A 72,089-nucleotide genomic window follows, 5' to 3' on the forward strand; every position below is an offset into this window, starting at 1 on the left:
CACTGTGGGCATTCTTCTCTGTCAGACGATGAGTCGTTTGCTCTGTTCTATCCTCTTTCTCAGTCTCTCTCCATGCTCCTGTTCTTCCTTATTTCTTTCTCCTTCATCCCTCCCTGAATATCAGTTTTAACCCCAAAAGTAAACTCAAATAAACTCCACCCAAGGAAAAACAAATATAGGCTTTCATTCCAAAAACATTTATGTACTTAATCGTCTGAGTAGTCCCATGAAATGATTGAAGTGTTTCCTTCACTTTAACAATGGTTAGGCCATTCATGTGCTGAAACCACAGCCTATAATGCTGACCAACATGGCGCCATTGCTTCCTTGTCTTGTCTGCTTTCGCCATCTGTGTGTCCCTTATCTTACACATACATTGTAAGAATTTGGGGCAGAGACCGTTTTTCTGTTCTGTGTGTACAGCATCTAGCGCAAGGGTCTCTTGGGCTCCTAGGTGCTATGGTAATACATATAATAATAATTAATTAATTAATTAATTAATGTGCATAAGTGCTTATGGGATCAGGGCCTATGTTTGTTTTATCTAGAGTGAAATTTATCTCTTTTTTGGTAAAAACTGATATTCCGAGTGTTGGTTTTTAGAAATTATAGATGTGGCAAGTCACTTTTGCAATGGGGATTGATTGATTTAGAAATAGAAAAATAAATACCTACGCTAAAACTCTGTGTTACTTGAGCATCCCAAATATCTTTAGAGCTTGAAATATTTAGCTAAGATGAACGGTGACTTTCATTTCCAAGAGTTGGCATCCTTGAAACTTTAAGCTCAGTCTGCTCGTGATTTATGATATGTTTATAGCAGCTATAATCTAGTGTGTACTATGTAAATGGAGCACCATCTTCTTTTCTCTCCTTTTTTTCATTTGCAATATCTTTCCCTGATGCTGGCTGGCTATGTGTGGGTGAAGGATAATTTGACTGCCCTCCAGCACTTCAGTGTCTGGTATTGCACAATCAGGGAATCTGGTGTCACAGTAAGGCAATTCTAATAATACAATCAAAGTTGTGATGTTGTACTGTCCTTTAGACGAAGCAAACTAATGAAATGTATTGACCCCCCTCACGCACTTCTGAAGCAAAATGACTAAGCGGTATTGAAACTACATGAAATACATTGACATTGATTGTGAAGCCTGTGTTCTCAGAGTCACTTTGGTAGCTGATTAAAGTGTCACATTGACAATATGGCCCCTTTTGAACAGGAAATTAATACTAGCCTGGTGGCAAGGAATGTTCTTTCAGACTCTAACTTGCGCTTTCACTAATCCTCCTTAGAAAGTGGAGTGGTGGCCATTCTTGTGTGGTCCGCTGCTTCTGCTGATTACAACAAATATATAGAAATGACAACAACAACAAGACAAAAGCTTTGATGCCATTCTGTCTTTATTCTCATGATTTAATGCACTAAAGTGCATAGTATTTTGAGAGTTTCAATAAAATCAGTGGGGTGTTTTCAATCAGTTAGTGCAAACTTAAAGGCAATAGCTACATTGTCTGGCTATCATCAATTTGAATACATAAGATTCATTGGTTCAGTATTAGAGGTTTCTGTGTAGACAGAAGTCTGTAAATTGAGAGATTTTCAACAGATCGGGACATGCAAACTTTGATGGGGGAGGGGAGAGTGAGAAATATATTTTGTGTTGTTTGTGTAGTGGATTATATTTCTTGTGAACAGAGTAGTAGAATTATTTTCCCAACGGACAGCACCCCTTGTGTCCCAGGCACAGAAAGGAGTTACCATGGCTGGAAGCGCCAGATGCTGAAATAAAGAACCCAGGACCCAACCCATGTGAGGAGCAGGGAGAAGCCACTCCCAATTGGCAAGCACCAGGGAGGACTCTTGAGGCATGCCTTGTGGGAGGAGCTGTCCTGGTAAGATCAAGAGGTTGGGAACTCCCTCTCGGTTGCATCTCTTTTGGAGGCTGTCGCTCCCATTCAGAACATTGCTGTTGCTTTCAGCACCACTCCTGCTGTTGAACTTAGCCTTTGCTTTTGTGATTTCTGCTTCCGGCTGCATTACACAGATGAACAATAAGTTCCATTTCCAGCAGTGGCCAGCCTCCTTTCTTGCCCCTTGCCTGCAGGAATTTCTTTTCTTTGACTGGATATTTTTTAGTCACGCTGTGCTGCAATAATAAGAACAAGAACATGGGTATCCCAGAGTCCAACCTCCCCTCAGTTGTGTGGCTTGGCCTTCTTGAGCTGTTGTTGCTTTGGATGAACTGTTGCTGCTGCTGGCCTTACACCTGGAGTCCTGCTTCTTTAATACTGTTCTCTGCCTTACTACAAAGGGAACAGCAGTGCCTGGGCTCTTGATCTGAGATGATGAATCTGTCTATTATCTTCAACAGCCAAAATCATACCAGGGAGGGGGAAGAAAAAGAAAAGAAACCCTTTGTTTCTTTAGAAAACAAGTCAATTGACATGTTAGGGCACAATTTTCAGCCATTGTCTGTGATATTGTGCCTGCAAAAATGCCTCCATTTTGAGCATACAGATCAGGGACTTGAGTCATGAATAGATGACTTGCACATGTCTGCCTACCTAAGTATTAATATTGGGCCCATCATGTGGTATGCGAGTGCCCATGAGACAGGGGACATTAGTGGGCATGCAGTGGCTTGAGTTGAGTTGAGAAATTGGTCCATAATGAATTATTTTCTGTGAAAAGCTGTAAGAATGTACGTTTGTGTGCCTGATAGATGGATACTCTGGTTAGAGGTGTTCTGACCTAGATTCAAGGGAAGGTCCCTAGGGGTGAGAGCCCAACAAAGCACCAGCACCCTCCCTGTAGTCAGTCTATGCAGCCACAAGAGTGGGTATGTTAGATGGCGACAGGTTGTGGTCAGGGCAGCTAGGGGATACACTGATTAATCACATCTCCTCACAGCCTCTGGCTTTGGGGGTCCACCAGAATCCCAAAAGCAATTTCAAGCTTCTCTATCCCAGCTAGGGATAGAAAACACTGTCTTCTACAGGAGTCCTGACTCCCAGTCATCTGCTCTGAATCTCTAGGACATATGTTTCCTTGTGGTATTCGGAGAGCTGGATGTAAGGGCACCAGTTCTTCTGTTATTTACACCAGTGTAACAAAGCAGAATTCGGTCCATGGACTTGTGGTGTCTCCAGCACCTCTGAACCAGTTATTTGGAAAATGGCTCAGCATTGGATAGAGAGAGTGCCCTGCCTCAGCCCAAATGCTCCTGCCTTGTATTATAGTGGTTGAATGTGTTGGCAAAAAGTGGAGATCTGTGAGCTAGTTCTAGAACTAGCTTACTTCTGTAGGCACAGAGGTCATGTTCTTTATAAAACACATTTGTTGTTTTTGTAATTCATTTGTAATTCACTTAATTTTTTGCTCAATTTCAATACAGGGCAAAAAAGCTCTGAATATGAGAAAAGCTTCTGACATCCCCTAAAACAGTGCTTCTCAAGCTTTTCCAGACTGTGACCCCACTTAGAAATAACAAAAAGGTAGGAGATTGCTCCTCTGTCTACTCCCAGGTTGAGAACCTATGGCCTAACATACAAGCTGCAGTATACTTGGCATTCTTGATTTTTAGACTAAAGGTGGTTGGTTTTAGGATATTAGTATTTTTATTTTGCTTTTATTATATATTCATTATTAATTATTTTGGAGCACCTTAGCCTGGAGAGGCGTGGGGTACTTGATAAATAAAATATGATTTGGAGCTCATTCTAGTGGGACTAGGTCATTTTATTCCCCATTAACCATCCATTACATTGTTTAGTTTACAAACCAAAAACCTGAAATAATTTACTTTACAAACAAGTAAAACCATTTGAGAAGAAGCAGCCATTTGATTTTCTAGCAGTGGTCAGGGACAGACATTATCTGCTATATTCACCATTTTCTGTTTTGTACAAATCCCTGATACTTTCCTTTAGATGTCAGTTGCATGACTCTGTTTTTATGATGGTGAGCACAGAAGGGTAGCAATTTCATCTATGTAATGCTTCACCTTTTGCACTCCGGGAGCTTTCTTGGAGGAGACTATAACATTTTACTGATTGCTCTTGTAAGCAATCCAAAAATCAAGGAATCTTATGTGGTTTTCTTTAATGCAGTCTGGATGATGAATTTACATCTATATCTCAGAAACACTGTCTTCTGCCCTACCTTACTAATGTCAGAAAATTGCCACTATATAATTCATCAAAGTATTTCTATAGACTCTCTCCTTTATTATCTCTTCTCTTGCAAACAGTATAATTTGTCTTCATTCTACATCAGTAAGAGGAACTTTAATCTTTGCTGATGCAGTATAAGGTGCTGTACACATTAAAACATGGCGAAGTAAAGGAAGGAGTGTCTGGGTAAAAGTATATATTGGGATCCATTAATTAGTAAGTGTAAGTGTGGCAACAACATGATGGTTTAAAACAGCTAAATAAAAACAGTAGCAGGTTTGCTTTTAAAAAAGTTACCTATTTTTACAGATTTCAGAAAAAGAACAGGAGGACTTGTGGCACCTTAGAGACTAACCAATTTATTTGAGCATAAGCTTTCGTGAGCTACAGCTCACTTCATCAGATGCATTTTGTTTGCACTGCAACTAAGTTTTAACCAAAATAATATCTTGAATTCTCATTTACACTAAAGATTATACACTGAATTCAAGGTACACTGTTCTAACAATGTAAAGGGGGCTTAAAAGTGGGTGTAGCTGAGAATTAGGCTCAGTATCTTATATTTATATGGTACCTTTCACCTTTATAAATCCTAAAGGGCTGTACAGACTTAACAAACTGATGTGTACTTCAACAAACACTTGAAATGTGCCCACTTCAGGTACGAAACATGGACATTATTTAACAGCGCCCAGGAACGCTACACAAGAGTATGAAGACAGAAAGCGAAGAAGAATACAATACCCAGTTCAAATTCCAAATGAGATTTAGAAAGGCAGAATATAATCACCTGAGTTAGAATTTGTTGATAACACTAGACTTCCTGGGTGAAATCCTGGCCCCACTGACTTCAATGGGGATAGGATTTCAACCAGTGGGGACAGGATTTCAACCAATATCCCTACTCTTATGAAAGCCGTTATGGAAACTTGTAGTCATAAAAGTGCCCAGGGCCTGGGAAATTCTGTTCACTTATATAGAATTGCACCTGTTTTACACCAGTGAAAGGGGAGAGCAGAGTCAGGTGTAGCATCTCCAGTGTCCCCTCTGACCGATATTGGTTCAGTACCAGCTCAGATGGAATACCAGCACCATGGCCTGGCACACAGAGCTGTTATGTGGTGGTTTCCAATGAAAGTAATTTCTCATAAAAGTACCAAGCCTGACAATTCCTATCATACAAGCTCTGACAGGATCAGGACTAGCAAGGTTTTATGACTGTAGGTCATGTTTGAAAATATCAAATGTTCCCATTCAATTACTATAGAACAGACAATGGGGTGGAGACGGCCGTGTTTGCATATCGTTGGGAAGATGAAGCCCAACGTGTGTGTTTGGTGAATGCTGAAAATATTTTATTCCTCCCTGTCTTTTTTTTTTCCTTCCAAAGGTCATATTTCAGAATCACAGGGGGTTGATGCTAATATCATTGGAAATCCTTTGTCTGTTTGATTTCAGTACTGAACTGGGAAGTTTTCACATAGTGATGGGCAAACCTCAAAAGGTACTTATGGTTCAATGTAGAGAAAGACCCCAAATTTTGGATTCCATTTTAAGAGTATCCAAATCTCTAAGGAATTTTATGGCTAGACCCTCAGCCCACTAAATGGTCTTTCCTCATCTCTGGTGGTACACTGGAGACTGAGTGAGCTGTTAAATATCCCACTGGTGTGTGGGAATTTTCAGTTGGCAGAGCTGGCTAGATCCACCACTCTGAACCCCTACGTTATGCCCTGAGTGGGACTGGGTGCAGCAGAAGCAAACTGTGATTACACACGTGCTAATGTAACAGCCCGTAAGCACAAAGAGCCAAAGGATGAAATCTTTTGTCAGGAGGGGCAGGCCACAGAGACCCCACACAATGCTCTGAATCATCTTGCTCCATGACACTGCTGCACTGGGCTGGAAAGAGAGACAGGAAAAAGGATGGTGACTTTGCAGAACAAGTGACCAAGGTCCACTGCAGACAGTGGATCCATTAGTACTCCAGAGCCTTTCAGGAAGGAATCCATGCTCTTAGACCACCTGAGCCACACTGGCGGCTTGAGGTATTGCAGTAAAGGAAGACAAATAAGTCATAAAAAGAAGTTAGTCATCAATATTTTAGACATCTTCCCCATATCCAACAGAAATTTCACGCCTCACCTTCATGGTAGCTGCCAACTCTCTGCCTGTGCACCAGTGCCACTCTGTGAGTGAAAAAGCATTTTCTTTCTTTCCTTCCAAGCTAGATGTAAAATTTTAAAAGGTGATTTACTTGAAAGCTGCTCCATATTTTTTCTCATTTCATGCCCCAGCTTCCTTCTAGCTTGTTGCTGTGATATTTTTTTGAAACTCAAAACACGCGGACTCTTTCAAAAACACCAAGTATTAGAGATAAAACTTCCCTGAGCCTACGGCATAAAATGCAGGGATACATGAAAGTAAAAAAGGATGAGAGCTTTTCAATCAATTTGATGAAAAATTTAAGTTAATTAAAAGAATGCTCAATTTTTCCCTAGAAGGCGACACTGATCTTTATTATTAATGCATACCAGTGTTTCATAACTGTGCATAATAATGGCCTGTAACATCAGGCACAGTTTCCTACACAGCTTAATTTGTTACAAAATCTTTTCTGGCATTCTTCAAGCGTGCCCTTTGCCACTGTATCCCTCATGCTCTTGGGCTAATTCCCAACTCCTAAAGGACATCTTATTTTATGCATGCACCTGAGAATTAATTTACCAGATTGTTTTTTAACATTAAAGCTTTTTATTAAAAAAATAAAATCAAATTATGAATAGACCTTTCATGGCTTTGCTTTCATTTTACTTTTTGGTATTCATATTCCGCTAATGGAAATATCACAGGATCATAGTGTTCTTGGAGGCGAGAGAGATGGTGTAGAGAGAGAAATCACACTCCAGGTGATAGGGCTTTGTTGTATCACTTCTGTGGAGAATTATATGGGTACTTATATGAGACTCTGCATAGCTGAGGGACTTTTCTGTGAACGTGGATGGAGAAAGCACTGAATGCATGAGTTAACACAATGGCCAAAGGTGTCCTCCTCCTATGTGGCTGGTCCAGAGAGGATTAGTGCCTGCTATTGCCCCCAGCTAATAGAATTAATCCTGTAGCTCAAGTGGGAGAGGGTTTATGTTTTGAAGCCGGAGGTCCCACATTCAGTCCTTGCTAACCACTGGGACTTCTAGCTACAAAGTACAGAACTTTACCACTGGGAACGATAGCAGGCACCTACCCCCTGTGGATCAGCCATGGCGGAGAACACAGACCTGCTCAGCTATTTTGTTACTCATTGAATGCTGTCCCTGAACTAGACTGTAGAACCTCCTTCCTATCCTGCCTCAGATCCACTTTTACTGTGCTGCCTAACAGAAATGACCAAGTGATAATGGCTGGTAGGTGGCCAATGGGGACTTGTGAGATCTATTTGATGTATGTGATTATTTCTTTAAAAAAAAAAAAAAAACACCTCTGCATAACTTGTAGCAATCACACACTTAGCTGCTGTGTACTATATATTCCTATTACTGTTCATCTCCTCCTTCCTCCCCATCTCTTCCTCTTTTTTTTGCTCTTAATGCTTCTTGCTTTAAATTTGATTGTAAATTCTTCAAGGCAGGGACTGTCTTTGCCTTACTGTTTGAATAGCTCCGAGCACAATGCGGGCCGTGATAAGATTGGCAGTGACCTTGGGGTTTTTCACCTTCCTCTGCAGCGTGGGATGTGAGTCACTTGCTGGGGTCATCTGGATATACTGTATCTCATTTAATCAGTTCCCTGCCATTGCAGGGGCCTCGGGCAGTGGTGCATCTTGGTTCCTCCTATGCTCTGCTTCTGGCACTTAATAGGTCTCCTGCGGATTGTATAATACTTTTGTCTAATTTCAGACGTTTGGTTTAGTGTGTGGGTGCTGGGTGGTATTGATGGCATGTGATAAACAGGAAGTCAGACTAGTTGATCTGATGGTCCCTTCTGGTCTTCAACTCTATGACCCTATCCATGAGAGAACACTGCTTCCCCCAAATATAAATGATGATAATACGTGGACAGGTTGTATGTATCCTTCATAAGAAATAGGACTTAAAAAATCCAGACTCAAGATCCATAAATCAAAACTAATCCTAAAGCAGCTCTAACAAAGTGTTGATAATCCAGGACCTCACTCATGCTGTCGGCTCCCTGCCCTGTGTTCTTATCTGCAGTTGGTGGTAGCTGGGTCTTCTCAGCTCAGTTACAGAACTCCCTCCTGAAGCAGGTTCACCAGAATTCTTGTAATATTAATACATGCTTTCCTTTTTCTTCTGCCTCTGTTCCCTCTCTATAGTGGGTAGCTGCCCAAGCAGTTCCTGTTTTGTGTGTATATTTAAGTGTACAGTTTTGTCAAACCAACACCTCTCACCCCCATGAAATTCTTCACTTTATTAAAAATGCTGGAATTTACAGAGCCCCATATCATAAGCCCTAAGATATCAGTGCATATTTCTACTGTGTGGTAAGATGGGCTTTTTGAAAATAATGCTACAAAAATTTTCCTTATGATTATCTGGATAAACTTAATATTTTTGTGATTCTACCATGCTCTAAACTCAGCAAGATTTTCTCTTATCCTTTAACTCCCAAGACCCAAAGGGGGCTGGCGGGCAGCAGAAACAGCATGCTTTAGAGTGAGATACAAAGTGAGGGGATACCTTGCAGCATTCACCAATAACCCCTCAAGCCAATTCACTGAGGACTGAGGGCTCGGATGGAAGGCAGATAGCCGTCCCAAGCAGGAAAGATAGTGGCTGTGATTCAGGCTCCTGAGAAAGGAGAAGCACAGAGTAGCAGAGAAAAGACTCGTCGGAGCTTCCAAAGGGACATGAAAGCCTTCTTTGGGGAAAGAAGGCAAGAGAGGTGTGACCGTTCCCAGAGGGAAGCAGGAGTTCTTCAATGTGTGTGAAGAATACACAGGTATTTTATACTGACCGGCAGTGTCACCTGCACAGCTTTATCTGTAAGGAATTCTCAAGGTGACCTTGGGTTATTATTCAACAGAAAATTACAGGAAAGTTATTTGCGTCTTGAGAATTCATATGAGTTCAGTGACAGCACAGTAAATGGGCTTAGTAGAGCGTACAGTGCATGAAGGTATATACGGGGGCTCTCTGTCTGTTGTATCTTGTACAGAAACAAACGTAATGTTGTCGCTTAACTATATATCAGAAGTTTGTATGTGTATAATTTACTTGAGTACAGCTACTTATGGGCATTTGTTTTAAAAATGCAGTTGTCCCCACCAAATTTGGGTCTAGGAGATCACCTGACATTGACAGCTGAAGAAAGAAAGGAACTATGGGAACCCAACCCTTGGAAAAACTAAACTGATCCTTTCTCTCTATCTCCCTCCCCTTGATATTCCCATTTCTACAAACATTTAAACCATAAGAAACACAGAGGACAATAAATAAAGTATTTCCCCCCAAGATAAATGTAAAACAGATGTGACTGTGTTGGATGAGGAAGAAGACAGAAGGAAAGAGACAGTGCAAGTGAAAATAAATTCTAGGTTATGTAACATTTATCAAGTGGATTGAAAAAGCCAAGGTGCAAGTTGAAAGCAAGGTGTAACAGCAAAGAAATGGTGATAAAAAGTTGGCATGAACTCAGTTTTACTGAAAGATTTGCAATCACGATTCCCTCTGCCAGCTTTCTGGTTGTTACTGACTACTCATCAAAATACATGAGGGCTAGAATGACCCCCGCCTTTGTCCCTATATGCTACCCTGGCAGTATATGGGGGCCAGGAAGGAGCCAAACCAGCACAGGGAGGAAGTCCCCCTGAGGCAGAAACTGTGTATAGCCAGTGTACATGGTCCTATGCTGTGAGTCATGCCATGGGAGAGGCTGTGTTAGCTGGAGAGAGAGTGTGTCCAAGAATGGGGAGGGGAAGTGGTCCTACTGCTGAGTACTGTGACAGTTCTGGGCTATTGGCTGCTATCAAAAGGCTGCTCAAGGTTAGTTCTAAAGGTGTTGCACACCTGTTGGGGGCAGCACTGGAAAGATGTTGATCCTACAAGAGATGCTTTGCTAGAAAACAAGAAATAGATGCCTGGTTTTCGTATAGCAAACTATAATGCTAGACTTGAGAACCTGTTTCTTATCTCAAATCAGTAACAACCCACTGCTTTGTAAGAGAGGTGTGTGTGTCTGTGTGTGTGTGTGGTTTTGGCTATTCAATCGTATATACATTGAAGCATTTTCTCTTAAACTATTCCAGTGGAAATGATATTATCATTCAACGTGATAAGTAACAATTGTGTATCCTCGATGAAGGCAACAGTTCTGCCTAATCATGCAAAGCGCAGTGGAGCTGCGATCTGAACTGATTCAATTTATGTAACAAGATTTTGCTGTGTTTGCCTAAATTGGCATAGTTCCTCTCCCAGGACTGAAAAATGACGACAGCTCCAGCATGAAGCTTGTTGTTACAGGAAGTGCAGGGATTAGCACAAGTTTATTGTCAGCCTTCAAGCATGCTTTTAGGTGGTCACCACATCCTGAGACATTGCTGATAGAACTAGATAACATATTTCTGAGTGGCTGCCAAAACATTCAAGCAGACAATATTGAAGACTCTTGTTTTGCGTTTCCTAGCAGTTTACCATTTCCATTCAGAACATGCAGTTATGTTCTGTGAAGAAGCCCACAGTGTAATGAGGGACAGTGAAAAAGATTAGCCAAGGCAGATAGTGTCTTGTAAGGGCTATGTCCCTGTTATCTTTTATACCAATTATACAATGAAATCTTCTAAAGGAAGTCTTTAGCCTTGGCAAGTTAGCAAAGAAAATCTAGCAAGTATTTCTTTTTCATATATGCAATGATATAATAGTAATTTCCCTGGTATAGCAAGAAAAAATTAAGTGGAATTAGCTTCTCAACATGAAACCATTATGGACTGTAATTTATTTTAGAAAGTGGAAAGTGTTAGGAGAGAAAAAATCCTTCTACTCATAATTTGTTATGTTCTGGATCCAGCTAATGACCTTATACATATGGACTTGAGTATACTCAGTGGGTACAATATATCTAAAATGTCACAGAGGATTGAGCCTAATTGATATCATTAGAGCCCTGGTCCTTTTACACTTGGCCTTTGAGATGTTGGTGTTACCAAGAAAGCTGCTTTTGATTTATTTTGCTTTTCTTCTTCATCCTTTTGCGTGCCCACTCTTCCCCCCTCCCACCTCCAATCCCCCTCTCAAGTTCTGCTCAAAGGCCAGACCAGTGGAGGTTAGGAACTCATGATCCAATTCAAGAGCTGGAACAGTACAGCTTGCAAATGCATTTCGAAAGTGGTGACTTCTAACGAGAGGCTCTTGGTATGTTTGAGCAGCCCGTGATTCCTTAAGAAACAAGAACACATTTCATTTTGGTTGACTCTCTCAGACACCATGTTACCCTTTCCTTTAAAACAGGGTCTTCTTACCCCACCTGTAGCAGAAACTTCACCGCTCCCAAATTAATTTATAAAATATTATGTACATTAGGTTCAAACAATACAGCCTGTTCTTTAAAATATCATATTAGTCTTTTGTGAACATCTTAGAATAGGAAGTTTTATAGCAATCAATACTAGACTGACATTTTAAAGTGTGGAATCTTTTTTTTCTTTCCCCCTCCCCTCCCAAGCTAATACAACCCAACAAATATGTTAAATCTGACTGTGGTAAGTCCGCTCATGTGTTTTAAGTTACCTTTAAATTTCTCCATCTGTGTTTTTTTTTTTTAAGAGAGAGAGAGAGCAGCCCTCAGCCAAAGATCAAGAATTCAGGTTGGTGTTGGCAATAACTAAAGCAGGAATGTGGCATCCATATACTACAGATTGGAATGTCTTTTTTTTTTCATTCATTCTTATCAAGTAAATTACATGCAAAACAATTAAGCAGACCCCTCATTTGGAGAAAGTATGACCAAACTACTTCAATATCCCAGTTATTGATTGGGAAACATTTTTTTTTTTACACATACAGGAGAGCATTGTGAAGTAAAATCATCTATTCCTACTCTATCTTCCATGTACACAAATGAAGTCCATGCACCAAAGAGCTCACAGTCTCCAAGAACATGTGTGTATAATATGACAATTCAGCATTGGGGAAAAAAAACAGAGTGGTGTATGGTCTTGTAGCTGGAAAGCTTTGTAGAGCAGATGGGTTTTTGGGTGAGTTTGGGAACAGGGAGTCTCAGGGAAAAATTCTGCTCTCATTGATTCCTGCACAACTCCAATGGATGTTAAGGGCAAAATTGTATTGATTGAATCGTATGTGTCAGTTGCAATTCTAGAAATAGTGACATACTGAATATATAGTGATGTTTGCTGCAAAAAGAATAACTACTAAAATAGGATGCCACTACATGCATCCGACGAAGTGGGTATTCACCCATGAAAGCTTATGCTCCAATACGTCTGTTAGTCTATAAGGTGCCACAGGGCTCTTTGCTACTAAAATAGGAGTTTACTCTATTTTCTCATTCACAGAGCATCCTTGTCTCAAACAAGCACAGGCAAGAGTTGCCATTTCAGCTAGGGGCACGCTTATCTTTTCCCATAATGATCAAATTCAGTTTAGGCTGACACTCAGTTAAAATGCATCATCAGACATTCGTGGAAAGAATGAAGATTTTACCACGTGAATTACATTTTTAAAAAACCACAACCCATACATCACAGTATAACAAAGTAAACTCACCAACTTGGAAGTTGGTCTTTAATTTTGTCAGCCAGAACTATGCATACACCCACATCCTAGTTAAATTGCCCTAGTGGCTTATTTATTTAGGGCCTGATCCCAGGTTCACTTAAGACAATGGAAGGACTCTCATTGTCTTCAGTTGGCCTTGGATTAGGCCATTATTTCAGCTCAGTAGAGAAAGGCACAGAGCCCAGACTACACAAGGACGGCTGTTTTCTTTCTTAGCTTTGCAGATTTGGCTGGAAATCACAATCAAAGAAAGCGTGTGGGTTTTGTGATCTCATTATTGTGAGTAACTGGCTTTTCTTGGGAAGCAGTTGCCTCGGGGTAACGGGAAGTGGTATTCAAGTGACCTTGTGCCATTGAGCCAGCATCCCCAGTCACCAGATGATAATAATCACTGTGGATGCCTGTAATGGAATTGCTCCACCAAGTCCATCAGGTATTAATGCAAAGGTTGGAGCTGGAAGGACTTTATAGTGGTGTGAGAGTGGGTTTGGTGCGGGGGGGAGACTTATTAAAAAATTAATTGAAAAAGTACAATCAAAACTAAAACCTGGCCCTGGGTCCTTTATTCATCTGCTAATTAAAAATGGGAGATGTGTGAGCCCAAATTCTTGCGAACAAATCCATTGCCTCATCATTGCTGTCCTGAGACGGGGAGGCTGCTACTGTGCACACTGTGAATGGGGAGCAAAAGGTCAGAACAATTAAAAGGAAAAAATGCAAAGTATACCTCTTGAAATATTGTGCAAGCTAGCCGCATAAAATGCCACACAGGCTCCTTGTATTATGTATTGCATGTTTCTTTTTGACTCTCCTTAGTATATGGGAAGGCAACTGTGGAAGCAGGGTAAACATAATCATTTTAAGCATGACTTCACTACCTCCATGTTTTTTATGTGCTCACCCCACCATCGGCTCATTTCCAAAATGTGCCTACCTCCCCACGCACACATGTCTAACTCAGTAAAATCACCCTGCACCATTAGCAGCCATTACCAGCTAGTGCATTTTTACGGTCAGGGAGCATTTGTGCACAGGCCTCCCTCTGGGCTCAGATCACATAACTATAAATTTACCCTTGAGCCACTTGTTCCTTAGTATTTTGCTGCATCCTTTAGTCCTTCTTTTCTCTCAATCTCTTCCCCCACCCGTTCTCTTTTGGCATATGCACCTTGACCCAAACAACCTTGCACTTAGGCAAGAGACAAAAACTTCACAAGCCATAATCAGCAGTAAATAAATCTTGATACCAGTATTAAGTTACACCAACTGCATCCTCTTTCCCCCACCCAACCCTACCATCGTCATGAAAAGAATATGAACTTGACATTTGCCCAGTGAAAGCAGATGGATGAGGTAGGTCAGGATTAGGTGTAACCTTAGTACTGTTTCTTTGGGGTTCCTGAAGGATGGAGCTAAAAGAATTCTTCTAGCAGGTCAAGGGCCACATTAGTCATTTGTTTAAAGAAGAACTGTCTAGAATTAATCAAAGTGAAACACGGTTTTCATGTCTCTCTGTTATTGAGAATCTTTAGACCCCTTCTCCTTAGAGGAAGCAATATATTTTATCCTTTTACACCTTGTCCTGCCGAGGTTTTGTTCGGAGTGGTGTCACAGGCCTTCCCCCCTGTGTGTATAGAACTATTTTAATCAGGAGAAAGCCTCCATGTGATACTTGTAAAGGTCATCTGAAGCTGGCATGTTAGTACCTATGCAACCAAAAAAAAAAAAAAGACTCAGGCCTTCATGAAGAAGTTTTGAGTTGAAAAGAATGATTCTATTCACTGCATTTTTCCAACTTAAAAGGAAAGTTAAAAGAGTGGCTGTAACACTTAGAAGCAAAAAAAAAAAAAAAAAACTTTACATATTTTGTTTCACTATAACCCGAGGGGAGCAAACTATTCAAGGAGAAAGGCTTTCATTCCCGTTCCAACAGCTATACCCTGAAACTGATTAAGAGCCTGACCCTACCACAAAACGGACGACACTAATATTTTTAGGCCTTTTTTTTTTTTTTGGAGGTTGTTATCTTGGTCAGGGAGGCACCAAGGCATTTATGGTTTACCGTTTAAATCAGATCACAAAGGGAAAAGTTTTGTTAGACTGAAGGGTCTCAGCAATCAACTCTCACCTGCTATGCGAACCACTCCAGCGGTTTGATGTGGCTCACACAGAAAATAACACATTAAAACTCCAGTTTCTCTTGATTTTTTTCATCCCTTTAACTGCCTCTGCTTTCAGATTCCGGGACTTCCAATAAATGCATCTTAAAATCATTCTGGAGATTTGACTTAATGGGACTTTGTGAGAGCTGAGCTCAAAGGGAGAAGAACAATGTCCATATTCTACGAGCACTTCCACGCTACCTGTTCTACCCCCTACCTGTGCCAGGCAGTCTGAAGCATGCCCCTTCGTTTAGCACCATGGTGAAAATGTAACAGACTTTCTAGAGGGCCAACTTCTTATTAATTCAGCTGGAACTCACTTTAATTTCCACTGCCCTCCAAAAAAACCAAAAATGGCTTATTCAAATGTATTTCTAAAGCAAACAGCAAAACCACCCACTGTCAGTTGCTCACACATTGGCATATGTACACGTAGACACCTTCAGCAGCCCATGCAGCTCTGACAGTATGCACAGCTGTTATATTTTACGCTATTTGAAGCTCAATAATTAGCACCTGTTAAAGACCAAAAAAAAAAAAAAAAACCCCACAACAAAAAGAATAAGTGATGCCACACTACCTTGCAGTAAATAGTAGGAATCTGTATTTCCAATTTATCAAGACCTACTGCTGAAAGGAAGATTCCTGTTATAATTTCATATGATGTTGCTGTCAGTATTACACTTGTCAGCGCTATGATATCAACAAAAGGTTTTTAGTATTTCTAGCAGGGAACGACTCATCTCCAGATTCACTGAAGGGAGACGACGAGCTGTAGAAAATCACACAGATGCTTAGTATTATCCTAATTTAATCTTTTTTTTTTTAAGTCAAAAATGTGCTGAGAATTAAAATCTCCTGTGACAGAGAGCTGCGATGGGTTTGTAGAAAGGGAATTGTTTAAAGTCCCAAATGTTTGTTGGGCTCATCCTCAGCTTGGTTTGAGGAGCTTTCGGCACAGCTGAAGATGTGGGGCCAGATCCTTTCAGCTCATATCAATTGGCTTAACTGTACTGAAGTCAATGGAGTTTCACCTTTTTACACCAGCTGAGGATCCACCCTATGGGGTACAAAAGTGAGTTTAAACCACCTTTGCACACTGCCGGTGCTGGGCTACTCTGGTCTAGGACAATCCAACTGCACATATTAAAGCAGCCTAAAAGCGGTTCTCAATTGTTCCAGCTGGGGCTCACTAAGACACTAGACAGCCATGCTGCTTTCCATCTCACAGACCTTACCCCAGTGGCAGGAAGGCGAAGTGGTATAGGATCTGCTCCGGTGGTATATGCCAACCAAGAATACCCTTATTCTGTGGATATCTGCCTGAGTCCAGGGAAGGCTGTTCCACTGGTGCAAAACTGTCCAATGCTTCCATAAAACAGAAAAGGACGTGGTCCATATATGGGTAGCCCGAAAAATATGATACATGTTTGAAATCTGAGACACCAAAATGTGATCCTAACCACTTGTGGCTCTGAAGGGCCTGAGGCAAAAACATGAGTAGGGGATGTGTGCCAAGCCCTTTTGGACAAATCTGTTTTGTGGGTGTCTGAATTCTGTTACCTGTGTGTTCAGGTGTTAATGCCTGAAAAGTATGCAGATTTGTATCTGTTAGCAAATTAGACCTAAAGATCCAGAAGCATTTTTATGAGCATCAAGGTACACTGGCACCTTATTTGAATGCCTTTTTTCTGTACACGTACATGTCTTCTTACACTCCTTCCAGGGTTTCATGAGATTGACTTAAAATCATGAGACTTTTAAAAATAATACATTTTGTATCCTTTTCATTTGCCCTGTGGATTTTGAGCCTTTGTACTTCACTTGCGTCACATTTCTAAGAGTTTCTCCGCAGCCATGATGGCTAGAAACTTACATTTTATTTTATTTTTGAAATGAAAGGTGAGGTTCTCTCATGATCTCAAAGGTCCAAGAGCTTGGACTTTAGGAAAACCACTAAAGAATGCAAGACTCGTGGTAAAATTCCAAGAGTTGACAACACTGAGACTGGGTAAGAATTTTGGGCTAGTTCCTAAGGTGCTCTGATTGGATGCATTTCCATTTAAATCAATGAAGCTACATTGATTTATGCCCCCTGAAGATCTAGGCCAAACGGTTTATCGCTCTGTATAATCTATCAATCTAAAAGTGAACTGTAGAGTTCTAAATATGCAGGAAGTTTTTTGGTGCTATGTTCTTCTTTACTTAGGAACAAAAACTATTATTAACCATTTGTATTATTGTATTGCTTAGGAGCCCCAGTCATGGACTGTGCTGTACAAACACAGAATGAAAAGACTGTTCCCTTCCCAGAGAGCTTATAGTCTAGGTATAAGACAAGATACAACCGACAGATCTAGACAGCCTGACAGGACGGTATGAGGAAACAGTGAGATAATACCAATCAGCATGATAGGCTGTGGTCTCAGTACACCCTTGGCCTTACACAGTTTGGGGTGCTGGTCATTGAATGGGTCCTTGAGTCATCCTGCTAACACACAACATGGTGCCTTGGGGCAAGCTGGGGTTTTGCACTTGGTGGGGCATGTTTTATCGCTGTTACTTGTTGGTGCTGCAGCAGCAAGCATCTTCCTCTAACGCAGTGACAGAGTGTATCATATATGCACGGCCTGGCCTCTCTGCTGGCAGGGCCTGGCCCCTTTGCTGGCAGGTGGTGTTCACTTGCAGCCCCAAGCCATAATAATGCTAAGGAGGTATATTCTCTTGTTGCACTGAAAGAAAGTGCTACCTCGCTCTAAGCGCTACACAGGGCAGCATTTAGTGATGGTCCAGGGCAGGAGATGGGCCATGTGAGTTGAAGTACTCCTTACAATTCATACTTAAAATATGAACTGTCCGGATAGATTAGGTTTTACAAACTGGAAATGTACACCATCAGGCCAATAATTTTGTGAGTTACCTTGGCATACCTTTCAATTAACCTTCCTAGGGACTTTATTCCCCGCTCTTCCCACCACCTATTGGACTCTCATTTTCACTGCAGCAGGATAGTGTTGAATTCGGAGACTATGGTACCAGGTAGAAGCTGGTATGTTTCTACCTTTAGATAGAAGTTGCACCTGCTTTGTCAGGGTTGAATTTGGCCCTATCTCTGGTAAGAGCATTGATAACACTGAGGCTTATTGTACCTTCCCATGGAAAAACTCATCAGAGCGGAACAGAAGACCAAAGAAGTTCCTTGAGGTTCATGTCACAGAGTTTTACTCCTGATGCTCACCTCAAAAAGTAGTGAGTCCATTGCAGACCATCTGGTCCTTTAAATTAGGAGTAGTGACATGACTACTCCTCAATCCTCACAAGATGTTGATCTCCCTCCATAGCACCCTTTAAGAAGAATATGAAGTAACAAAATAGAGTGATAATTATAATTGGGTCAGATGTTGTTTTCAGGCCCAGGTTAAAAATTATTCATCCAAGCAACCATCAGTCACACCAGTGATTTCAGTATTTTTAAAGACAAAAATCAATTAAATCTAAATATCTAAGTACTCTTGTTGAGCATATGACTGAACAATGACCTATTTTCAATGTCACATTAAAAGAAATATATGAGCGGTGCTCTCCTGAGACAATGGCAATAGAATAAAAAGCCGGTATTTGTATAAAAGCTAATCCTCCCACTGAGATATGTCAATTAAGTACAGTTTGGTGTAATAAAGAAAATATAGTGTTATCTGGGCCGTATATTACTAGCCTAGGCTTTAAAAGTAGCAGAGAGGTCGGTATTTTTAATCTTGTTACTTAGTACTTGAAAGATAACTCTAAAGTGCTCCTTGAGTTGTGCGTGTCTCTCTCCCTCTCTTTTGTTTTCCTTTTCAGTGGCCTGTAATAGCCTTAAAGGGAAATAAAAGGCGAAAAGAATAAACAATGCCACTTCTTAAAATTTTTAAGTTAGTTTAGTGTGTGTGAAAAGTGCCAAACAGACAACCCTCGGGGCTAAAGGCATCCCGTCATCCCCTGAACACAGCCAGTAGCAGTGCAAGTTTTCCTCAGATTTCCATGGCAGTTTGTTTCAGCCTTGACCTGAGGACAATGTCTCCCTTTCCCTCACCCCTCCAGCTACTTTCCTCTTTTCTGAGGCTAGTACTAATTTAGTTCCCGTTGCTGGGGTTGTTTTTGAGAGGAAGACATTTGGCTCCTTTTATTTGTTTTTTCTTGGGGATGCGGAGGGGTGCGGGGGTGGAATCATGGTCTTAAAGGTATAATTAAAATAAATAATAAGGCCTGACCCTGCATGGTGGTGAATACCGTGAGCACCCTCCATTCTCACTGGAGTTAATGAAAGTTGAGATTACTGACTATCTTTTCTGAAGATATTCAGCAAGTGAACATAAGATCATAAGAACGGCCATACTGGGTAAGACCAAAGGTCCATCTAGCCCAATAGCCTGTCTTCCGACAGTGGCCAATGCCAGGTGCTTCACAGGGAATGAACAGAACAGATAATCATCAAGTGGTCCATCCCCTGTCATCCATTCCCAGCTTCTGGAAAACAGAGGCTAGGGACACCATCCCTGCCCATCCTTGCTAATAGCCATTGGTGGACCTATTCTCCATGGACTTATCCAGTTCTTTTTTGAACCCTGTTATAGTCTTGGCCTTCACAACATCCTCTGGCAAAGAGTTCCACAGGTAGACTGTGCATTGGAAATACTTTCTTTTATTTGTTTTAAACCTGCTACCTATTAATTTCATTTGGTAACCCCTAGTTCTTGTGTTATGAAAAGGAATAAATAACACTTCCTTATTTACTTTCTCCACACCAGTCAGGATTTTATAGTCCTCCCTTAGTCGTCTCTTTTTCAAGCTGAAAAGTCCCAGTCTTATTAATCTCTTCTCATATGGAAGCTGTTCCATACCCTTAATCATTTTTGTTCCCCTTTTCTGTACTGTGTGTACCTATATCCTCTATTCAAGAATGATTAGAAATTTTAGTTCTGGTTTAAGCTTATTTTTTGGGGATGCAGGGGCAGGAGGTTGGCTTGTGCGGGAGAGCTAGTGAAATTAAATCCACAGCCAAAGCAATTCTCTTGTAGCTTTTGAGGTTGCTTATTCACTATCACAATCTTAACAATTTTGTTGAGAAAATGTTAAAGTAAACAGCATAATGTATCGGCCATTTTGGGCACCTGTTCCTCACTTGTCATTCTGTGGACCTCTCTTTTGGCCTCTCTTTTGCCAAACCCTTCCTTCTTAACATCTGAATCCCCCATTGCTTGGTTTCACACCTTGGACTGCCTGGGAAGGCATTGTGAGTCACTTTCATCCAGGGATCAGAGTCTGAGAGGTTCTGAACTAGAGAAATCCTTAACTTTGGAGGATTAATGATGAAGCTGGCTATCCAGACTCTTCAGAGATACAAAGGCCTTTCATTCTAATCATCCAAGATCCTGTTTAAAAAAATATTCCATGCCTAATCTGTGCTAAAGTGCCAACTTTTTAACCCTGTGAATGCAGACCTTAATTTCCAGGGTGTGGAATAGTACAAAAGAAAAACTCATACTAGAGCACTATCCTTTAGAACCTGATGTTCCTATTGTATCTAGGTGACACCCCAATTCATCAAAACACACAGCTTTTGAGCACATGCTGAAATCCAATTGAAGTCAAGGGGATTTAAGCACATACTTAAAATTAGACATATGCTTCAGTGTTTTGCTGAATCAGGGCCTAAATGTATTAGTTCCCTGCCACTTTATGCTACTAGCAGACAGTATGTTGCATTCTGGCACTCTTAAAAAGAACAACATAAATACACTACTTCGTGCCTATCTGGAGCCATATCACACTGTGCTGAGTCTCTCTCAGTCCTCACAAGCTGAGTAGGGTCAGGTTGCATCAATAGGTCGACGAGAGGCTGCCAAGGAACACCCAAATTAATGAGAGCTGAGAACATTCATCAGGATAGACTCTCTAGTAAGGATCTAGGGACTGATCCTTCTTCCCACAAGTTGCTCAGTGCTTTTAATTTGTCTCAGGCTACACGAGGTGCTGAGCCTCTTGCAAGATTGTGGCCATACACTTTTACACAACAACTGTATATTGAAGAATGTAGACAAATCCACATACTTCTACAAGAGAAAGGCCATTTTTTCTGCACCCTGCCTGAAACAGTGTCATGAGGCCATTTATGATTCCATCGGTCATTCCCAAAAGCAGGAGGTGGGACTAGGTGGGACTAGGCAACTGATCCTATAGTCTCTCTATGGATGGGACTCTTATTGCAGCTGAACTCCATAGATACAGAGCGACAACTCTACCTGACGTCAGGATGTCCCTGGCTCTCTGTCCTAAGGTTATATCTGAAACGGGCAGGACTAGCAACTTCTCTGCTTGGAAGCTGCTATAGAAGCCCTTCCTTGAAGAGACCACTGCGGCTTTCTTCAAGACTTGCGGTAAAATCCTGGCCTCATTGAAGTCAATGGCAAAATTCCCACTGACTTCAATGGAGCCAGGATGTCACCGTTGATGTGAGGTCTTTCCGACTGGATTATCTTTGGCCATTTTTGCGTATTCTTTTCATTCGCTCTTCTTATTCCCAGTTAGTGACTTTTTTTGTTGTTAGAATTGCAGGTCTCTAAGGGAAATTGGAGTCTTCAGAATCTAAACTGTTGTTTGTGGTGATGTTTCTGCTGCATACTTGAGGCTCATGATTAAGTTCTATACAAAATTAGAAAATAAGAGGTCAGTTCTACAGCCTTAACTACAGTAACCTGAAGAGCTCTGTGTAAGCTCAAAAGCCTGTCTCTCTCACCAACAGAAGTCGGTCCAATAAAAGATATCACCTCACCCATCATGTCTCTCTACTGTGATTAAAGGCTGCTGAATTGAGCCTTCAGGAAGCAGCAGGTAGGCAGTATTGTCCAGCGGATAGAGCACGGTGCTGGGGTGAGGAGCTCCATGTTCTATTCCTGGCTCTGTCACTGACCCATGGAGTGATCTTCGGGTACTTATTTCACCCTTCCATGCCTCAGCCTCCCGATCTGTAAAATGGGGATCTGGACAGTTGCCCTGCTTTGTCAGACACACTGATCTATGGAAAGGCATGGGAATAACGTTATCATTTTAAAGAATTGTATTTTAATTATTTCAACTCACCAGAATATACGCATAGCAAAGATAAAAGTGCCTTATTTGTGTATGAGCCAATAAATAAATGCTTAGTTTTAAACAATACCAGTGAGAACATCCTGTACCATGGCTTGAAAAGAGGCATTTTTTCTTTGTTGTATTTGTATTTGTATTGCCTCTTGGGGCAATTACTGATACTTGTCTAAAAAGCCAGGACTTCTGGAGTATACATGTTCTATAGCGTAATATTGCAGTGCAATGCAGAAGCAAAAAGTGCAAAACCATAGGCAGTTTTGGGTATAGGTACATATATCATACCATGGAGCAAGTAGGAAATACGAGGAGGAAGTCTCTCTCCATAGAGATCTGGTGGTACCACACCTGAAATAGTGCATTAATTTCTAATCACTTCATTACCAGGAAGACATACTAGAGAAGTTCAGAAAAGAGCAAGCAAAATGGGGCTTCCAGAAATGGATTTATGTGAAAAGATCAAGATGGGTATAAGCTTAGCAAGCAAAAGGCCATCTAACTACAAATATTTGAATGGGGGTCAGACCGAAAGATGGGAATTCTTTAGGGTGGGATAAGGGTACTTAATTGGGAGTAAATGGATGAAATTAAGATGGAGAAAATGGAGGCAAAATATGATGGCTGGATGAATTTGTTAGGCCTACTTACAAAGCCACTCAAACATTGTGGACTCTGATGTTCAATATTATGGGGTTAAGGCAGACTGTGGAAAAAACACAGAGAAAAATCCAACAAGAAAATAGAAAGGGGGAGTGAGTAAAATTCTAATGAAATGTTAAAATACAGTATCTATCCATCGTAAATAGTAGGTCACGCATGCCATTCTATCTCTTGCAGGGTGGGGGGTGATTCTTCTATCCCTATACAGTCAGACTTCCCTTTAGCTTGAAGTTTGTTTTGCTTTTTTAAATCATCCGTAAGAGGTGGGGAGGGTTTAAGTTACAGGAAGAAGGAGCTGTGAATAGAGCTGGTGGGCAATTTTATATCTATGCTGGCCTTATTGCCAATAGCCACATGGTTAGGGCACTCTGCTTGAGTGTGCAAGATCCAGATTCAAGTCTGTGCTCTTAGCCAGACACAGCAGTGACTTGCACATGGGTCTCCCACAACTCGTCATTCTGGGGTGGTTCACTCTCTTTCTACAATTTTTTTAAAAAGCTCTAGTTTTCATTCAAATAATGAAAACAAATATTGAAACCTCACAATTTTTGCAGAATAGAATTCTTGTTTTCCAGTGAGCCCTATTTGTGAACTCTAGCTAGCTTTGAAAATCCTAATAATAGTCTGAAAGGGTCACAAACACTTGAACTGTCTGATTTTCCCCCAGCCCTACTGAATATAAAGACAAATGTGGACAGTGAGATGTATTAGACCGTGCAATAGTCTCCCATGTGGAAGTGATAGAAGCCCAGTCACATGGGACCCTTAAATCAAGATTGGACAAAACACTAGGCAATGTATTATAAGGAATGATCCTCAGCTAGCCCCAGGATCGATTAAACGTTCTAATAAGTGCTTATAGCCTCAAATTCTCTGCTTAAGGGTGGAGTGTAATTAGGCAGATTCCATCTCCAATTTCTGTGTAGCGAATCAGACAAAGCAGGTCCTTGTATTAATATATTGACAAGTTTCAGAGTAACAGCCATGTTAGTCGGTATTCGCAAAAAGAAAAGGAGTACTTGTGGCACCTTAGAGACTAACCAATTTATTTGAGCATAAGCTTTTGTGAGCTATAGCTCACTTCATCAGATGCATCCGATGCATGCAGTTATTTATTCCAGTGAAGAGTGGATGCAAAACTCATTCTTTCTGATTTGGTGCTGTTTTATACTTTTTTTTGCACTGAGGTAAATGATGATTTAGTGTTCAGGGTGACCAGGAATTGGAACCACTATTGTCATATGTGATTTAATAATCAGTTAAAAAACAATGCAGGCTACCGCATGTGTGATCTGTTCCATCAGCAACGTATACTATGCAAAAATTGTGATTTATAGTGTTGTCATAGGTAGATCACATGTAGTATCCATTCCAAACAGCCTGCTTAGGATTGATCCTTTCAGAGGTGACAGTTTACCCTCTGTGGCCAGCTGAAACTGGGATTTTTACCTTTTTTGATGGTTACATAGCTTAAGGAAGAGTAAAAAACAGGTTGTCAAAATATGGCAAGGCACCAGAATCACAGAGTCACTGTATTGACTTGCTGACATTATTGCAAAAGGAACTTTTAATGACCCCTAGCCTGATGTCATCAACAGTAAAGACCCATGTACCATGAAAGAGATAACACTGGGTAAGCATTTCTTTCATTGAAAATGTCGTTCATGCTCGATAAGCTCTGAGCTACTGCAGAAAAGAAAGAAGAGTGGAAAAAATTGAAAAGAAAAAGGGGAAAAAAGTGGTTTCTGTCTGTTTTGTCCTACAGGCAGAAGTGCCAGGACAAATCAGCAGGTCTTCAGGGGAATTTCCTAGTTACAGCAGATGAAGCATCTCGTAGGCCACTTTGACGGATTGTTAATGTTAGTAGGGCTGAGTGTGATTAATATGCCTGCTCCCTCAATGACAGGGAGGAAAAGGTTCTGCTAAAACTGAGCAGAGGTGACTCTGCTGGAATTTGTTAGAGGTACACAGCAGAGAGTGAATTTGGTGGAATGGAGGCAGACCACTTTGAGCAGGGGAAGCATGAGTCTTTCATGTCAGCTTCCCAGCTGTGGACTTTTGGATCAAAGCAGAGGTGCCACTGATTTGAAATGAAAGGTTGGGGGGTGTCCCTACTCTGAATTGGCACGGGGAACGATTGATATCAAGTTGGTTCCCGTTCCCCCGTCTGAGAAAACAGTACAAAGAAGTAATAGTGCTGCTAAACTGTAAATGATTATGCGATTTTCAAACGTGTGAGCTGTCAGGTTAAACAAAAATAATAAGGGGTCGCTCTTTTGTCTGCTAACAGCTGTGTCCAACATTTGGATACTCGCACTAGGATTTTGCATGAGTCAAAATGAATGTATGTAATACCTTGATAGTAAATCTCTCACCACCATTAAAATATACTAATAAATGAGACTGATAAATGCGAAAGAGAAGCCATCGGAAAAGTCACGAGTGTCTGTCCAAAATATTAGGAATTAATATCTGCAAGTGGTTAGCAGGGTCAATGCAGAGTCTGAACAGTTCTGTTCACCATTCTGTTCAACAGGACCAAAGGGCAGATTTTCCTTCCACTTATACCAGTTTCACACCAGTATAGCACCACTGATTTCAGTGGAGTTACTCCTAATTTTCACCAGCCTACAGGGGGAATAAAAGAGACCATTGTGCTTTGCGTGTGCACGCGCACGCATGTGTGTGAGTGGTTTTAAGACAGTAAAAACACTCTTCCTGTCTCTAGTTACTCCAGAGATAGAGACAACATAATCTGTGATACTTTGCCACCAAATAGTGCAGGTTGTTACTGATCACATACTAGCATGCAAGCTTAAAGGCAGGTCAGTCTACTCTTCTCGGGAAGAATCTGAGCAGGGAGAAGCACAATCAGCTGTAAGGTGCAGGGAAAGCGACACAGAATATAAAACTCACTAGCAACAATAGTAATCGACTAATTTGTATTATGATAAAGGTACAAGGCATGAAATGCTTAAAGCACAGAAACAAAAATATGCTGCTGCTGATGGAACCGTTACAACCGGTAATAAGATGAATATTTTCTTCCCAGGAGATAGCTTTACCTTTACTGAGTCTTATTCAGAATGTTTTACTGCTACAAGACTCAGAAATTATTTGTGAATATAAGCCACATACTCCTTACATTACTAACTGGGTATATAACTCCATCATTTAGCTTGCCAGTGGCTTCAGATGTCAACAAGCTAGTGGTGAGATATATATATATAAAAAAGGAACAATAAAGTTTTCTGAAACACCTCAGGAAAAGGGTTTCAAACAAAAGCTCTCAAGCTGTGGAACTCACTGCTGCAAAATATGTCTGCCTGTTGAGGGCTAGAACTATAGACGTCAATAGGCCTGTGTCATTGCCTTTGTCTGGAGTTGGATCGGGTCCCTGGACTACCACATTTCAAGGGGAACAAACTGTGGGCTAGATCTTCAAGCCTTCCCAAGCTACAGTCGGTTTAGGATTTGAGGGGGAAGCAAAGATGGATTAAAGCTTAGAGATAAGCAAATAATGGATTTGTCAGTTTGGGGGCAAATTGAAAAATCCCCCTGAAAAATCAGTTCTGTTCTAACCAAAACTGATTTCTTAAAATATTTTGTTCCACCCAAAGTGAAATTTGATTAGTTTTTTTCATTTTGTTTGCCCAGAAATGATTTTTTTCCAGTTTTTCATTTGGGGTTATTTTCAGTGTTTTTCACTTTCTCTTTTGTTTTGATTTTATTTAAAAAAAAAAAAAAGCTTAAAATTTGAAACGAAATGCTATTTCAAAATTAAAAGTCAAAACTTTTCATTCTGAAACAGTTGAAATGAAGCATTTCAAAGTGGCCAAAACAAACCATCTTGATTTTCTTGCTGAAGCTATTTGCTGAATTCGACATGAATTCACAAAAGTTCACCCAAAAAATCACTCAGCTCTATTTAAAAGCCACCTTTGCACTTCCCCAGTCCTGGGATCAGCTGGGGTCAGTTCAGCCTCTCTGATAAATTACAGCGGACTCTGAACTGATCTAATTGATTTAAAAAAATATATACTGGAACTGGAAAAGGTTCAGTAAAGGGAAACAAAAATGACAAGGGGTATGGAACTGCTTCTGTATGAGGAGAGATTAATAAAACTGGGACTTTTCAGCTTGGAAAAGAGACGACTCATGGGGGGATATGATTGAGCTCTATAAAATCATGACTGGTGTGGAGAAAGTAAATGAGGAAGGGTTATTTACTCCTTCTCATAACACAAAGACTAGGGCCACCAAATGAAATTAATAGGCAGCAGGTTTAAAACAAACAAAAGACTGTGTCATCTTTGTTGCACCACTGTATCTCTGGCATGATGTTCATACACTTGTGGCCTAATTCTTTTCAAAACATGTATGTTGCTAGCCCACTTACTGGAAGTCAAATCCATTTTTATTTCTTGTTGCTTCCTAATTGAGAGCAGCTAGTAACACACCAATATCTTCTGTGGAAATTTTAACTAATGGTAAATTAAAGAATTCTGGTTAAATTGACACACATCATCTCCTCCAGCCAGAGTGACAATAAGGCAAAAATTAAACACAATAATGTTTCCTCAATGTTTCTGCTGAAGTAAAAACTAATGTAAAGAAGCAGAATCATCCCTGGCATAACTGCTGATTTCACTGGATTTACACCAGGACTTAATTTTGCCCAAAGTACCTGTGGCAGCGATGAGCAGAATGCTGCCTCATTTCAGAGATATCGGCGAAATGTTTTACAGTTAAACATGTTCACTTTATACAAGAAGATTATTTTCATGATCTTGTAGGTTGTATTTAAAAATATTTTATGAGAGCTATTTCTTCTTTTTCACCTGTTAAGACAAGTGTTGTAGGTACCACCGGTACAAATGTGCTGGCCTGGGATGGAAGCTAAGAAAAAAATTCATAGTTTAAAACGGCACAGAGTTTAAGACCAGAAGGGATTGAAATCATCTGGTCTGACCTCTCGTATATCACAGGCATTTTAAATTTCACCTAGGTACCCTAATATGCCCAGCATCTTTAAAATGAAAAACATTTCAGTCCTCAGGAAACTGAAATCTCTTCAACAGACAGAGAATAGGAGAGACCAAGCGGTCACCAATGCCCACAGTCCCTGTAATGGCAGAGGACTGATTAAATGAAATATGCTGAGATGATCCCTGTAGGCAAACTATGCCCCATTCTACAAAAGAAGATGAAACCCGTTCAAGATCTCTACCAATCTGACCTGGGGAAAAAAATCTATCTGGATCCCAAATCTGGTGATTGGTATAACCCTGAGCAAGACACACAAACCAGGCATGTAGAAGGGCTTCTCTGTACCACTTCAAAGCACTGGTCCACCTTGACTACTGTCCCATCTCCAGCTGTGGCCAATCCCTGATACTTCGAAGTAAGGCAGAGGGGAAAAAAAACCAGAATACATTAAACCAATTAAAATCAGAAATAAATGTAAAACACCTTTAAAAATAAGATAAAATATTTTTCTATATATAAAGTTGTCCTGGAACAAATCCTCCGCTTGTACAAATTGGTGTTTGCCCATTGGAGTTGAAGGAGCTATGCCATGTTACACCAGCTGAGGTTCTCTCTCAGGACTTTGAGTTCTATTATGTTAGGCTGTTCCATGACTAGAAGTGAAGTCTGGGTCTGATCATGAAGCTAGGGATTTCCCCTCCCAGTGGAATAAATATCCTGTTTCTAGCTCTGCAGAAACATACAATAATGGACTCTAAAGCTAAGCCATTATGTGCATCAGGGAGAAGGAGGAAATATTTATCTGGCAAGTTGATTTAAATGGGGGAAATGAATTGTAGACTGTTACAGACAGAATAGTTAGGTTACTCCTATCTTTCTAAATACAGGTATAGACCCCAATCCTGCAGTAAACCCACTGTAGCTCCTGGGTTCCTCCTACATGGCTCTCGTTTCAGAATTGGAACCCTAATGCGGTATCACCAAAGCAAATGGACATAAGAATCCCACCCAATTATATTCACATAAAATCATACCTAATTAGCAGCTTACACAATATCTGCTGCAATTAGAGAGATTAGAATGGTGGGACAGTCAGTAGACTATGCTATACTGAAGTAGGCTTTGTATGCTGACTGCTTATGGGCCAGCTGTTGTGTGTTTTGGGGAGAAGCACTGACTATGGAAAAAAAGCAATCAGCCTATTCTCTTGGTGAGGGAGAATGCTGTGGTGTCAGCCACCCGGTATGAAGTAGGGAGTAAAATATAGTGAATAGGAAGAGAAGAGGGAAGATTAAAGAAAAATAATGAGCCAAATTCTGCTCTCATCTAAGTGGTTCTAGATCTAGAGCCACCCAATGTCATCCATGAAGTTACACCAGATTTACAGCCACCCAGTAAATGAGAGCAGAATTTGGCCCACTATTTGTCTGAAGCGTATATTTCGCAGATGGTGAAAACTGACATAGCTCCATTGGCTTCAGTTCACAAGCTAAGGAGCTGAACTGATTTACACCAGCTGTGGACCTGTCCCACAATTTTTTGTGAGTATTTGATAGGACCTGGTTTATCTACGATTATGAAATTGGATTGATATTGACGAAATGTTCACATTGTCTCTGAAATATAAAATATTAATACCCTCCTGCAATGCACTCTTTCAGTATCAGCAGAATTTCCTGTAATTATGCTTTATTGTGTTCAGCTTATTAATGACCAGAGTTGTTTTTGCTAATCCCAGTGGCTTCAGATACAGTTTTGTTCGAAAATGCAACATTTCGTTAACAAATCAGGCCCAAATTGTTATCGGCTTGTGTGTGGAAATGTATCTGGCTCGCCCCCAAGGTTTTGAGAACGTGGCCACTCCCCTTTAGTCATTATAGAAAGAGACCTGCCAAGATGAGAAATTACACCAGGAGGGTTGAATATTAGGATTAATTGTCTTGAACCAGTGCAGTGGAGCAGGTAGGCAAGTCAAATCGAGGTGGGGATAATGAGGGCCAATAAGCAGCCTTTATTGTCTTCTTTCATAAAGAAAAGTATTTAAAAGAAACTATTTCACATCTTTCAGCACAACTAAAATTGGAATTTAAAGCTTCTACGTTTTCAGCAATGTGAAAATTATAGTGTTTAATAAAGAGGGTTTTTTAATATATCTGGTTGAACAAAGATTGTCTGTGGGCCATTAGATATTTCTTTTTTCTTCAGTAGCTTGGCATCATATATTCTCTGCACCTGGTAGGATCAGTGTCACCTTTTTTATTGATCTTTGACCGGTTCAGTTGCACATTTTTGAGTTTGTTTCAACTGTAAACTGTACCTACTGACTGCTCTGAAAACTCTGTTGTGGTAATTCATTAAAGCTAATAGTAAATGAGATGGAAAAGGTGGAGGATGACCCTAAAAATTCTAATGTAAGAATGATGTTCTGTTGATAAACACAAAGAGCACTCGTGAAAATTAAGATTTTTTAAGTATGTGAGTTAAAATAATCATAATTTAATACTCCATATATTTATTTTCATTATTGCCTTCTTTGATCCACTGCTTTCTGAAGACTCACCCTAATGCCACAGAATTTCAATATTCACACAACCAAGAAACTCAACAAGCTTTTCCCTCGACAGTATATTCATTAACGACCTCCCCTTTGCACATACCTCACAATGGTCCGCATTCCACCTGACATTTAGAGAGAACTTCAAATTGAACTTAGTTTTGACTTCACTCCTTTACCCATGTGTTTGTTCAGTTGTCCATTTTTAGCAAAATCTGAGAAGAACTTACAAGATTTCAACACTATCAAATTCAAATCAAACAATCAGCCTCAACACAGTGACAAATCCTACACTCCATATTTCTTCCTTATTCAAGGAAACTGTCTTTGACTTTAGTAGGAGTTTTGACTGAATGATGACTGAGTCAGTTATTTAGATTTAGTCTTCAGTCTAGATAGGTATCCTTACACTCTCTTTTCAGATCATTTAATATAGATGTAGATATGTAATATTAAATACACACACAACTAATATTGTATTAATCTTCTGTTGCAGGTCACTGTACTGTTGTATTTCCCTGCTGAATTCCAAAATAAGACAAACTGCACAATGCAATCCAGTGTCTTCCAATCAGGTAAGGGTTTGTTATTCAGATACTCAGGAAATGCATGCATGCCATATATCAGTTCCATTACAAAATCAGTATCACCACAATCAAAGTAAAGAGAATCCTTGTGTGTTTGATTTATCCTTATCATCATTATCTCTTTCCTTGGGCTTAACTAATTAGATCTCTAAAAGCATATGAATCATTTGCTGGGCCATAGACTTTCTGGGTGACCTTAGTATCTCTGTGCCTTGTTTCACCAGCAGTAAAATGGGTGTAGTGATACTTCTGTACCTGACAGGGCTATTGTGCAAAAAAAAATTCACTGTTTGTGATGGGCTCAGATATTGCAGTGATGGGGGCCATCTGAGTGTTAAGATAAATTTCTTTCATACAAATTCAGAGATGCTGAAGAAGGACATTTCATATTGTTTGTGTTTGAAAGGTAATGTGAATATAACTAAGCAATCAAGCTATACTGTTTACCTTTCTTCTAGGCTTTTATGTCTGTTACTAACAGACAGTAGTGTGGCAAAGCTGTTACTATAGCACTAAAATTATCATTACAAAGATATAGCGAACATAGAAACCAATCCACAGCCCACTGAAAGCAAATGGAGGATTCCTGTTGACCTAAGTGCATTTGATCAGATCTATAGGAGATAGATTTCATTGATAACTAATCACCGAAAATGACTAAGCCTCTGGAATAATCTGGAAACAATTCATGCTTATCATTTGATTTTCATTGCTTCATCATGTATAAGGGATCAAATAATACAGTATCAAAAACTAATTGCAGCACTGAGAGACTACTAAGTCTCTCTATGTAGGAAATATGTGACTTATTGTAGAGTTACTATTTTGTAATGATTTGTATAGCAGCACAGGTACGATGGTGTCTACATTAAAAGCGCTGAGTTATGTTCTGTAACTGTCCCATTATACTTTGCGGATAGCTTGGACTGGTGCCAGGGTATCCTGACAGGCAGCTAAGCTGCTGTTTAGTTTATTTTTGCACAGGTACTTTCGTCCAAAAGCCATCATGAACTTTCAAACATCCTTTCCCTCTCCCGTCCCCTGCCAGTCCAAACGGTCTGTGATTGTAGTTTGTTTGGAATTGTGGGAAACTTTCGTCATCTCAATCAGCTCTTTGTGATGAGAGAGGAAGCTCCCCCGAGATTTACAGGTTTCTCCCACAAGGGCCTTTTGTATCGCTGTTCTCCAGCTTTTCTGTCCCAAATGAAGTTATCATATCATCAAGCTCAGTGAATGGCAAAGGCAGTCTTATCAATAATGGAATGTACTTCACTTTCCAGAACAAATAAGTTGGGAGACTACATCACTATCCCAGGGCTTAATAGATTTAATTCCAAATACATTTTTCTTGTATCCACCAAACATCTTTCTCCTCTCCACCACTCTCTAGCCACTCATTTTCTCGATCCTCTTTTTACCTCCTGTCAAGATACGTGCTTTTTGAAAAACTGGTTGTGATGTACCAACCACTTTGAAACTCTGATGCTTCGACATATGATCACTTCTGCATGCAAGTGATCAAACGGCCTGTGTATATCAATCCCATCTTTTCTATGCGCAGAAGACGATACACAAAAGTGATTTGTTTGTGTACACGAGAGCGAAGGGTGGGTTGAAATTCTGGCCCACAATTATTATCACGGTATTTCATGTCTTCCAGAGAAAACGGGGGAGGAAGCCCTGTGCATTCCATGCTCACTTCAGAATGGCTATAAAACTTTTGCCAATCTTTTACTAGCTAAGGCAAAAACCAATCTCTGTATGTCCTATTATTTTCTCTTTCTCCCTTGTTGATTGGACCTAACCCCAAAATAGATTCCCTCGATTTCTCTTTTGCATTAGTTCTATGCTTTGACAAAAGTTAAATAATAAACATGTTTTATAGCTGAGACCACTTTACATCAAAGGCAGCAGGGTTTTTGTTTCCCAGAAGAATCATACTTTGAGAATGAGAATAAGAATAACTGAATCTAAAGAGACCAGTTTACATGTGGTCTGTAGGTTATCAAACATTATTAGAATTTTCCTCTGCTTTCCATTACAGCTAAAGTCTAAAGCTGCTTTGCAGGAATTTAGCACAATCCTGCTCCCTTTTAGCTCAATGGCAAAACTAGCTGGTTTCAATGAGGTTGCATCAGGGTGATCATTTCTTTCTGGTTTTTCACAGATAAAATTATTTTCCATTTTATCTATTTGAAATTGCCAATCAGTACTTCATTTTATTCTCTCTAATTTCAATTGGGTCTTGACTGTTCTGTACAAGGGTATATCATAGCAACATAGGACTGGAAAGGAACCTCCTGGGTCATTGAATCCAGTCCTCTTCCTAAGGGATCTCTGTCCTTTGATAGGAGAGTAAGTAAAGGGCAAAAGTCTCCTTGATTCTAGGCATGTGGGCGCAGAAAATTAAAATCTTTCCATAAGGCAGTGCCAAAGATGGACCAAGGTATTTCCATTCTGAGGAAAGTGGATTAAATTTAGCTGAAAACACAAGAGAGCACCTCAGGACCTAGTTACACAAATAATAATAATAGTGAGTGTGTATGTATATATATTCACCACACACATACACACACACACACACAGATGCAGTGGTTCCCAAACTTTCCCCCTGCTCTATAAAATGGCATCCTCTGCACAGCCTGACCTGGCACATTTGGTGTGTGTGAGATTTTATAAAATGGCGCCCTTGGCCTAGTTGGGATTACTGTGACCTCATTTGCTGATAGAGCAACCCCACTTGAGATCATGACCCACAGTTTGGGAAATACTGTCCGATGCCTGACGTGTTCTAGCAAATACAGGTCTGTTTACAAGCAACGATAGATTCGTGTGGAATACATGTGAAAATTCCGGTATCATGCTTGTTTTCCAGGCCAAAAAAAAAAAATAGACATTTTATCAAAAATTCCAGAGAAACTAAATAAGAGGTGATGCAAAGCTTTGTTTAAAGTATTTGCAAAAACTTCCATGTGAAATTCCACAAAATAATTCTTAATTTCATACGGTGCTGATTTTTCAGTATAATTTTTTTAAAGATATCTCCTCTATTAATTAGGATTTCCATTTAATGAGGATTTTAAATCCTCCACGGGAGGAGGGCAGTTCCCATGTATGTGCATTCTAATATATACTGCATAAAAACACATTCATGGGAAAAACTGGATTCTTGCATTTGAAATTAATACTACTTCCGTTCTCCTTTTACACTTACATGCTCTGACAGAAACACTGCCTGCCTTTGACTCTCCTGTGGTTTATCTTTATTCAACAGTTTATACAAAGTAACTTTTTAGGTTTAGGAAACCTTCAAAGTTTCTTCTTCAGGTATTGGGGTACATGAAGCATCTGATCTGCCGTGGAAGATATTTTAGCCATCATCTAAGATATGCCCTAAGGTTTATACTTAACATTTTTTTAAGCTTATAAAAAGATTAGTCATAAAAATGGTCTAATTGGCCAGAAGTCTCTCCAAACATTATGCTGAGATAAATCTGACCTGACTTTTGCTAATGTTTTGTAAGAATAGAATACCAGACTATGTGGAAATAATTTTGCAGGTCCCTCCACCCCAGGAAACTAGCATTGCTTTTTAAAAAACCTTTTTGTGAATTTTCTATTTCCTGTTATCAGGGATTTTCTCTTCACCCTCACTCATACCAAATAATGCACTGAAAAATGTCAAAGGTTAGGACAAAGGGCCAGAGAACTAGCCACCTGCTATCTGGGCAACATAAGTAGTGACAAGGTCAGGATTGAAGTCCATGAATCCCTTCATTACCTCAGTCTCCCACTTTCTATTTCATTTTTAAGGTTGCCCTGAAATGTGAAGACTTCTTTTAATGCCTTAGAAGAGAGTTACTGTGAGAAAGGTGATCAAAAGGACTCTACTGACTTGGGTGCCCTTTATCTCCAAGGAAGGTGATGCACAGCATCTGGAGATGATGGAACGCATGATTAACATTACCACAGAGAATGATTAATATCTTCTTAAAGCACCTACTTCCAGATTATCCATCATTTCATTAGAGTGAGAAAAAAAAGTTCTTTCTGAAAGGGGCTGTGCCCCTGAACCATGAATAACTAACCCACCTCTTGACATGTTTACCAATTGAGGAACAGAATATTAATATTATGTTGCACAAATGATTTTTTCCCCATTTCAAAAAAAAAAGACAGCATTTTGGACAGTAGTTTAATAAAGCAGTTACGCAATTTTCATACTCATGTCAAGGTCTCATTTGTTAAAAATATTAACCCTTCCTTCTGACATAAACATTTATTTTATATTTTTGTCCTAAAATGTCCTAGACATATTTTGTGCAAGGGATTTTTTTAATAAATACCAAAACATTGTAATTTGCATACATGTTCAACATTAAAAAGGGGCCTCTTTTGCCAGGATCTCTTAAAGAAGCCTGCTGCTTTCGCAGTGCAGCAGTTCAGGTAGGTAGATTTATTTAGGCCTTTCAGTGAATCAGCTGCATTACAGTCCAGGCCCAATCTTGCAAAAAGACTCTCAGGAAGAGGCCTTCTCTCAGTGCTGATGAATTTGTTAGAGGCTGCACCAAATCCATCAGGAACCACAGGCTGGTAACTTTTGGATCCGAATGAAGAGATATGGGAGTCTGCTGAGAAACTGTAGGAGGAAAGAAACATCAGTGTAAATTTGGCAACCATCTCCCTGTTTACTGGTATCTGCATTTTTTATTTTTATTTTTTATTTTTTGCTAATGGCACTGCACATCTCTAAAGTTCAGATCAATATAGTGCCACTTTGGTGTCATGCTCACATGCATAATATCTTCTTATGTTAATCCTATTTCCAGGGGGTTGTGACAGGTGGTGGTGATGCAGAATGCTGAACTGGTGATTATTAATCTTTTGATTTATCACATTGCAGTACAAATGTCTTTCAGATCAATAAGAGCTTACAGGAACTTTGTGTATGTTTGTGTCAATTTAACAGAAGTATCTGTGTAAATTAATAGTGTTATATATTTAATAATTTGTCATAAGCAACCTTTCCCCTTTTCCCTGAATCAGCCTGGTGAGTTGCAGATTTTACAGCACTTTCTTGCAGAAATGACATCTGAAAGGATCAAAACCATCAGTAGATGCTCTAAAAAGTACCTCTCCCACCACCCTTCTTCCTTTGTTAGAGTCTAGATTCACTTTTATTATAATGTGCCCAGATTCTATTGGCCAAAGTTTGAACTCTGGGCAGTCTCTTCTTGCTGTGTAGGTAACAACAGAAGCCAGGAGAAATGTCTCCTGAGAACTTCAGTCAAATGTTCGTTTAAATCCCTTAAAAACCATGAGAAGTGAAAACCAGCTTTCATCTTCCTGACTGTTTTCGGGATTGATGAAACAGCAGCCAGCAGCAAAAGAAAATGTCACATTTTTTAATGCTTCTCAATATCCAGAAGCCTCTTCCTAATGCATAGGTTGTGCAGGTGGTGGTATAGGGGAGAATAATGGCTCCGGAAAGATACCTATGGCCTATGTGTTACAAGAGACAATGAACTTGAACACTTTTCTCTCCCTCTTTTCCTCCAAAGACCATGCACTTGCGACTCAGTTGTGCATGCATGAAAGTTCTGTAAACATTACTTAAACAGCAGCCAAAAGTGACCTTTAGCCAGCTCTGGCCTACTTCTCCTCTTGTTGGAGCTCAGCACTCCCACTCAGTTGACTACTTGTCCTACTCTTTGCCCTCTCTGCTCTGTTGCAGTCGTCCTGCTTTTTTTCCTCTATGCAACTGCTGTCCAAACCAGCTGCACCCACTACATCTTCAGCAGTGGACCGGAGAGGGTATTAATCATATTTTTGAGGAGGACACTCTGCTATTTATCTCCTTGACACCTCCAGCATTTGGGAGCCCAGTGCTGCGCACAGACCATTGACTAGTAATATTACACATTACCGTGCTCCATTGCCTCTCCCTGCCCTCTTCATTGAGTGGCTGTTCAACAGTGGAGTTGTGTTTGTTCAATCAGACATAATTTATACCTTTTTTGCTCCTTCTGGAGAGCCCTTGTTAATTTTAAGTTTAAGCACTGCATTTCCCGTATAATTCCAGCCCCAACGTCACTGACACTGAAGATGCTAAAACAGACCTGATTCCAAACTCACTCAAACATATTGGTTTTAAATCACCAGATAGATGGGTTAAAAATAAAATGTCAAGGGAGATCATCTCATGCACACTCTAAAGCTTCTAAGTTTCATTGCATGTCTAATATATATGTCTTCTATCTTAAAAGGGAATTCCTATAACAACATATGGTACTGCGATCCCCTGGCTATTATCCAAAAGGCAAAGACTGAAAAGGGTAAGAGATTAATAATTCAGCTAATTTCTAGCAAGTTTTTTTTTAATTATTTAAAAAAAATTAAGGAGGAAAAAAATCTGTTGTACAGCAAAACAACTAATCATTCTTCCTGGAGTTTGTTACCCTGCTGGATTAATCAACCTGTGTAATGAGATTACTTGGTTTATGATCTGCTTAATTTTATACCGTTTAGACAATATATAGAAATAGCAACTGTTATGTCTATAGGTTTGTGGGGAGGGGAGGGTTATTCATTGTGTGGTGCATGTGATTTATTTGTGATAGGAAGTCCTTCCGAAATCAGCTCCAAGTTCCTGTCTCTATTAAGTAAATACAGAATTAAAATGTTATGTTTTAGCTTTTGCCTCTCGTGGAGCCCTAGGATTATCAGCAAATGTAAATTGATGTGTCTCCATTGATTTCAGTGGTGTTGGGCTGATTTTCACCACTTGAGAATCTGGCCCCTTATGTCTCAAAGCAAAATGTCCTGTTGACAGAGCGGGATTGGAGGCAGATCCCTCCAGATCCAATTAGCACAGTGTAATACTCCTTACTCCAAATTGGCTTCAGCCCTCTCCACTCCATTGAAATTGCTCTTGCCAAGGTCTCCAGTAACTTTCATAGCCAAATCTCAAGGCCACTATTCCATTACCATTCTGCTTGACCTCCTGGCTGCTTCTGACAATGTTGGTTATAAACTTCTTTTTGAAACCATCCTCTTCTGGTTCTCCTACCTCTCTGCTCATTCCTTCAATGTGTCATTCAGTGAGTCCTCCTTACCTCTCCCACTCTTGCTGGGGTTCCTTTGGTCCTTGGTCCTTCAGGACTCTGTCCTTGATCCTCTCTTCTTCTCTATTTACACCTTTTCTGTATGTGACCATATCTGCTCACACAGCTTCAACTATTCCCTTGATATTAACAATTCACAGTTCTACTTCTCTGCTTACTTGTCTTCAAGCATCCAGCCCTGGATCTTTGCCTTTCCCTCTGACATCTGCTTAAATTTAATATGCATAATACTGAAAGACAACTTCATCACACCATCTTCCCAGTCACTCAGGCCTATCAACTTGGGTGACATCTTGATTCCACCATTCCCCTTTCCTTACATATCCAGGCAATGTCCAGATCTTGCCACTTCTTTCTATCACATTCCCAAGTTTTAGACTTTCATCCCAGACTCCACAGTTAAAAGTCCACTCCACGTTGTCATCATCTCCCATCTTGACTACTGTCACCCCTCTAACCTCCCTGGCACACTCTTTGAATCCCTTGAAAACGCAACTGCAAAGATCATCTCCCATTTTGCAACCATGTCACTCTCTTCTTTCAATCCCTCCACTGGTTCCCCCTTTTTCAACTCATCAGCTTCAAGTTTCTGGTCCTCACCTTATAGCCCCTTCACAGCTCAAACCTTCCCTATTTATCTGCATTTATCTTGTATTTTATCAATTCTTCCCCATCGCCTCTGTTCTGTTAAGGATTCCAGGCTGTCCACATCTCACAAACGTATCTGCACTCTTTCTTCCATGCTATTCTTATTATGCATGGAATGCTCTCCATAAATCGTCTGTAAAGTCACTACCCTGTCCTCCTTCAAATCCATCCGGAACACCCTTTTCTTCCAACATGCCTACAGAAAATTGCCAACTAATAATGGAGTAGAGGGGCAGTGGGCTGATGTCTATTTTATTTGTTTGTTTATTTATCTTGTACTTAACACCCACCACCACACACACTAAATAACTTGCAGCCATCAAGTTCAAATTCAATGTAACCACATATTCCTATCATTATTGCCGTCAGTCGTCTTCACTCAATCCCTTCTTTTGCTTATTACACCCTCTTATGTGTTTTGTCTTAAATTAGATTAAATGCTCTGTAGAGAAGGAATCACGTTTTCCTTCATGTTCCTATGGCACCTAACACACTGTACCCAAAGTCTCTCATATCTTCTACCCAAGAATCTCAAACAACCTCACAAATATTGATTCTCAAGCACCCCAAGACTGCATTATTTCCACTTTATAAACAAGGAAAGTGATGCACAAGGAGGTTCACAACATGATCAAGCATGCAATGAGGCAAAAATAGTATATGATCTTATAAGTAAAGACTGTGTCATAATGCATAGGCACAAAGCAGGGAGGGCATGAGCCCACAAAGCATGAGCAACCTTAATTCTGGCATTCCCTAACTTTGCACTGCTTGACTTTGCAACCTTAAAGTTCTTTTAACATAGTATTTTGTATGTAATTTCCTAGGTTTAAAAAAAAAAGTAGACTTAAAATGGAAATTCCATCATGTTGACACCCACGTAGGTCATCAGAAGGTTGCAACCTTTAGATCTTTAGCCCAAACCTCTAGCACTTGAGCTAATGGAGTCATTGGTAATAGTAGTAAGTTGTTATCCTCTGTGGCCCACCCACTGAACGGGAATGGAGAGAGACACATTGCCATTGGCTATTGCAGATATTTGGTAGCAGCAGAGGAATGTTACTACTCAGAGATCCAGGGTTCAGTTTCAGGTTCTGTTCAGGAGTTTACTTTGGTGGTTACAGTCGCCCCCTGTGTCTTTCCCTCAGTGATCCGCTCCATTTTTATCTTCTTTCCAGGCTGTTCTTTTCCTACCTCTCCTACCTATCTCCCCTCTGCATTTGAGTCAGGTTGTTCCTCCTCCTCCTCACAGCATAAGCACCCCCATGGAGGCCACCTGAGAGCACTGGTGAGACAGTCTCCAGTCTCAGTTATGGTGCCCAGTGCCACAACAGTCCCCAACATCAATTACAGGAATAGTCCTGCTCTGTGGGAGTTGAGCATGCCCAGTGTAGTTGGCACAAAGTCCTGTGGGGTAGAGCATAACCATTGTAGCTGGCATGGAGCTCTATGGGGATGGAGCATGGCCAGTATGTTTAGCATAAAGCCCTGCAGAGGTGGGCATACTCAGCATAAACAGACTATTCAGAGAATTGTACTGCTAGCCTCTAACAAACCTCTACTGAGCATGTGCAGAGGGTGGATTTTTTTTATGAGGGCAGTAAAAGGCACCTCTCCGATCCCAGGGTCACCCTTCTGTCAAATTTGAAGACACTGCTTCAAAGCACGGAGGGCTAGAGCTGCTCAACAGCATGATTATAAATGCTTTTTAACATAGGCAAAACAATTTATTTTCCCCAAACTTCATTCTTGGAAATGACTGAAGCTATTTTTCTGGCACTTTACAAAATATTTCAGCTCAAAAGGAGATACTGAGGGTTGAAAATGTTAGTCCAAATCGTCAAACTTTGGGAAACCAATAAGTAACTGAAAGCTGAGTCTCATCATGGAAAGCATTAGTCAACCTTAACTATGGACATTGCTGCCCGCTGCCCTTATATCTTTTTTTTTTCCTTTTAAATATTTTTGCTTCACATTCATTTTCAAATTTTAGCAAAAAGTAAAATGATGCAAATACTTAGGGGAAATTTAATATTTGTTTCCTGACAGCAAATCAAATCAAATTCTTCAGGACACATGGAAAGCAGAGGATCATTAGTCAAAAAATCAAAGTACAGTAATACATGCACCCTTCAATAACAAATGAAAAAAATGAGAGCTTTGCCTAGTGGGTAAGGACCTGCACTCTATTCCCTGCTCGCCACATACTTGTATCTTGACTCTTTTTCTGATGAACTCAATGGAGGGTTTGCCGTCGACTTCCATGGGCAAGTCACTTGATCTTCCTCCACTTAGGTTCCTCTATGTGTAAAATGAAGATAACACTAACATCACATGGCTGGTGTCAACCTTAGTTGATTAATGCTTGTAAAGCCCACTGAGATGGTTTTATAGGAATGCAAAGAATTGTGATTTAAGTAGTGTAGATAGGAGACAGATAAAATCAAACCAGCAGGAGAAGCCAAATTAGAAAATTAATAGTACAATTACTACAGTCCTGAGTGTATGATGGAAAAGTGAACAGAGGGATGGCCTTGTCCACAATTCTGTCATTCCTGGGTTCTGATTTGTTATATTTCAGGTTTTTTTGGGTTTTTTTTGTAATGTAGAGCTTGCTTACCCCACAATGGGATAAAAAACTAACTCACAATTTGAAATTTCTCTCTGTATTTGGTCTTTGATAAAAAACTGAAAGCTAAGAAAGTCCTACCATAGCTAAAAATGTTGTAATTGAATAGTCTGAATAGTTCGGGGCAGGGTAGGACAGGTGATCTTGTTATTTCAGAGCAAAGGACAAGACAAGGACCTCTCTAGATTTAGCTGCAGAACAAAACTCTTGACCTCAAGAGCTGTGTAAACCTATGTGAAATTCAGATTGCAGTGTTAAGTAAGAGCTGCTTGAACAAAAGACAGAGCTTGTCTATTACATGCTCACATTTTAATTAGATACTCTAGCTGTGTCTCCTTTGATCTTGAGCTGCAGGTGATAACAAACACCTTGAACAATAGGAATTACACCAGGGATGAATTTGGCCCACTATGTTTTTCAGTCAGCTGCTGGTTTTGCCATTTCAGAGCTTTCCACACCAGAAAGTTATATTAATATAACTTGAATTTTAATCTGCCATGGTTAAGCTGACACAGACAGCTGTGTGGCTACTATTATTTTGGTTTAGTTAAGCCAGTTTCTAAATGACTTAATTAAACTCAATCGAATTAACCCCCGCTGATATTGAAATAAGACCGTCCACACAGCCTTTAGCACCAGCTTAGCTATGGGTATGACGGCACTTCGAGCTCAGGATGTAATTCCGAGCTCAAGGAGACATATCCTAAAACCAGCTGTAGCCAAGGTGGTGCAAGTGGAGGGAGGGGCTCACGACTCCAAGGATGTGCTCATCCAAACTACTAGATACACACTCAGGGCAGCTAGCCCTCTCCACCCCACCCCCGCTTTTGCTGCCACAGCTACTCTTTATCTTTAGTGTGATAGCTCAGAGATAGCAGAGAATCCTCTCCCCCCCTCCCCCCCCACACACACACATCCCCAGCGTGAAGCATGGACATACCCTATCTCAGTTTAAATTCACACCTTCAGTTATATGGGTACCATTTTCTGAGGCCGACAAGCCCAGGGTATCCAACTATGATGGGTACCACTGCAATCAGAGGTGAGATTATAGTATGGCCAGGCACTAATTTAAATTTATGTAGCACAGCTAAAAATATCAGTGTCTACATAGTGACATGAGCTTCCGTGCAGGCTCCTCAAGCCAACCCAGGACCCTGAGAACATACTCATACTGCTAGCCTGTGCTGAAGCCCATCTTCCCTACTATTTTTAGCCATACTAGCTAGATTAAAGCTAGCGGGTATGCCTACCCAAACTGCAATCCCACATTTGATTGCAGTGGAGACATCCCTTATAAGGGTAAAAGCTACTATGATGCAGGAGATAGTCCCTGAAAAATGCCAGTAGATTGCCTTCTCCATTGCAGCGCTTCACACATTGGTGTCTCCAAATAAGACAGAAACCTGCTTCCATAGTTGTTTGCTGCTGTCACTTACCATTATTAGTGAGGTGCTGAGACATGTGCAGTAGTTTTACTTTAAAATAATTTGTTACATTTAGGTATTGAACGGAGTGCTTTGAAGTGCCTCACTCCCAAAGTTGGGAATGCCCCTTATTTAGTGAACTCCCATGGAGTTTCAGTCAAGGGCCTTAACCACAAAACCATCCTTCCTCTTTGAAAGTCTTTTCAGGGCCAAGGGGAAGTAGATGAGGGCAGGCACGCCCTGCCCCTATTTCATATCAACATGGACAAGGGCAGGACAGTGACACTTATCTGATACTCCTCTTGGAGAACCTGGGGGAGGGGCTGAACAGGGTAGAAGCAGCTGCAGCAGGAAAGCTTATGGCTTGGTGATCAACATTAGCCTACATGCAGTGTGCTTCTCTGCACCTTTGCTGAAACAGCTAGCAATGCAAACAGATCCCGCCCACTTAATACGGCTCACTGCCACTTCCTGTAGAGATTAACCATACAGATGAATTAATTTTTTGGGGGGGTCTGGTAGAACAGAGGAATGTTCAGCAGTAATGTTAATATTTCACATATAATATTTAGGTTTGCTGTCATTTCAGTGCAGCTTTATGCTTTTCCACCCTTCAACTATGTCATTACACTGTTGTTTACTGAGCTCTGGGAGTACATGGAAAGATCTGGGTGTGGTTTTTGGAAGCAATTAGGGGTGTGGGTTTTGTTTTGTTTTTTGTAATGTTATTTTAATAAATATTTGGTTCAAAGCTATCAGTAGTTCTTGGAAAATAACAGACTTACTATCAGTGGGTAGCAACCTCTAGAATCCTCTGAGTACAACTGATTGGATGCTTTGTTTTTTGTTCTATTAAAAAAAATATATTTGAAGAATTAGGCCCTGACTCATCAGAGCACTTAAGCCGATGCTAAAGTTCTGGAAGGCACTTACGCATGTGCCAGAAGGCACTGGAACTACTCATATACTGAACTTTAATCACACTTTTCAGAGTGTGATTAAACTTTTTAATCACACTCTTACACACTTTGCTGAATTAGTACTTGAAACCATAAGGAAACCCCTGTAAAAATATCTATTGTTAAGGAACAAGTAAAGTAAAGCTTGGAAAAAAGTAAATAGCCACATATCAGTCAATGGTCAATTTTCACATGGTGGAAAAAATAGCTGGGCCAGGTCTATACTAACGTCTGTTTCCACTGCCACTGGTGAAGCTGCTATGGTGTCAGTGCAGTGAGAGGGAAATTCCTAAAAATGTCGAGCACAGACATAACCTGGTGCAACCATAGCTAGACCACTTTGTTAGTTTCTGAGTACCTCAATGACAGTGACATTGTCAACGAGGAGGCAACTCAAAGACAAAAAAAGGAGACCGAAGAGAACAAGAAGATGATGGTCCGGGACCTGGAAAGAGTAATTTATGAGAAATGAATAAAACAGCAAACTATGTCATGTAAATTGCTAACCATGTCTAACATGGGCCATGAGAACCCCTGCTAATATCTGAAAATGAACACCAAGGACAAGGAATTATTGAGAGCCTCATAGCAAGGAGAAATAGGATTCAGTTAAGGAAGGAAAATGAAGATTCAGTTTAAGGAAAAAATGTCTTGATAGTGAGATTGCTATATTCTCAAGCAAACGCTCCAGGGAAATAGTGGAAGATCTATTGCTTAGTGCATTTAAAACTAGTATGATGAAAGCAGTGGCAAATCTATTGTAGGCAGAAATCCTGCATTGGCAAGGGGATAGAGCAGATGATGATGATGATTTAGTTATTTATTAATTACCCTAGGACCTTGCCAATGCAGGATTTCTGCCTTCACTATGGACCACGACCCCACTGTGCTAGGTGCTGTACAAACACAGAACAAAAAGATGGTTCCTGACCTCTGAAGAGTTTACAATCTAAGTATCAGGAGACACCAGATAGATACAGGCAGGCAGGCAGGAATACAAGGAAACAATGAGACAATATTAGTCAGCATGATAAGCAATCTGTTTCTTCCATCTCTAATATCTCTGCTTCTGGGATTCTAATAACAAGTGTGCAAATCAATAGCTTTATTTTCATTAACATTTTATTTTAAATGTTGGTAGCACCTTTCAAGTAGTGAGAACTCCCAAGCCCCCCCACCTCAGTAGCTGCAGGTAATATCCTGATGTTTCCCTTCATGGTGTTGGCAGATACTGTATATATTAACACATTATGACAGCCGTCTACAGCATCTTTGAGTCAATCAAATTCTGCTAAACCTAGTCAAAAATTACTATTAACTACTACATAATAATAAAAAAAAACAATAAATGAAGAATGATACCAGTCCTGCTGTCTTACAATTTTAAGAAGATATTTTCTTTGTCTGTCTGCCTGTCTCTCTCCCCATAATATCTGATTTTTTTCCCCCTCACTACACAACTATGAGGTTGGGAAATATCTCAGTTTTACAGATAGGAAACTGAAGCACAGGGAGAGTTCAGCATTTTGAAAAATGGCCAGTGACTCCCGGTGCCTCAATATTTGGAGCCTACCTTCGTCCTGATTTTCAGAGGTGGTTACAAGCTTCAATTCCCACTGACTTCAGCTAGTGGTGCTGGTGATCAGCACGACTGAAAATTTTGTTGGTTGAGATTGGGGTCCCAAAAATTGAAGTACCCAAGAATCGTAGGACACTTCTGAATATTTTGGCCGAAGTGACTTGTCCCAGGTCACACAGGAAGTCTATAGCGGATATGGGGCTTGAATCCAGATCTCCTGAGTCCCAGTCCAGTGGCTAAATCACAAAACATATATCCTTTTCGAGGAACCACAATGACTATGTCCCTGGCAGAGTTTTGTGTCCTGTAATCAAGACAATTAATTAAATAAGAACATAAGAATGGCCCTACTGGGTCAGACCAAAGGTCCATCTAGCCCAGTAGCCTGTCTTCCAACAGAGGCAGGTGCCAGGTGCCCCAGAGGAAATGAACAGAACAGATAATCATCAAGTGATCTATCCCCTGTCACTCATTCCCAGCTTCTGGCAAACAGAGGCTAGGGACACCATTCCTGCCCATCCTGGCTAATGGCCATTATGGACCTAGCCTCCATGAATGTATCTAGTTCTTTTTTGATCCCTGTTATGGTCATGGCCTTCACAACATCCTCTGGCAAGGAGTTCCACAGATTGACTGTGTGTTGTGTGAAGAAATACTTTCTTTTATTTGTTTTAAATGTGCTGCCTATTAATTTCATTTGGTGACCCCTAGTCCTTGTGTTATGAGAAGTAGTAACCAACACTTCCTTATCTACTTTCTCTACACCAGTCATGATTTTATAGACCTCAATCATATCTCCCCTTAGCCGTCTCTTTTCCAAGATGAAAAGTCCCAGTCTTATTAATCTCTCCTCATATGGAAGCCGTTCCATACCCCTAATGATTTTTGTTGCCCTTTTCTGAACCTTTTCCAAATCCAATATATCTTTTTTGAGATGGGGCAACCACATCTGCACACAGTATTCAAGATGTGGGCCTACCATGGATTTATATAGAGGCAACATGATTTTTTCTGTCCTATTATCTATCCGTTTCTTAATTATTCCCAGCATTCGGTTCACTTTTTTGTCTGCCGCTGCACATTGAGTGGATGTTTTCAGAGAACTATCCACAATGACTCCAAGATCTCTTTCTTGAGTGGTATTAATTATTAAAATTAAAAATGTGTTTGATTAATTTCAAAACAAGGTCCATGACTAGTAGGCAAAGCTTCCTGCACCGTGTGCATATGATGATGTGAAGTAAGATTCTGGAGAGCCTTCTTCCACAAAGGTGAGAATTCAGCATCCCCAAACCCTTTCACTTCACTGAGTCTGGACCTCCAAAGCCTACCTGGATCCATTGAAATTCTAGCTTTATTATGCACAGGCAGGGACCCATCACCACTTTCCTTTTCTCCCTCCCCCCAATACAAAAAGGCAAAGACACAGTTTTATGTATAAAATATAAGATAACGAAACATTAAGTTTTCACATTTTCAGGAAAATGAAAAGTGACAGTTCTGATAGTAATAGTGACATCAACTCCCCCTTATTGCACCCATTGTAGCTGTAACCGTTCAACTGATGCTGGTTAGTTAATGTTAGGAGACAAACTTTTTTCATTTCCTGATTTCTGAGCATGGCAATCTGTAACCTAACATTGTACGACTGCAGTTTCTTTGCTTTCTTTGCATCACAGACCTAATTCAACAGCCATTGAAGCAAAATGCAAGTCTCCCAATAACTTACATGAATGGTGCATAAGGGCCCTATTTTCTGAGTTTGTGTGTCTATATAAAATGCAGTATGTAACATGCCATATATACATAAAGGCACACATATGTATGTGTATATACTGCATGCATGTATAAACATTCTGCTGTGTATGTTTTTATTATCTTGGTTTTTAATCCCACCATCATTCAAAGTCTTACCAAATAGCACTGTGGGCAGCATGCCAGCTCCTTTCACATTCCTGCTAAAGTCACTTGGAATATATCTGAATGTGGCAAAACACATTTGCCAAGTTATGTGCATAAAAACATCCTTTGATCTTCCAGACTCATAAATATGTAATAAAGTACATGATTGCCCTACTGATCTGTCCTCCATCAATCTTATGTCCCTCTTTTATTGATTCATCCAAATAAGATAGGATCAAGGTACAAAAGAGTTAAAGAAGCTATTTATTTTAATGTTTCCTTGGAGAGCTTGCATGTTATTGTGAGTACAAATTACATATATAATATTTCATGAATGATATTTGAAGCATTAAAAATCACCTCTGCACTTCAAGTTAACACAAAACTCTGGCAGTCAGCCATCTTTTCTTCTCTCTCTCTCTCTTTCTCTCTCTCTCTCTTTTTCCTATTTTTAAATCATATATTAGACTAGTACTGTAATTCATCTTTGAAATGTTCAGGAAATCATACTTTGCAGTAGATTTAGTATATGTCCAAAACCAGGGATTTGAACTCTTGTCCAAAACCAGGGATTATCCAAATTTGTACAAGGGATAGAATGAGGACCAAGGAGAGTGCATAAAGGAGGCATTGCAGAGGTAATGGCAAAAACTTGTCCTGAAAGCTTCCGGGATAGCAATCCTAGCCTTTGGCTTGTGGTTTCTTAGATGTCTTTATACAACAAATTTCAAACACTGGCTACATCAGATGATAAACTCTTGAGGTTGTTAAAAGTGAAATATAGTTGGAAAGAGTAAAAATTATGCAAACCATAAACAGAGTGACTTAAATGGTTGGGTAGTAAAATCTACATTTTGTTTCACAAGGGAGAAATAAGGTGGAGTCTTTAAGTGTTTGAGCCATTAGTCTTGCTTGCCAGAAGAAGAATGTGCCTTTCACCATGGTGCCACTTCTATTGAGCTAAAGGACCATCTGAGTTCACTTTGACGTATTTAGTGCATCCCAACAGAGGCTGGTTTATGTCTGCTAAAGCAGTTTTCACAACCGCTTTATGGCGCATACTCTTTGGCAGCATAAAAAAGGACTAGTTTTGGAAAGGCACTACTAATGAATGAAATAATTTTTGAGCAGCGCATGTCAGTTGAGTAATAGGGAATGAACTTTAACACACTTCAGTAAAGGCCAGAAATCTGGAAATAAATGGCAGAGGTGAGAAGGGGCTCATCTTTGTCATCTTCATTATTGGCTTCTGATATGAGCTTCCAATAATATGGGAAAGGGTTCATTTTTCTATGCAACCCTACAGGCAGTGAAGAAACAGATTGTTGAATGAAAGGTTTCAGAGTAGCAGCCGTGTTAGTCTGTATCCGTAAAAAGAAAAGGAGTACTTGTGGCACCTTAAAGACTAACAAATGTATTAGACCATAAGCTTTCGTGAGCTACACTTGTTGAATGAGTTTATGGGAGCCGAGAAGCTAACCATTTTGGATACTAAGAGAGAATAAAAGGAGGCCAGTTGCTTAATTTACACTTCTACAGCACTTTTCATTTGAGTCAAAGCACTTTACAAATGTTAATTAAGCCTCACATCACCCCTGAGAGATAAAGATCATTATTGTCTTGCACAAGAGAAAACTGAGGCCAAGTGATTTGCCAAAGGTAATACAGGAAGTCTGTGGCAGAACTGGGGAAAAAGTTCAGACCCCCCTGAACCCCAAATCAATGGTTTAACCACCAGAATGTACTCTTCTTGCCTACCAGAGAGCAGAAAACAATGGTTTAACATTAAATCCAAAAATGTCGTACACAGTGAGTATCAATATGACAGAACTCAGAGATAACAAGCCATGTTTTGTACTCAGTCACATGGGGTTAACCAAAGAAGTAGTTTTGTTGACAAAGTTGGGAGGGAGCGAACCCTCCCCTCTCCACCCCCTCCCCCTCTCCACCCCCCCCCCCAGTAGCATGATGGCACATGCACATGAGGTGTCTGGCAGCATACGTTCTTTTTTATTTTCTTGTTCCTTCCTTTTCCCTCCTGCCCTTTGAAGCCCTCAGTACTCAGTGTGGTGCCGGTTGTCCTCCTTTGGCCTTCTTCAGCATTCTAAGAAGTCTTTGGTCAAATCCCTGCTGTGTTCCTCCAGATTTTTCCAGCAGCAGGCTTTGGCTGGCACCAGGAATCTCCAGGGGGCTCTTGGCCTTCATAGCCAACCAGGAAATCCCTCCATTCCTTCCCAGTCAGTTGTCGTTTCCTTCTTTCTAGAACATGGCAATTAAAGAACTGATAGGCTACCAGCAAAGGAGAGTTAGGAGGAACCATCTGAAGCCTGTGCAAAGCAGTAGTCTCAGGCTGATCCTTGGTCTCTGCTCTGCCGCCTCCCCTCCATTTGGTGGCTGAGCTCTCCCCATCTCCCACCATAATCACTTTCATGTGACTAATTCCCTCATAGACTTCATTGGGGTGGGAATGCTTATGCCTGCATAGGTGAGAGCAGAATTTGGCATGACGTAATATGAAATGACCAAGGAGGATGGGTCCAGTCAAGAGGCCAATCTCACTCCCACCAGTTCTCCCAAATAGCACTGATGAGCAGTGAAGCATTTAAGTAGTTGCCAGACAGATGCCCATATATTCAGGCAAGGATGCCTGATGCTGCCTAGACCAGTCTGATAACCTAGTATTAATATGAAAAGCTCAGTACTCCTCTAGAGCTTCCCTATTTATTATTTGTATTGCAGCAACATTGAGGAGCCACGGTCATGGCCCAGGACCACATTGTGCTCGGCACTGTACGGTGTGAATACTTTGTATTTAAATTGCCTGCCTTTAGGAATATCATAGACTTGTGGTTCCAACCACCGTAGCATTACCAGTTCTTTTACCTTTCGTTTGATACTTCAGGCTCCTTCATTGGCACCTTAATTGTAAGTGCAAGTAGTGGGCCCTGATGCATTGATGCTGACTGACTCTCATTCCACCACGCTTAAATCGAACAACCCAGTTCCCTTATAAGCTAGGGCACATACTTTTGAATGGCATAGACAATGGATGGCTAAGCTAAGGTTCTGTGGACTGATCGAAAGCCCATTTAAGTCAACTAAAATCTTTTCAGTGAGCTTTGGAAAATCTAGCTTTTAGTCTGGTAAACAGGTAAAATTCTAATATAAATAGGGAGCCACTTGCAACCATTCTTTGATTCTCTGTATGTAATTTTCTGACATTTTACTGGTTATACAATATACTTGAATACCAATCTTTTATTATTCCTAGGAGATTCTCTAGTTTGTTCTGTATGATCCAACTGTCCAAACTCAATCTCCAAAAGGATATACTGAGCCAAAATATCTTGTCTGTTACTGACAACAAATGCAGCTGAATCGTTGTAGCCAAGAATAGAATTTATTCCACGGGGTAGCTTGGGAAAGATCAGGTATTGAGTTTATTACAACATTGTATATTATTAATTAAAGAATTATTATTAATTAAAGGATTGGAAGACCTAATATGTTTAAATAATGACAGTTTTGGATTAATAAAATCTATCGTATTTTCAGTACCAAACCAAAAGGGCAAGGAGCCATTTTATATGATTTCTCTAAAAGGGGTAAAAAAAAAAGGCAATTTTTTCTGTGCACACATGTGGGAAGGGTATTTTGAATTTTTTTCCTTTAAAAAAAATTATTTTTTTTTCTTTTTTCATCAAAAATACTGAAACTAGACCCATTTCTTTTCAGCGTTGTTGTAGCCTGTTGGTCCCAGGATAAAAGAGACACAAGGTGGATGAGATTATACTGGGCAGTAGCAGTGGCGGCTGGGAGCCCTGGGACCTTTTAAGTTGCCTGAACGGGCCGCAGGGTTCCTAGGTGTGTGATACCGCTCCGAGCCCTGAGGGGCAGTCACGGGAAGTGACTAATTAGTCACTTCCGCTCTGGGCCACACCCTGCCCAGGGACGGCCCTGGCCCTGGGACCCGGAATTTCTGTTGGCAGGCCTGAATGATACCTTTTATTGGACCAACGTCTGCTGGTGAAAGAGGCAAGCTTTCGAGCTCTGTGGCAGTCAAAAGCTTGTCTCTTTCATGAACAGATGCTGGTCCAATAAAAGATCATACCTCACCCACCTTGTCTCTCCCATTATTTTCAGTCTTTCAAAAACTGAACCATTTAGAGATTTGGAAAAAAAATGCCATTTTTCATCTAAATAAAACCCCAAAAGGTGAGAAATGTCAAGCAACTCTAACAGCAACATTCCATAGTTTCCCAATGCCCTCCCACAGGGCCGTCCCTAGGCGGGTGTGGGGCCCGGAGCAGAAATGACGGATTCATCTCTTCCAGGACTGACCGTGCCAGCCAATTGCACCAGCCCGCAGGGCCCCCCAAAGCGTGGGGCCTGGAGCGGTCATCCTGATTCACCCTACCCAAGGGACGTCTCTGCCCTCCCATCAGTGAGCCTCCGCCATGAGATGGAGTGACCACCTCAAAGGATGAAAAAGTAGGTCTAGGATGAAAGAGTCCTTTTTGCTGAGTCAGCCAGTCAGTAGGGAACAGTTAGTAACAATTATGATGTGGACACTTGTCAGGCAGTTACTGGAGTGAGACCACTGAACTCATTTTACATATGTTGCCAAATGGTCATTGAAGGTGGCAACTTTGGATCTCCATACCCAACTGAAAGAGATTCAAACAAGGTAACCTAGAGGTACCAAACTAATGTCCCAGTACAGGTCCCTCAAATGGGAAGCTCTGATCCTAAGTTTATACTAGCAACATCTTAAAAAGATAAAGGAAGTTGAAAGAGCCAATGTTGTGATAATTGGTTTTCAAAGTTGGCTTGTTAAATCTGTCTGAATTATTCAGTACGAATGAAAACTCTGCAACTTTGATTTGTAGGTGAAATTGTTATTTTTAGTGGTTTTCCCCTGGTAGGATTAAATGTCAAGGCTTTCAGTTCCCCAATGGAATCAATAAGCCCCTGTACTAGTCCCTGTAGGAAATGAAATTGCAGAAAAGAGAGAAGGTAATCGCTTTAAATGGTCTAGATGTGCAAGTTTCACAGATTTCCTTGGTGGACTTTTCCTTTAAACTTGGTATCTCTGGTTTAAAAATATTGCTGTTCCTGTCAACAGGAGTGTCCGGCCTTGGCCAGACTTTTAGCTGGTTTAAACCGGTCTCAGTGAATCCCTGCTAATTTGTACCAGTTGAGCTTGTGGCCCAGGGTCTGATGGCTTATGTGTGAGTAGCCCACTGTGCTATCATGCGAGAGCTTTACATTTGGCCCCAGAGATGACCCATGCCTGCCAGCAGTGGGGGTGAGGGGCAAAGTGAGGGCAGCCGGCTACAGCAGTGCTAAGCAGCCCCACCCATCCCCCCCTCCACACACACATGTCACCTCTGCTTGGCCCAGAGAGAATGGAAAATGACCATCAATGGGATTTTGGCTGCTAAGGTCCTAAATTCCTTTTGAAAATGAAATTTAGGCTCCTAAATCAGTGAGGCTTTGCAACGCTGAGTGCAGCGATGCCTAAATGCCTTTAAAGATCTGGGTCTTAGTCTCTGTGTGCCTCAGTTCTCCACCTGCAAAAATTACATTAATGCTACTCCCCTTCTTCCTGGGGGTGTTTTGAGAAGAAATACATTAAATGTTGTGAGGTGCTCAGATACTATGGTAATAGGGGCCATCCGAGCACCCTAAATAGGTGGATAGAAAGGAAAGGAACTGGGCATAGTAGGGGAAAGGTGAAGGAAAAAATGAACCCAACTCAGATCTTTTTTCAGAGGAAAAGTCTGTCTCAGAGTGAGTCAAAGCCAGCCAGAGACTGAAGGGAAGTGTGCTTGGTGTTCAAGGCAGGTTGTGCAGGTTTGGTAGGATATTTGGATATTGTTTCTCTTTTTCTGCTTTCTCCTCCTTTTTTCTTCCTTGCCCACCTCTCTCATCCTCTGCAACCCTTCAGTCTTACTGAGTGTGCAAGATTTGCTGCATACTTGCAACCTGCTATCCTACCTCCAGTCTTTCAGCACGGCCATTGGTGCACCCTACTCTGCCTAAAACATATGGCTCCACTCTGGTCATTATTTCAGAGGAAGTAGAAAAGAGAAACAATCTTGCGGGGAACAGCCTAGAGGACTGTGCCAAGCCCCAAGTGGGTACCCATGTACATGTGCACCCTGAGTCAGATATCACTTAGGGGCAAGAGTTTTGGTCAGGGTCAGGGCAAGGGAATTAAGGACAGGCTGAAAGGAGGGTTGGGAGGAGAAGGAGGCAGTTTGGACACATGATGAGGGAAAGAAAAGAGCTTTCCCAAAGTCCCACTGCACTTAAGCTATATTGGTACATATAATAAGGGCAAATGACTGCCCAGAGTAAAGCAGAGGTGGCTCAGAGGCTGGATAACTATACAACCCTACTCAGATCAACTTGAGTCCATTTGGGCATCTGTTGCTGGCTGACATCAGATGGATGAAATAGGGAATGTCCTAGGTTTCTAAGGGAGCCCTTCAGTAAGTGAGAATATTTGGAAAAATGTGTATTATATTCCTCTGCTTATTGCAATCAGTATGAGGTACCAATGCAAATATTGAAAGCTGGCTTACTAATAGTATGCATTCCAAAGGTATTGTGTACGTTTCCAATTTTGGTTTGGAACAGCTCTAAGGTAAAAAGAGGTCTCAGGATACACCTTTATGAACAAAGGTCCTTCTTCAATCCTTGCGTAGCATCATTGATTTTTGTTTGTTTTTGTGAGGCTTACACTGTGCCTGATTGGAGTAGGAAGAACCAAACTTTACCTGTAAATTCCAACTAACTTCAGGAAAAAAAGAGAAAAATGTTATATTTAGCACTTGTATACCGCTTTTCATCTACAAAGTATGGTAATTAATCAGAAATGTAAACAGCTGGCAAGAGACAATGGCTCTTTGCTGATTCTAAACAATAATAATTCAACTGGTCTAAGTACTTTTGCTTCGCATTTTTGATTGTTTTCTCTGCCTTTAAATGGGAATTGCAAGGGTTTTGATAAAAGGATTGAATCCATCATTCTAGTTAGTTATTTATACCACACTCATCACCATGGTATCAGAGTGCCTCAGAGATTGTGTCATTTCTCTGTATGAGTCTGTGTATCCTCTGCTAAATTCTTGTTGTGAAAATTCTTAAAGTCACAGCCCATGGTAGGACCAGTATCTGGAGAAGCAGTCCATTAGGGGGACTAGTTTTCCTCGCCCTTCAGTGATGGAAGAATACTACAATAAAAGCTCTTCTGAATAGAAATAACTGCTTCTAGCCACAGTGATATCATTCAACCCTTAACTTGGGGTAAACCTCATCCCCCTTGAAAAGGTTAATCCCCACTATGTAACTGGCACCGGTGGATATTGTCACACTTCCCTCTACCCCTGAGGCAGGTGTGGAACATCTTTGCAGCCTTCCTGCAATTGTTACTTCAGCTCATAGGCTGTAGTAGAGGCTGCAGCTACTGCTTCCCATTACATGACTAGTTGTGCCCTCCAGAATGGGTTTGTGCATCACTGGATCTTTGCATTTCACAGACCTGTTGGACATGCCTTTGGCATTCCTCTGGCATGCAATGCCAGACATACCCAAGACCTGCTGTGTGATTATTTTGCCCTCTAGTGTCTGGAGGCCCATGTAGAATAGAAATTTTAATACGACTACAGCTACTGGAGAATCTAATTTCTCTTGCACGGTAGAGAGCTTTACTTTTGAAACGGAAGGTCCTGGGCATTGTCTCCATGATGACTCGGCAGTCTAAGCAGTTGTAGTGTGAGGACTAGGGGATATTTGTAGTCTTCCTGGCCAGCAACATTACGGGGGTTGCAAAAATTATATTGAACTTCACACTGCAGAGAAGAGAAGGGGAGAGCTAATTTCAGGCTCAAGCTGATTGCGAGTGTTATAACATTTGAGTTTCCTTAATGGCTTATTTAAATCCTGCCCTTTGGTGTGGATGGACATATAGAACTTGGGAGCTTTTGAACTGTAGATGATTTAATGCAACCTTCATGGAGCCAAACATTGTATCAGCTTTTGCTTTCAGGGAAGAGGCATTAAATAAATGAATGGCACAAAATATTTCTAATCACTAATGTAGAAGGCCAGAGTGTGACCATCTGTTGTGCGGATGCTCTGCGGAAGGTGATTTGGTCACAGTCCTTGCACTCTATGCTCCTGGCCTGTTCGCCACACATATCTGTTGTGTGGGCTGCATGCACTCAGAGGAGCAAGTTGCACGATCCTGCATTCCATGTGTGAACCAGCACTGTCCAGCGCCTTACTCAGAGCAGTGCTCATCAGACCCAGTGTATGCTGATAGGAACCATTTTAGGCTTAGGACAATTAATTTTCAGAGAGATGTGTATGGGTTTCAGCCACATGGTTCCTATTGACTGTAAAATCATGCTCTTAAAACCCCACGCAATTTATCCCTTGGGGTTATGCTCTTGTACTTAACGTTCACAACGAACATAATGTTCACGTGCATGCACATACGATGTGTGTACGTAACTCCATGCACTAGTGTTGAGGGGGAAATACATCTTCTGGTCAAGAATAAATCAGCCTCACCCACCCTTGTGCCTTGTATGTTGGTGGCTGTGCAAAACTGAAAAATCATTTTTATGGCAAGTTAGCAAGATTTATACTCTAAATATTACATTACAAGGTTCAGACACGGTACTGTTTTCGAACATACCCACTCTTTGCTGCAGATCAGTGTGTCACTTAGATATTTTCTTTGAAGAATACATTTTTGAAACACATCATAAAAATTCCAGCACTGAGATTTCTCAGCTTGCTCCATCACAGGGTGTGTCAAAATGTCTTTATTAAAATAAGACATTAAAAAAGTTCTCGGTTTGACTTTGGGGGAGTTGCGAGGCATTCGGAAAACAGGCAGTGTAGCTTTAATTGAAGGAGACAATGTTGTCAGTATACGTGTTCCTACAGTTATAAAACCCAACAGTATAGTATTCATCAAGTCTGATTCCACCTGACACTTGACTGAAAGCATTTTGCACTAATTTGCTTTGTGCTTGTCTAGTAAATCTAAAAAGAATGAGTGAAGGGGTGATAGGTGGCCATTAAACAGAATAAACAGCCCCTGGCAAGTGAATGAGTTTTACAGACTTCTTGCTTTTGGGGGGAGGGGAGAAGATGATAGGTTTCTGGATCAGCATGTGGCTGACTCCATCACTCTGTAATCACAACTGTTTTCTTTGGCCCAGAGACCCAAGTGTACCTCCAGAGAGGCTACTAGGGTGAAGAAGGAGGCTCTGCCCATGAACCTCCACAGGAGACCCCTCTAGACATATGATTCATATTCCAACTGTGCTAGAAGCCTAAATGGCAATTATTTTATCGTATAAACACCAGTGAGATAGATTTCAGTCTGGAGCTGATTGCTTTCCTCAGATAATCCTTTTCAAATTTTCCCTTACATAAAATGTAACAGCTTTAGGGTGTTTTCAGGTCCCCACTTATGGTTCAATTTATGGTAAAAACCTTGGGCCTGTTGTCATCTTTGTCTAACTTTGCTGATAGCAGGCAGGAAATAGCTGTGTAAAGGCAGGAGGGGGTAAATAGCTCACTCTGTGGTCTGTAATTGGTTCATATTTTTGGACTGTGAAGAATAGAAAAGGAGGCAGAGACGGGCTGGAAGACAGCCTAATAAGGAACACATGGGCATCTGAAAACTAAACACAGCTGGACCAAGAACTACATTTGACCACCCATTCCATCCTTTCAGATTTCTTAGCGTTGTTGTTGTTATTAGCGCAGAATATATAGCACCGGATTTCTAGCGGGAGGATGTGAACTGTGCTGCGATAAAAGGCTAAATATCATGACTAATGAGAAACCAAAACAAGAACTTCCTTTTTATTTATTTATTTACTTGCTTTGGGTTCTCTTATCTCAGCAAGTTCACTGCTGCAGCTTTGCTGCAGTATGAAATCAGCCAAAACTTTTCAGGGCTTCGTTCCCTAGAAAATGAAATTCAGCTGAGAGGATTTCTTTCTCTCTCCCCTCCGCCCCCTAAAGAGCAGAGGTAGGTAAAAGCTCATTGATTGAGCGAGGACATAGTGAGAGTAAAAAACATACCCTGTCTTTCATAGGGTCAAAAGGGGGTAGCTTGTATTGCTCCGCTCACCCCCAGCATAGCCCACAAGTTGCTGCATGGAAGGGCTGATCAGAACTATCTCTAAGTCGCCACTGCACCTAGACTGAAGTTGCCTCTCTTGGGACCCCAAGAGCTATGAGCCCCCTTGGGATCAGGGCAAGCAGTTGGCTGTGGTTTGGCTGCCTCTAGCATGTTGTGGGGAGGGAAGGACACCCTGCAACCCCTTCCACATTGTGCCTTACAACACCGCAGTCATAACTTGGGCCTATTTACAATAAACAATGTTGTGCATGTATGGTTCTATTCCTTCCCCTCACACACACCTCGCTCCTTTGGTCTATGAAAGTGTGTTAAATTAAAAAATGCTGCTGTTTCAAGATTATATTCACACTCCTAGTTACATGTAGACAAACAAACAAACACCTTCTAAAAGCTCTGACCGCAGCTTCGCCATTCGTGTTGATTGTGTTGAGCATGAGCCACTCCACTTCAGAAAATCATCATCCTGCACTTTTAACAAATGTTGTGCACCACGGACAGAACAAACACGGACGGCTTTCATCCTTCAAACACTGAAGCAGCGTTGCAGAGCCTGACATGAAAGGGCCTCCCTTGCTCTCTCGTCCACATAGGCCTAGAAATGGAGCTTGTAATGGCTAACAATGTTGGTAATAATAGGGGCCTGCCTGGCATCAAGAGGTGAGCTGAGGGACTTCAAAAGCTGGCGTGAGCCTGGCTGCAAGAGCATTTGGTCAGGGATTCTGGCTCCAACTTTTATTCTCTTCCCTTTGAAGGCCTTACAATTGGGCGAGCGGGGTTGGAAATCAAGCATTTTTGACATGAACTCTGCAAGGGGAAATTATGAGAGATAAAAAGGAATGTGTCCTGATGATCCTGCTGGTTTTTTTTTTTTATTATTATTTTTATTTTATTTTTAAAAGGCTGCAAAGCAAGGGAGCAGCAACACTGTAATCATTGATCCTGAAAAGGGTCTTCAGAGATTAGTGCTCTCAGTGACAAAGTGTACCTCAAGGGTGGGAGGCTGCGTGGAGGAAAGAGACCCTTAGGCACGAAAAGAATACAAGCTCTTAAAGGAACAGTGCCCGCCTGCAGAAAGCTGCATATGAAAAAAAGAAATGTTGGCAACATAGCTTGACCCCCGACTTTAAAATAACAACAGGGGCTGGATCGTGGAAGCCCTGTTTACTTCACCACATCCTGATCTCTCTTTGCAGGGCCAGACTCTGGCCTCATTTGCACGAGTACGAATCCAGAATGATTTCATCGGCTCTAATGATGTTACCGTTGATTTACACTGGTGTAAATAACTTTGATGGAGTCCCTCAGTATTTAAACTGGTGTGTAACTACAATCATAATCTGTGCCACGGTTTCATTCTCGCGATTGTTTTTAATAAGATTTCATTATCATCGGAGAGACTGGCACCACCACCTCTTAGGAAGGTTGCCCGACATTTTCCATTACAAGATCCTGTTTTCAGCTGCTTATGACTTTGCCAAACTTTGAACTACTTGGGCTGAAATTTTCCATACTGGGTGTCTGCCTCAGGCTGAATTTTTTGGAGTGGGGGAGGAGAGGGTCCCCTGCCTGATTCAGTACACTGGATGGAGCAGCTCTGGGGATCAGTCTGGGTTGTGATGTGTCATCTGTAGGAGCCCTGTTTCATTTGTTGCAGAAGCTGGAAGGTGTGTACTTATAGTGGTTCAAGGGGACGATGAGACTCTCCCCCTCAACTGAGAGGGAGGGACCGGTGAATACTGGGGACAACAAATGAACGAACAGGGATGGGAGTAAACGTCAGAGGGTGAAAATCAGGAAACTAGAAAAAGACACTGAGCAGAGAATTCAAAGGTGTCTAGGGAATCAGTGGATGCTGCCCAGAGGAACTCTGCTTTGAGGTGTGACTTCACAAGGGAACAGAAAGAGGCCCCACAGTTACAGAATGCCCTCCCCCCCCATCCAACTTCCTCCTCCTGGTATGATGGATGGCCATCTTGTCCAACGGTAGGAGGAGGTTGAAAAGAAGGTCCCATGACTTTATGGGGCCACAGATAAGATGTACCAGGATCAGGAGGTGTGGGGGAGAAGTGCAGCCAGTACCTCAGGAGGAGGTTCTGGAGGAGCTGGAAGAGGGACTGCAGTCTGACACACTCTATGTAGATGTGTGCCAGAAGGGGCAGGTGTACTGGGAGTTTGTGAACCATGCTAGGTACAGCACTCATGCTCATGGCTCCGTGGAAGGACCCTTGGAAGGTGTGCAGTGAATGAGTCAGGGGATTACAGGAAGAAAAAGGTGGTTTCATGGTTAAGACATTTGAATGCTGTTCTGGAGAACTGGAGTCTATCCCTGCCTCTGCCACAGAATTCCTGTGTGATAGTGTATAAGTCACTTAAACCAAACTTTTTCAAGTGATCACTAATTGCGTGTTCCTGTTTTCTAGGTGTCTGACCTGAAACCCTTAGCTCTTAGCATTTGCAGAAATGCTGAGCACTCACAGCTGCAACGAACGTCAGTGAGACCTATAAAGGGCTATATTAAAAAAAAATCTGAAAAATCAGGTCCAAGTCATCTAGATTTGGTCATCCAAAATTAGTGGATACTTTTGACCTTATTCTCTCTGTGCCACAGTTCCTCATCTGCAAAATGGGGATAATACCCACTCCTCTCAGAGAGGCACTGTGAAAATCAAATTAATGTCTGTGAAGCACTCAGGTGAGCACCACAGAAAAACCCATGTGGAAATTAATAATTCTGGCTGTAGAGTAGGATTTGAATAGTGTGCAGTAAATAAGCCAGGGGGCCACACGTTGAACAATGCGAAGAAAACAAAATATTGAATAGCTGCTCATTAAGTGAGCGCCATCCATTCTTTGCTCTGAATGAGTCAGATGGTCCTGTGGGAAAAAATAACTTGTGATCATCTAATTAAAGATTATAAAATAATCCTTACACATAAGGGGGCCAAATTAAGGTTGTACAAGCAACCTTAATTCTGGCATTTTCAAACTTTTGAATGCTTGACATTGCGACCTTAATAATGTTCTTTTAATGTGTTTCTGTGTGTGTAATTTTATATTATTCCTCTGTAGTGTTTCCAGCATAAAAGACACTACTGGATGTAATCACTTGCAGAAAGTGATTTCTCAGCATGTAAAAATTTCCTTTCCTGTATTTTTATTTTTTAGCTCTGGGATTAGACATAGAAAGGTATACACCTGATCCAAAGCCCACTGAAATAAATGGGAGTCTGCCACTGATTTTATTGGGCTTTGGATCAGCCCCTAAGAGATTTGGTGCTAAAGAGCAAGGGTGATCTGGCCCGGAAGCTTTCAGAAAATTATAGCTCTCATGTGCTGTTTCTAAACAACTGATGCCCAAACTCATTCCTGGTGTAACTGCACCGATGCCATGCCAAGCACTGAAAGGAGATGAATCTAGCATTGTTAATTACTGTTTGCACCCGTAGTATTATTGCCTGCAGTACAGCCTGATAGATACCCATGGACCTGGCCATGAAAAGAAAAATGTCAACAACTTCCATCTGGCAGAAAATTTTAGAACAGTTATTTAGTCTATAAAATAGGGAATTCACTTCTCCAAGTATTTCAATTTGTTAACAATTTTATACAATGTATTTCCCCTACCTCCCCATAGCTGCCTCTCCCTTATGAATCCAAGCAGGAGGAAGTGGGTGGAGGGCATCAGCCTGGAGTTTGTCAAACCCAACCTCCTGCCAATATGTATGTTTATATTGCATAAGAAATAAAAGTATGAAATTCACTCCAGTGCAGAAGGCCCTCGTAAGGTCCTATGTACCATCCAAATCCTATTTCAGTCCATAATGCACTAAGTGCTTGGTGGGGCTCCACAGGGGAATGGAGTAAACCTTCCTGGTTCTCGTGTACTTCTTTATATGGTAGGGGAAGGAAGACTACAAAAGATGCGTGTATACTCTGGCCACTCCAAACAGTGTCGAATAAAGAACAGGACAGGATATGAAGGAGCAGAACAGGATGTGAAGGTTATTACTCAGTGGGGGCTGGGGAGACAATAATAGAAAATGTGGAAATGGCAGAAGTGCTAAATGTCTTTTTTGTTTCAGTTTTCACCAGAAAGGTCAGTAATGATTGGACATCTAACACAGTCAACACCAGTGAAAAAATGAGGTAGGATCTGAGGCTAAAACAGGGAAAGAACAAGCTAAAAATTACTTAGGCAAGTTAGATGTCTTCAAGGTAGGACCTGATGAAATACATCCTCGAATACTCAAGGAGCTGACTGAAAAGATAGTTGAGCCATTAGTGATTATCTTTGAAAACTCATACAAGATGGGAGAGATTCCAGAGGATTGGAAAAGGGCAAATATAGTGCTAATCTATAAAAAGGGGGAAAGGACAACCCAGGAAATTGCAGACTAGTCAGCTTAACTTCAGTACCTGGAAAGATAATGGAGCAAATAATCAACCAATCAATTTGCAAATGCCTAGATGATAATAAGGTGATAAGTAACAGTCAGCGTGGATTTGTCAAGAACAAGTCACGTCAAACCAACACAATAGCTTTCTTTGATAGGGTAACAAGCCTTGTGGATGGGGGGAAGTGATAGATGTGGTACCGACCTTAGTGAGGTTTTTGATGCAGTTTTGTATGACCTTCTCATAAACAAAGTAGGGAAATACAGCCTAGATAGAGCTACTATAAGGTGGGTGTGTAACTGGTTGGAAAACTGTTCCCAGAGAGTAGTTAGCAGTGGTTCACAGTCAAGCTGGAAAGAGTATATCTGATCAGCTTTTAAATATAATCCAAAAATTCCCCATGGAGATTATTTCTTTCCCCCACCTACATATTTCTTTTACTTGTGGAAAACAAGTGTCAATAGAATAAATGTGATTGGACATTAAGTTTCAGAAAGGAGGAGGTCAGTGCCTGCAAGGAATGTTTAGGTCTTGATGCTCCTTGGGTGTTGAGCATATATATGGTCACTGCTGTGGAGTATCACTGAACAGTAAGTACATTCCTTCTTCATTTCATTTTATATGTACCCAACTGGACCTCTCATTATAGGCCTGGTCCAAAGTCCGTTGAAATCATTGGAATGGGGTCACATTGACTTTGCCAGCCTTTGGATCAGGTCCTTCATTAGCTAATTCCAACATGCACTCAAACCTAACCTACCCACACCCTTTTAGGATAGTGTCATTGTACTATCCTGTATCAATCTGATTTAATATTCTCCATCAACGGTTCTCACATCATGCTCCATAAAACACTTCCTGGTGGTCCTAAGAGAGCAGGAAGGTCACATATTGGTTACATCTCATTTTTCATTCTAGCGAGTATTCACATTATAAGGCAACTGCAAATACATGAAATACTTGCCTAATTTCTCCATGTGAGTAATTGCTGTAGTTGCCACAGGGATGTTTTGTGATTGTGAATGAAAACGGAGGCAGTTCTTGTGATAATTAATTAGCGGAGAGTTGTCCATGAGACAATCTCTTCATTAAGTTTTGATCCAGAACTATAAGAGAACCTGAGAATGCCGGTTCTGCATTATACTGCTTAACTCTCGTGGCCAATGTCTCCATGAAAATGAGGTTGTGTCCTTAAAACCTTTTAAATATTAAAAGTCCAGATATGTTTATGAAATAAAAATCATGTAGCAAGGCTTAAAAATGTTGTTCTGTGAAAAGGCTTCCTATGGCAATATGACTTAAAAATTAATGTACCCCCTCCTAAAGTCACATTTGCTTTCACAAGTCCAATTACAATCACATGAATACCCCCATTGTTAAAGTATAAAACTTAAACTTAGTCTATAAGATTTCAAACCAATATCTGACATTGGTCTTTCAGTTCCCTTTTCCCAGCCTCTTTTTCAAAAGCAATGAAAAGCTGCTTAGCATTTCTAAAGCCAAGTTGCCAAAGCCTTTTGCTGTTATTAAAGTTTGTGTGTTAGAGCTTTGAATCAATACTACGAATTGTTAAGTAGTGAAATCTTGAACTTGGGGCGGGGGGCGGGGGGGAAGGCGGGAGAGTAGTACGGGAGAAGAAAACAAAGTCCCTGAACCAGTGGTAGGAGGTAAAGCTACTGTGTTTCTCATGCACTGCTAAATCTGAGCACTTACAACTAACGATTAAGGCTAGTCTAAAATAATATCGGCAATCAAAATCTGTAAAATTACTGCAAGGACAAGGGAGAGGGCAACCCTTAGTTTTATTGCTAAATTGAAGAAATTTTCAACGAACCAAAGCATGAGGGAACCCAGCAATAATTCCCAGGGTTCCCAACTCACTCTCCAGCTTACTTGATGAATCTCTTTGATCTCGTATTGACATCTCATCAGATTTCTTGCACTGTTTTGCCCACTTGCCAAAGCCAACTTCCCAGAAGCAAAAATGTGTGTTCCTTTCCTTGGGGTAATTTGAAACATTGACATGAAATAGACCTCTCACTCTTCCTCTGCTGTGGTTTGCCTTTCTAGTAGTTCCCCTGCTAGTGTCTCCTTAAAAACACTCAAAGGTCAATGCTAGATTCAAATTGCAGTGTTCTAATCTATTGTGACTAATACAATGATTAGGTATTAAATGTATGAGTACCAAGAACAGAAAAGAGAGAACACATAAATTGATTTGGGAGCCTGGGATTTGCATACGTCCAATATTTTTGAAATACCTGTACAAAAATGATGGGCTTTATTAACCATTTTTTGGCTACTTGAAGAATCCTGGCTATTGACTCTTTGTTCAATGCTGCATAGACTTTGCATGACAGGAAGAAATGGAAAACATACAATACCTTATAATAATGCTGTCATATGAAAGTGTCGCAACTGAAAAACTTTCTTAACCCTTCCAAAAAATTGTTTGCAGGGATGGCCTCAAGCATAGGTGGATGCTTAGGGTAGCAGATCTTACGGGACACCAGAATAGCATGGGGAACATTTTGGACCGTCCCCAGGTGGCCGTTGCAGAACCGTTTTGTTCTGCCAGTCGAGTTTTTCAGTCACTCTGGGCCTCCTGTACTGTAAGGTAATGGAGCCCCCATTCCCCAGCGGTCATGTGCACTGGGCATCATTGGGTCCCAGATATGACCCACAAAGCAACGGCTGCTGAGGTCCCGTCTTGGGAGCATTGGCAAAATAATTCATTTGAAGCATTTTCAAGCAAAAACCAGCCACCGCACATGACTAAGCCGAAGCAGGGACTTCCATTTTGAGCCAGACGTGGCACAAGCATTGGAGCAGGTATGGGCTAGTGTGCAGCAGGATGCAGTGACTAGGTGCCTGGGGTGGCAGATCATGGATGTGCTAAGTCCTATCTTTGGCTAGAACATCAGTGCATCTAGGGTGATCCTTATTTGCAGTCCTAGATTAACCCACCATTGGGTCTCAGAAAAACATACATGCCTGCAACAGGCTCCTAATTAATCATCTCCTTTCCAGGTCAGTCAGTGACTGGCTTCTGCTGCACACTCTGAGACATTGCCCTATTAAGCCCCTGGTGTCAGCCCCCTGCCGGCCCTCTCCCGGCCAGCTCCCCCATGTGGGCACTCACCACAGCTCCCCATCTGGCACCTGGATGATGGCCGTGAAGCTCCGGCTTGTCTGATTCAGGTGCCTGTGCTGGAGCTGGACCCACAACAGCAGCAGCAAGGGGCAGCAGCATTGGCCTTCCCGCTGCCCACTCAGGTTGGCCCCGGTGCACCTCTGTCGTGAGGGGGTCACATCTGAGTAGGTGACATTGAGACCTGGTGGACAGGGTCACAGCTTCGCTCAGCTTTGCCTCCCCGCCCCATGAATTATGCCGTAGGCATGTGCCCAGGTTGAACATGCCTTAATGCAGCCCTCCTTATTTGCCTGTTTATGCTTCTGACTTGTTTGATTGTCACCACTCCATCTAATGGGAAAAAAATCCTCAGAAAAAGGAATTCCATTGCGTTCGTAAAGTTACAATGTCAGTGAGGAGAGAAACTTTCCTTTGCCAAATGGAAGCAATGAATCTTACATTCAAGAGGCTTGGGTCTGAGGAGAAGAAAAATAACTCTTTTGTCAGGGCCAGGAGAAACAGCATCAAGGTAACTTGTGAAATAGTAGAAGGTGCAGTTCACTGAGCACCTCTCTCTTTGCATTTTAATTATGTCTTTGTGAACTTGAACTATTGTGGGGCTTTTAGTAAAGCTCTCCTGAGCTCTACGGGCTCACCAAGTTCAAAGCTGCATTGTAAGTCGTTTTTATTTAGCGACTACTGACAGCAAGTACTGTAGGTAGAGAAATATTAAGTACCACTTAAATCCATTCCTGAACATCGTGTTAGAAATATACTGGAATGATACTGGCTCTGACTTCATTGAAGTCCATTATAAACTCCCCTTTGGCCTTTTCTAACACACACCTTGCTACGACGTGGAGAATTTTCAGCTCTTAAGTGGGTGAATTCTAATTCTCTCACCCAGTGTTCAGCAGTTAGTGCTCAAACCCCAAATCAACTTGCTGCAAAGTCAGTATTACCATACTATTGATTCTGTACTCATGACCCCACTGACATAGAAATCAAGGGTGTTGCTGACTAGTAAACAAAGAGTGAGCCTCTAAAGAAGGACCACTAGAGTCACACACAGCGGTGCTGTCTGGCATGCTTTCTGATGGAAAATCTCAGCTACGCTGGAGAGAGCTACACAAAAGGTTGCAAGGCATGCCACGAGGAATGGAACCCCAGAGGGTCCAGCTTTTATTAAAGTCAACTAGAGTTTGGCCATCAGCTTCAGTGGGAAAAGGCCCAAGACATAAAAATGTATTAAAGACTTGGTTTTCTTCTCTGAATCTGTAGCATGCAACCGCAAGAGGAGATGATAGACATCAGCAGCACCCTTCATGAAACCAAGGTAGAGTGCATTAGAACCACTCAGAGATGTTCTTTGTGTGCTGATAATGCAGTGAAAGGTGGCAGAAGTCATTGGTAGTACGGCGACTACCAAACGAGGCAGTAATGCTCTGCCACTTATTATAAAGTGTAAAAAGAAAAGGAGTACTTGTGGCACCTTAGAGACTAACCAATTTATTTGAGCATGAGCCCTCGTGAGCCACAGCTCACCCCATCGGATCCATTGCACCCCATTGCATCCGATGGGGTGAGCTGTGGCTCACGAGGGCTCATGCTCAAATAAATTGGTTAGTCTCTAAGGTGCCACAGGTACTCCTTTTCTTTTTGCGAATACAGACTAACACGGCTGTTACTCTGAAACCTGTCATTATAAAATGTGTCCATGTAAATGAAAATGAGCACTCCAGGGGTCTGTTCCCTTCTTAATGCACAGGGGAGCCAGGTGCTGAAGTATTGTTTTCATTATACCATTAACACCAGAGGGTTTTTTTTTTTTGTTTTGGGTGGTTTTTTATTTGTTTGAAGAAGCCACGGATCCAAGTCATTTGACCCCTCCTCCAGCAAAGTCTATATGCTCCCTGCCAGTCAGAATGGCGAATCCTAGTGTTATTGTCAGATGCCTTTATTTTTCCCTCTGCCCCAGCAAAAAGCCATCCTCTGCTGTCATACCAGCTGCATTTTCTCTTCATGAAGACGGCACTCACCCTTTTGGTGAGGAGGGGCAAGCTGGAATGTCTGGCCAACAAAGTCTATCATAAACCACTGCTTCCTGTTATGACAGTCGTGTGTCTAAACATGCCGATTTATTTGGGTCAAACTGTCTAACCTGCATGGATGAGACTGGAATCAGCAGGTAGTAAGTCATGTAACAGTGGAAAAGACCAAAATGTGACTTAGGTTTTCGAAGGAATTTCAAATGACTTTTATACTTTTTTTTCCTCTTTAAATTGAACACATTCTACAGAAGTGCCTTCCGCAAACTTAGACCACTCTTTGAATTTCTGGCCTTGCATTTTTACACCTGTGCATTTCCCTGCAGAGCAAAGCGGAAGTTTGGGAATTGCAAATACTGAACTTGGTCATTGAGAATAAAAAGGGGAGAGTATCAGATTTTGATTCTGATGAGGGGAAGCTTTGTTTATATGAGAACAATGCTGTCTAGTGGTTAGAGAAGGGGACAGAGACCATGGGGACACCTCAGTTCTATTCCTGGCTCTATCATTCAGTTAGCCCCGGTGCCTCAGTTTACCTGTAGGTTTACCACTGTCTATAATACCACCTAACTAACTGGTAGATGTGTTGTGAAGCCTAATTAATTTATGTGACTAAAGTGTTTTGAACAGAAGAGACCCAATATAAAATATTTAAGGCCTGATTTTCAGAGGTACCAAAAGCACCTCCACCTCCTGTTGACTTCAGTTGGAGTTGTAGGTGCTCGGTACTTCTGTTCTATATACGTTTTTATACCACTTGAAATCAGGATGATCAAGTGGAAAACATTATTGTTAGAAAAGTGTATGTGAGTGGGGCAGGGAATGAATTGCATCTTTACACCTTTAATAATAATAATGCCTAGCTGTTATACAGCACGTCTCATCAGACAATTTCTTTTGTATATATGGACACAAGTAAGCGGGACTTCACAGCAGGTGGTATGTTACTTTTATTTGAAGAGAGGAGTTATGCAAAAAGTTTATGTGCAATCAAAATCTTTCCAGTTCTAATTATATATATTAGATATATATGAATTGTAAACAGCTCATGAAATATTCTTTAGTGAAGTGTCCTATGTTGATGCTAATGAAAAAGTAATGCCTGGTATATTTCACATTGGAGAGCCTGGGGATATAGATCCATGGAAAAGCAATTCATACTAAACTGCTTTACAAGTGCTAAAATTCTGTTAGCCTAAAGCTACAGTTCTGCATAATTGTACAGTGTGGAGGGAAAGAAAAAAAAACCCTCCTCTGCCCTGTGTTTGCAGTGCAGTCATTTATTTTTCAACTCTGGTAATGGGTCATTCTCTCCAAGATGATGACATACATATTTCAGCAAAGAGGGGTTTTAATCTACCGTATTCACAGCCAATCCTGATGAGTTCTGGTCATCTAACCAAACTGTATGTCGTTCCTGTTCATTTTCAGCATTGTAGCATTGCAAGTGGAGGTAAGGAAATGTATGAAGGCCATGGGGAGGAGGAAACTACCCTGGAGAATGCTTTCATAATTATAATAGCCCATTTAATCATTGTGATTGTTTAATATATTACAAACACAGAGAAATAAGGATAGAAATTGTGCTTTAGCCATCAGTCTTTTGTTATCGCCTAAGCTTGTTGGAGATTCAGCAGTATATAGTCCCAATACTTTGCTCACATTATAAAGTGGCCCTAATTATGTGAGCAGATAGAATCCCCTTGAGAGAGTGGGATGGATAAAAAAACAGCAGGTAAGAAATGCCTGCTCCTTACTTCTTTGTTTCTTCTCAGTTCCTTATACTTAAGCCTGCATGTGGCTGTCTCTGTCTTTGTGACACTTTAAATGTATAACAAGTAATTTAGTTGAAAATTTTCTGTTATTTTTTTACATGCTTCATATGCTGGGTTAAAATCCATTAGCATACAACAAAAATCTGAGCAGATGCAGTGCAACAGATTCCTTAAGGGAGTCCATATTTTTACATATTTTGTAATAAGGAAACTGTCACTCCCAGATGGTATCTAGCTAATAGTGGTGGTTTGCTTGCTGATAACACACTAAAAAATAAAATTAATTGTATTCTATTTGATGACAATGAAGCCATTATCATATATAATGTACTCTTAAAGGAAACATATCCAAAAGATGGCCTCTCTGAATAACCAGGTTTAGTTAGTTTCTATGCAGGTCCCTTTTCTTCCCTTCCACAACAAAAAAAAATCCTTTGGAATTCCTTGCAATGGAAACTTCCAGATGCAAAGTGCAATAGCCTATAGTTAGTGTAGCCAAAGAGCAATGATAATTTGTGTCATGAGTTTGGGTTGGCAGGTCTTCGATACTATGATTATAGTGGTTACCATTAAACATCAACATATACCAACCGTTTCCAGACATCGCTATTTGGGATACCACAGTTATGTGTTGTAGTGTGGAGAAACAACTACAAAATCTCAGCTATCAATGAGTGGTAGTATTACCCGGGGTTCTTTCAGCCCAAAGCTCTTGGTAACTTTTATTCTGTGCGATGTGGTGTCAGGAAATAAATCAGGGGAGACTCGGCTGTCCAACCGATAGATGGCTGGCACAAACAGGACAGCACAAGAGTGCTTTCACTTAAAGCTAAACTTTACTTAGTCCCAAGCACTTATACACACATCCACAAGAGGTTAGTAAAACACCCCCAACCCTTGATAATTACCAGAGCTGAGTGTGGCTCTCGAGTGGCACAGAGACAGCCCGTCTGCCACTGGGAAACACAAGATGCATCCAGAGAAAGAGAGAGTCCAGTCCTGAAGAGTCCCCCTACTTCAAACTTTTTCCTCTTATTTATACATTAGTAATAGAATGACGTGTCCCTTAAAGCAAACTTGTTAAGTAAGCAGTTTCAATGGTCAAGTGAGAGGTTCCTTCTGATTATCGATTAACCAGGTGTGGGTTTTTCCAGCGTTTGCAGCCTTGAGGCCCCAATAGACATTCCTGGGGCACATCCTGCTCTTCTAAGATGCATGTATCAGCAACTTCAACACAATTCTTATCAGGAAGGACATGGGGTCAAGCTGCCCTCTCTGTGGCACCCAAAAACCCCCTTCCCCTCCTGCCTTGGTTAAGCTAGGCCTGCTGACTTGGCTGCTTATAGCAATAAGCCATAGTGGTTTCAGGCACTTTACTGATTTGCCAAAGTCTCCCCGTACAGTAGCTGTTGGTAATCATTGACATTTTAGTGCAAGATATTTAGTGTAAGGCATTCAGTGTAAGATATTTCAGCTACTGTATCGACTAAAGGTCAGTGCCAGTTCCAGGATTGATATTTAGTAGCCAAAGGCTATCATGGCAACCTTTTAAATTAAACATTTTATATAAATGTGTTGAGATCGCTATGCTGTAGAAAATTTTCAAAGTAATTTTTTTTAAAAAACACAGGAAACTTTCCTTTTCAAAGACCTTTTGATAGCATGCAATGTTTGGCACACAAAACAATGACGCCTGATCTGAAAAATTCCATTCTTTGGATGTCTGTGAAAAATTCCAGACAGTATTTTCTTAAATTGAAGTCAGTAATATCATAGTGGAAGTTAAATGGTCAAAGTCACATTGGGCCAAGATTTTCAAAAGTGACTACTGATGTTGGGTATCCATCTTGAGGAACTTTAATGAGGCCTGATTTTCAGAAAACAGTGAAAATACCCACCCTTTTAAGAGATCTCAAGTCGGATTCCCAAAATTTGAGGAAGTGTTACAACGTAGGTTTGAGTGGTGTTTGTCCTTCTAAAACCATACTGGACTGGGGCTGAATGACCCTTCCAGGCAGCTCCTCAAAAGCACAGGAGGTGGTGCTAGCCTGCAATCTTCCAAACCCTGTGCCTGGGTCTTCCCAATTATCAATGATAATATGTAGCTTTTATGGAACACTTTTCATGTGTAGATCAAAAGATGGCCAGCACCAAGGGTCTTGAACCCTGATCTACAGGCTTTTAGGAGCTTAACAGTCCCAAGCTGCCACTCACTGATCTGCTGGCAGCTGCTTGAATAGCAACTGTGTTCTGTCAGAGGGCTCCAATTGGTGGAAAACTGGGAGGTCCTGGGCTCCAATTGGTGGAAAACTGGGAGGTCCTGATTGGTCCCCAGCCTCTATTTAACCCAAGCACAAGAACAGGAAGTTGTCCATGCAGCTAGGTTTTCTACAATCAGCACTGCTTCCCTTGTGATACCTGCTCCTACTGGTCTCCTGACTCTGTCTGCCCTCTGGCCTGTTTTGGACTTTGGCCTCCTGGTAGCCTCATTCATGCTCTGAGCAATAGCTCAGACTGCCCATGTCCCTGCTGTGACAGTAAGTACCCTTAGACCTGTTCTCTATATGGGGAAATTGAGTAAAGAGTGGTAAAGTGATTTGCCCCAGCTCTCACAACACAAGGAATAGCATCCAAGTCTTGGGGCTCCTGGTGATTCACAGATCACTCTACCACAGCATAAAGTTGGGAAGATGTATTGTTATGGGGAGATCCTGCTTCATGGCTTGAGTGGAGGGACATTTTGCGGGAATACTAGAATGTGGGGCTTTGTGTGGGAGAGGGGAAGGAGATCACTTTGTTTTTCTAACTATTCAGCCAAATTTTTTAAAGGTTCCTCATAACTAGAGGAATGTAGTTTTGTTGGTTTGTAGTTTGGCTGTGTGAATGCTGGTTTTTGAATGTTTGTTTATTTCAGTCCCCTTCTTGTACAGAGCAAAAAGGATGTAAAGAGAAAAAAGAGATTCTCAGTTAAGCAGAACACTACTGTAGTCCTCTCTGTTGAATGTGGCTCATCGTGGTGCTCGGGTGGGGAGAGTATGTGAGGTGCCTCCTTCCAGATGCATATTTTGAGCCTGCATTCACCGCAATGTGTAACTGTCTTTCTGAATGTGCAATCAAGCTGCTGTAATGTTTGGCCACAGCTTCTCAGCAAGTGAGAGGATCCTGGTTAGGATGCAGGCCTGATGATTTCTCTGTGTCTGCGGCTGCCAGAGTTTCTTATTATATGTTTGTTGGACCATCGCTCCTGTGATTGTATGCATGCATCACACGGGACATAAGGACCTGGAGCA

Source organism: Lepidochelys kempii, chromosome 10, assembly GCF_965140285.1.
Source record: "Lepidochelys kempii isolate rLepKem1 chromosome 10, rLepKem1.hap1, whole genome shotgun sequence".
Lineage (NCBI taxonomy): Eukaryota > Metazoa > Chordata > Testudines > Cheloniidae > Lepidochelys > Lepidochelys kempii.